This window comes from Dipteris shenzhenensis, chromosome 5 (genome assembly GCF_047967505.1).
Source record: "Dipteris shenzhenensis isolate YYH24624 ecotype China chromosome 5, Dip_SZ_1.0, whole genome shotgun sequence".
Taxonomy (NCBI): Eukaryota; Viridiplantae; Streptophyta; class Polypodiopsida; order Gleicheniales; family Dipteridaceae; genus Dipteris; species Dipteris shenzhenensis.
The window spans coordinates 52,307,053-52,379,141 of NC_141600.1; the positions used below are offsets into that span (position 1 = coordinate 52,307,053).

Below are 72,089 nucleotides of genomic sequence, written 5' to 3' on the forward strand. Positions count from 1 at the left end.
GGGTGCACAAATCAACCTGGAAGTAGCCGCGAGTCTGGCAAGCATGTTCGATTTGAGCCACAAGGCGAGGATGGTCGGCCTGCAAGTCGACGACGACAGGATGGGGGTCGTGGGGAGCGAGGAGAGGTGGAGAGAAGCGATCGAGGGGGGCGCGGACGTAACGAGAGGGGACCTGAGAGGGTCTGGAGTCGGAGATGAGCTGAACTAAGTCCTGTTGTCGCCATTGCTGCAGAGGCCCGTCCACGGAAGCTAAGCTGCTGCCGGCGCTCGCCATTCTTGCCCAAAATCAATCAATCACTCGTTGTAATTACAAACTACAAATCAATCAATCACTCAGAACACGTTTCACGTCTCGTTGTAGTTACAAATCAATCAATCACTCAGAATACGTTCCACTCCTCGTTGTAATTACAAACTCCTATTCTTCCGTAGTTGTTTATACCTCCTCAGTCCTCTCTTAGAAAACACACACCTCTTAGACTTCAACGACCTTTTGGGTTTGACTCTAGTATCCTTTGACTCTTCTCTCTTCGTGCATTTTAAGTTTGACCCAAACTATGGGCAAAACGTACAAAATGTGTATAATTTATTTTTGATATTCCAGGCATTGTGACCATATGAGAATCAGAAGCATGTGCAAGAGTTAAACCCTCCGTAATCAAACCTTTGGTGCGTTCTCTCTCTCTCTCTCTCTCTCTCCCCGCCCACTCTTTCCTTCCCCGTTTCTCAAACATTTGACTTTTGCTTGTTGGAAATTTATGTCACGAAGGTTAACGAAAAATGTTTTTTCCAACGAAAAAACATAAGGAAAGCATAGTCCTCTTTCATACGTTTTTCCTTCCCATAACATAAGCCCTCTAGTAGGGTACAATTGTGAATTTTATTAGCACTGCCTCCATAAAGGTAGTGTTGTAGTAGAGAATTGGATTCTCCTTTGTGAATTTAACTTTAGTAAAAGTTAATTGTTGGGCTTTATAGAGATCATTCTATAAAGCTTTTACTTTTGGCTTTAGGATAGCCTAACACACTGAAAGAATCGTTTGCTCCCTCTGCATCCAAAAGTGTCCTTATCAGTATATTAGGAGGCAGTGTCCACATGCACTTGTGCAATTTTGTATTTTTTCGCAGGGGAGACTCATACTAATTCAATTTGTTTTGAGTTTCAAAGGTGGCACATATTCACAGTAGATCGAGCTTTCCATCCTACTTTTAAAGAGACATGCTTGGAGCTCACATCTTAATTTCAACCCTTGGTGACTGTGAATGTCTCTCAATGTGTTAAAGGGGGGATCACTATCAAACATGAACAATGTAGAAGCAATGACCACCACTCGAGCCAACTAGTAGATTACAATCTATGCGTGGTCCGTCAAAAGTAGCTAAAGGAATTATGATCTTAGAGAGCTTTTATAAGGCTAAATAGTCCCATAGTTGACCGGTCCGTAAGCCTACTTGTTCTATTTCTTTGATGCTCATGCTCTCTTTGAGAGGCACACGAACTCATAGGTTGGAATGCCTTAATTGATCAAGTTGCTAGCTGACTAGGCTGCTAAGTTGATGCTAAATCAGATGCCACGTCAAAGGACACGCACGCACGTAGGCCCGCCCGCATGCACGCACGCAGGCCCGCCCGCATGCACGCACGCACGGCCTCAAGATATGGCTAAATATAGCATGTTCTTTCTAAATACCTAGGAATACCCTTCCCAAACCATGGACTCATCTCATTTGACCCATAACTAATTGACCTAGGTTAGCTAGGTATGTAATGTTGAGGGTTGTGAGCTACCCTCAACAAAAAATAGAAAAACCTAGTAACAAGATGAGAGAAACTCAAGCCGAAGGAGCAAAAGATGGAAAAAATATGAATAATCTCTATCCCTAATATCGGTTATGTACATGCTCTAAATGAGAAGGCCCATACAAGGATATAAGTGGAGAGCCTTCAAACTTTCACCTAATGGTCACTTGCCCCTCCATAACTCCAAGATACCACTCCCTATGCGCTTAACTCTATACCTAATTGTGGTTGCAATCGGAGTGTGCGGACCCGCCCAGCACGAGCACTCCTAGAGGAATAGCAAATTGTCGACTCGAATCCCACACACAGTTGCCTAGGCTAAGTGTTGAACAAATATACCCATGATAGATGAATCAAGTCCATGCCCCAAGTGTGCAGACCATTGGTTGCATGAAGGTTAGCGTGTATGATCTACTAATAAGATGAGAGTGGTCAATCACTTGTTGGATATGTGGATGAAGGTCTAGCATTTGCTACATGTGAAGTACCATAAATGTTATAACATGTCGAAACACCATGGTTGTCAAAAGAAATAGTATCATCCAACTTGGACCATGGATGCTCGAAAAGAGGAATTTGTTCCATCCTCTCAATGAATCAAAAAGCTCTAGGAGGGCCTTCATGAGAGGTGGATAATTATACCAACGTGGATGATGAATGCATAGAGCTAGACATACCTTGCAAATCCCATGTGCCATTTGAGCAAACCTTTAAAAGTACACTTTGCAAAACTTTGCAACAAGAACTCCTCGCCTTTCATCACAATTAGCACACAAGTCAACTTTTGTCAGGTCCTCCTCTTGGTGAAGTTGCTTCACAGCCATTCAAAGTCTCCTTTTGCTCAATTAATGAGCCTTGCTTTGATGGAGAGTGATAAGACCTCTACATGTCAAGGTTGTGGAAGGAAGATTTGAGGTGAATGGTCGCCAAAGTGCTGAGGGCTGCGAGGTAGCATGAAAAAAACATGGGAAAAAACTAGGAACAAAACAAGATGACTCAGCCACCACAAGGAGCAAGAGATGAAAAAAGCTAAAAAAGCATGCATGTACATGCTTTAAATGAGGAGACCCATACAAGCATATATGTGAAGAGCCTTCCAACCTTCACCTAATAGTCACTTTCCGCTCCATAACTCCAAGATTCCACTCCCTATGTGCCTAACTCTATGCCTAATCATGGTTGCAATCGGACATGTAAAATTCTTTCTTGCCTTAGAACTCTTCCCAAGCTCAATCTTCTTCAAGCCTATGTGTGCACCTAATTTGATACTTAATAATAATCCTATTCATAAGTTTCATTTGTCTCAGCTAAAATTTTTCAGAGGGACATATGTCAAATCTTCCAACTTTGTTAGTCCTCTCGTGGGATACTAAATTATCTCCATATCTAAGTTTTTCCAAAAAGTTATTCACATGCAAAACTGGATGAACCTTGACATTGGAATTGAGTTTTTATTTATGGGGTGCATAATTAATTCCCTTAATGATGTGGAGAGGACTGCAATGCCCATAAAAAATCTTTGGATATTGTCTAGTCCTCAAGGTCTTAGATTATTAGGATATAACCACATACCTCCCTTAAGAATCATATGGATACATTCTGTTCAACATAGAACTTCGCTCTATCTTGAGCACTTTTTATGGAATCTTTAGCTTGTACTAACCTCTCTTGCATGTCTAACAAGAAATCCTTTGCAATCACTATCTTCATATTGTTAAAACCTAAGGCAATTGATAATCTAGGTTGTTATCCATACATAAGCATGAGTAATCTATATCCTATAGTTAACTGCTCAAGACATTAAAAAAAGTTGACTCAAAGGGCCTTATAGAAATTATTAAAATAGTCGAGCCTTGTGGGCACCTCCATAATAGAGGCTTTCTAATTCTAGGCGAAAGTAGGCTTATTTGTAAAAACCTACAAAAATCTCATTGGCCCTTCACAACAAAAAATTCCATTGACACGCATAGCCTGACCTTATCAATCCTCCTCATATTTCTCAACCCCAAACCATGTACGCCCACATTGTCCTTTTGATTGAACATTTTGGTTTAGAACTTTAAGTCCAACTAGATCTTGCTGATTTTTCTCCATATTCACAAGTTTTGATCTCTCATCTCTACCAAATGAGACCTCCGGTCTCCTCTTGCAACCCCATTTGAGACTAGCTCAAATCTTTTCTCATTCTTTTTCTTTCTTTTTCTTCACATTTCTCTCTCCTCTCCTAAAGTATTTGAAAAAAAATCTTATATACATGCATTATGCATTCATTTCTCTTCTTTCCCAAGCTACTATCTTCATCCATTCTAGATTTGTCACTTTTCCTTAAAGATAGGGTTGTGAGGCCTCTGTATCTTGATAGACGCAAGAAAAGTGCAATTCAATGGTGGTTTATCGATTTTGTCTTTGAAAGAGAGTCATTATTACAAGGAGGTACGACCTTTTTTAATTTATGCTTTGATTTTGTCTTTAACATTTTTGTCTATTCTATAAAATAAAGTATTGTGCCAGAACTAAAATGAGCTTTGGATATTATTGTGCACTAATCTATGGATTTCATATCATTCTTTTATATATTTGTTAAAATAAGGTTTTAAGTTTTATTAGCTTGATATGTGCATAGGAAGTGTAACCAATGATTAATGTTTCTTATTGTAAACTAACACAATAATTTTGTTTCTTCTTCTTGTATATTGTTTGTAATAGGGCTTACAGTTCATGCAAGGTTGAGAGAAATATGGAGGATTCACAAAATTCAGGAATACAATGATGTATTAGAAGCCATTGCATTGATTTCATTAAATGTAAAAAACTTGAATATGCTTTTAAAACGCATAAACATGATGCCTTTCTCCAAGTTTCGTAAGTTAGAGCTCCCAAGTTTCATCTATTTGATTGCCATTTTCTTATTTGAAGCTAATAATTCAATCTATTCAATAGTTTAATTAGTTTGCCATGACGTTTAACATTAGAAGGTAGGTTTTCACTTTAGTTTAAGCACAATATCACTATTCAGAAGATAGATAACAAGATTCGTGTCTTTTAACTCATGTGGTTAATCTTTTGTTCTTGATTTTTGAATGCATATTTGCATAGACATAGAGGTTTTCTTGCTGTACATGTAGTAGATTATGCGAAGAAGTAATAGTTAAGGTTGAAAAAAAAGATTGTTATTATTGACTGTCTTTAGGCCTTTGATTGTTTTCTAAACTCCTAGCATCAAATATTAGACATTATATCTTGTTTATTGGCTTTACATTTTCAAGGAAAAGGTAATGGGAAATTGAAAAACATGCAATATTGAAGCATCTTGTAGCCTCTCATCTTAAATAATATAACAACTGATGATTATGAATGGATCCCACGACTATACAAAATGTATTCATGGGTCACAATGCAACCCTTTAATTAGGGCTGCTATAAAGTTAAGGAAAAGGATTCATAAAATCTCTCAAAACATGGAAAGGGGAGAATTCTAGACTCCGAGATGAATTCTGAGAAAAAAATAGTAAACAAGGTCTATGTAAAGCTTGTCTTCACACAATGATATTTATATTCATTCTAACGAAGCCCTTTGACATTGGAGACCCAATTGTAGTTTTAAGATATGTGAAGCTATGGATGAGGACTTGCAAGATGGGATTTACTCCACTAGTTGAGGTAATATTTTTCATGTTATGGGCATAAAGACCTCATGTTGGAAGTGGAATAGGACCGGACCCTATGATTCATATAATAGGAATTGGATGTAATATATTTGAGCAATGAAGTAACTTAATTTACAAGGAAAGAAGGGGGGGGGATAAAATAAACAATGCACTTATATTGATTCTTACAACTTTTAGGGTCTTGTGACATGTATTAGCACGATCTTACTTGTGAAAAATATGACCAAGCACTATCTATGATATCAATTAAGTTGTGAGACTTTGTGTATGTGTGTCTAAGTGGGAGAGATAGAGAGAAAGAGATAAGGTAGTCAAAAGACTCAATGGAAAGAAGGAGAAAGTTAGAGAAAGAAAAAGCAAGTCAGAGAGAGGAGGAGAACAAGACCCGTCGGTGCGTTCGTGTGCATGCGTGTGTGTGTGTGTGTGTGTGTGTGAGTGAAAAGGTAGTCAAAAGACTCAATGGAAAGAAGGAGAAAGTTAGAGAAAGAAAAAGCAAGTTAGAGAGAGGAGGAGAACAAGACCCGTCAGTGCGTTCACGCGCGCGCCCATGTGTGTGTCTGTGTGATGCTGAGGGCTCTTCCATCTGGGCAACACTTGGCACAAAGACCTATTGCTTTGGCTATCTGTCACAGATGTTTGGCTCCACAGGATTCTCTGCCTCATCTCCTTTGGCATTGTCAACACACTCGTGATTTCTTGGGTTTGCTTTGGCAGCCTTTGAGAGCTAGATTTCTTAATGCTGGCTTTGGGAAGCATTTCTGGCTTTTTGGGATTCACCCACGTAGACAAGGGTTTGAGTTGTTCTTCACCTGGGTTCGTTACTGGGCATTGTCCACACACTCGTGATTTTTTTGGTCTCCTTTGGCAGCGTTTGAGAGCTAGATATCTTAATGCTAGCTTTGGGAAGCATTTCTGGCTTTTTGGGATTCACCCACGTAGACAAGGGTTTGAGTTGTTCTTCACCTAGGTTAGTTACTGGGTAGGATAGAAATAATAGTCTTTGGTGATCCTACTTTTTCCACTTTCCCCTTTTTTCGATGCTCTATGCAACAATCTTTCTTTAATTGTTACATAGACTACAATGTATACTTGTCATATATTGAGATTTGTTGATGTACTCTTGAGCTCCCCATTTGATGGAAGCTACTGTGTAATATAAAGCAAAATCTCATTAAAAAAGAACTGTATGTGTGTGTGTGTAAGGGGGGGGGGGGGGAGAGAGAGAGAGAGAGAGAGAGAGAGAGAGAGAGAGAGAGATGTGTGGTAGAGCTTCTTGCTAAGAAGCCTGATCTCTGGGTTTATGTGAGTATGTGTCATGAGATGCATAGCTTTGGAATTCCTCTTTTGGAGGTCCCTTTCCTTCCTTTTGCATTCTTGGGAGCGAAGGCAAATTGAAGATGCTATTTTTGAGAGCTACAAGTAGTATAACAAAGCTATCTCGAGCTACATGTTGAGTCTCGACCTAAAATTTGAAGGAAAGTTGTAGAGGACATTGAGATCTACTTTTTGGGTTTTCATATTGTCCCAATCCAAGGCCTGTGTCAAAGCTATGTGTCCTTGTGGAAGTTTTAGAAGAAGCCACCATAAAGTATTTCGGTGTGCACATAAAATATATCAATCTATATTATTAAATCAAGTAATCCATCACAACACATATCAATTGCAATAATTCACAAATCATGATAGATAAGAATCCACACAGAAGCAAGAAAATGAGGTGTACTCTACCATGTCATATCTATTACCAAGTTAGCAGGGCAATATTAGAGCAAATCTTTCATGGGAAAGGAAGAGGGCAAGATATGGTTATTGCCCCCTAAAGATGGATTACTCTATGCTTTCTTTTGAGCTTGGTAGTTATGTAAAGGAACATTCTTGATGTTTCATCATGTAGGATCAGGTCATAAAAGAGGAACATTCCTAATAAATTATCATACGGGATCAATATTGATATGTATTTATCATTTACTACAAAAGGGCTTATTAGCAAATTCATTAGAGTAAGGCTAATAGCATGGAACAGTCTATGAGATTATACACCTTTGCGAGAATGGTCCAATGCTACATCTATTATATTTCTTAGGATGTCTAGCCTTCCTCTAAGGTTATGTCTTTATGTTTGCAATAGCCCTATCTTTTCATGTGTGTATGTGCGCGCGTGTGTGCGGGCACGCACGTGTGTGTGTGTGTGTGTGTGTGTGTGAGAGAGAGAGAGAGAGAGAGAGAGAGAGAGAGAGTATTTAAAACCTTACAATTCCTTGTATGTGTGTGTGCACACGGCACGCATGTGTGTGATGTGCATGTGTAAATGAGAAACATAACAAGAGAGTGAGCATGAAAGAGAGTTTAGGCTAAGGAATCAAGCACACATTGACAAAATTTCAAAACCTCCTAATGTAAAGAGCCTTATACAACTCAAGCTTAAAATTTCACTCAACTTCACGTTGAACTAACTAAGGAATTTTTATTTATTGGAGGGAGTAGGAACATGATGTAGTCTCCTTTTGTGGGAATTTGAGACTTGAGAGTCTCGTTTTGCAAACACAAAGGAGAACCCATGTTTTTGATCCATTTGATGTTCGGTCATGATTGATTAGTTAACTCTTATTCCATGCTAATTGCAAAAAGATACAAAGTGCATGATTTCTCAAGGACAAAAATTCATATAGCTACTAGTCATAGAAACAAGGAATAATTTTGAAGAAGTACTAAGATGCCACATTCTCCCCCCTACTTCACTTGAAAAGCATCTCCAATCACTATATGTTACTTTCTATTGTGTGAACTGTGAGGTTGAAGCTACCAACTAGTGCCCCTTTTCACTTTGAGCAATTATTGCTTTGGGTCGTGTCTTATTTGCCACGCAATTGGCTTTAGATGAGTGGGATATGAGTTAAAGCACCTCAAGAGCATAAACCCTAAGGTGTCATGTTAGGCTTGCTCATTCACAGGAGGGCTCCTCTAGAGCTGCTGGCTCGTGGCGGGGGGAGCCCCGCCTAAGAGATTAGGTGAAGAAAGCAGGACAAAGCGCACCAAAAATAACGAACCAAGAAATTGGGCGGACTGCTGACTGCGACTCGAGAATAAAGAAAGCCACGTTTTGGCAGGCAGTTATGACTCATGAGGCGTTTGGTTGACCGTTGGAGGTTAAAAGAGCAATAATAACATTGTGGTGGAGAGACAAAGATCAGTATGAAAGATTTAGCAAAAGATGTGAGCAATTCCTGGCCTCCCGTTGTATCGTATTCGTCGGTGCCCTTTACGCGTGTTTCTTCTGCCTTCTCCTTGAGTCACTTTGAATGAATCAGTGATTCTGTCTGTGATTGTAATTGTTGTCCGACTTCTCTTCAATTATTCACTCTTCCTCCACCCAACTAGTCCCTCCTGCAGGCCCTTTTCCTCATCGTTGACCACCTCTCTCCACGTCCCTTCTTCATCTCCCTTACAAAAGCTTGGCCGCCTGCTCTGATTTTCTTCCTGTTCCCTCCATCTTAGTCCTCAACTTCTACCTCCTCTCAGCTTCTCCTTCTGCTGCCTTCATCCTCTATCGCACCCTCACCCCCCTCTTGCCAAGACTACTGCATTTTCCTCTGGGTCCTACTAACGGTAACTATTCCAGATCTTGGTCTTTCTCCTCTTTATGCTACATTCCATTTGCAAACCTGCAATCCTAACCAATGTTTCCGTTTGATGCAGATCCCGCGTGCAAGCGTAGCGGACGGCTTTGAGACCCCCAAGATCTGTTCTCCCCAGGACTGCGTGTCGAGCAACCAAAGTTGCGTTGCACAGCGATGGGGTGGAAGGGCTTTGTGGAGGGCGGGGTGGCATCAATAGTGGCGGGGTGTGCGACGCACCCATTGGATCTGATCAAGGTGAGGATGCAGCTGCACGGGGAAGGCTTGGCAGGCGAGCAAGAGGCACAACAGCAAACTGCAGGGAGGTCACAACAGCAACAACCGCAACCCACGAGCAGCACAAAGAGCAGCAGACAGGAACCCATGAAGCAAAAGGGAGGAGGAAGAGGACCTGTGGCAATGGGGGTGAAGATAGTGAAACAGGAAGGGCTGAGCGGGCTGTATGCAGGGGTCTCGGCCACCTTGCTTAGACAGGCAACATACTCTACCACCAGAATGGGTCTCTATGAGATGATGAAGACCAGATGGGAGGAGAACAAGCGTTTGGCACTCCACAAGAAGATCATAGCCGGTCTCCTCGCTGGTGGCATCGGCGCAGCTGTCGGTAACCCCGCCGACATGGCCATGGTCCGCATGCAAGCCGACGGTCGCTTGCCACCTGCTTCCCGTCGCAACTACACGGGTGTCGGGGACGCCATCAGGCGCGTCTACTCTGAGGAGGGCTTGTTGTCCCTCTGGCGAGGCTCTAGCCCCACCATCGTTCGCGCCATGCTCGTCACCGCGTCCCAGCTCGCCACGTACGACCATGTCAAGGAAGAGATCCTCCACCACCACCTCCTACATGAAGGCTTTTCCCTCCACGTGGCTTCCAGCTGTGCCGCTGGTGTTGCCGCCTCCCTTACCTCCAACCCTGTGGATGTGGTCAAGACTCGTATCATGAACATGTATGTGCCTTCAGGCGGCCAACCACCTTATACCGGTCCCCTCGATTGTGCCATAAAGACAATCCGCTTGGAAGGCCCCCTTGCCCTCTACAAAGGCCTTATTCCCACCATGTTGCGACAGGGCCCTTTTACCATTGTACTCTTTGTTACACTCGAGCAGGTGAGGATACTCCTAAGGGATACTTGATCATCCATGCATATTTACATAGAGACATCTTCGACACGTACACACACAATCTCTTTGCAAAGATCTTGCATTTTTTTGAAGTCTCAATTCAACAAGAGAGAGCATTCTTTTTACCTTTTTCTCATTTTGCCTTGCATAATGCTCACAACTTCACACTTTTATTGTGAACGAGAAAGTTTTGTGTTACAATGCGATGTCCAACATGCATGTAGTCTCAAGGGGATAGATTATTTTAGGAAGAGCTCTCAATATAATAGATTTGAATAAAATTCTTTTTGTTTGAACATGAACTCAAATTTATGCAAGTGTCTTACCAATAAAAGGATTCTATTCACAATTGCATTCTAGGTTTTGGTGCAAGTTTCCCTCATGGTGTAAATTCATTCAAAATGTTAACTAAAATCTCTTTGAAAGGTTATTGGTGCATCACATAACATTACTATCCGAGAAAGCACTCCCCATTCAATTTATCTTCTATGCTATCTGAAGTTGGCTATAACCACTGAATCCATCCAAGAGACTATAAATCGTAGACCTATGCAAAAAACTATAGATCTTAAAGCTTGCCATCTTTTTTAACACTGTTCCTGTTCTTTGATTGTGGGAGCATTAATAGCTTTTAGGTCTACAGATGTGTGCGTAGCTTCTTGTTCTTCATTGGCACTATGCTAATGGAGGATACCTAGTTGGCGTGCTCTATATCATATACAAACTAATGGCAATATCCCCCGTTCTTTTTTCTCGACACATGCAATTCTACCATTTTTTCTTGGACATGCTCCAATTCCTCAAACTATTCTATTTTGTCTATGTGAGTGACAACGTCCTCCTTTCTTTTTGCTAGATCTTCTATTGTTATTCAATTTTGATGGATCTAGGGTCGGGAGTTCTATTGCCATGAAGAGATTGCAGTAATTTTCTCACTCTTGCCCTTTTAAATGGGCATTATCATTTGCTCCATACCCTTCTATGATGGCCCCCTTCTGGGTCACTATCCCATTCAACTTGCAAGTAATATAGTTATCAAATGTCCCAAGAGCTTGTTTCCAATTGTTTATATCATGGAATGTGTTACCAATACGTTTATAGGATGTGACTTGAGAGGTTTGTTCGGTGTAGTAGTTGAGGAGGTGTCATCCAATTTTGGGGATACGTTGGTTTGATCTCCCAAATTCTATGGTTAACTCAGACTACTATCTCTTTATTTTGTATCATCAACATATTAATCTCCCAATCATGAAGTATTGATGTTGTACTTGTCGTGCTATTTTCACTAAGGTTGCATGTACACGAGCCCTTGAGGCTCAAGGGCTATTGAAATTGTTGATTCCTTGGGTGTTCAATGCTTTTCTTTTTGCTTGAGATGGCTCTATCTTTATTGATCATGACTTCATATGTTGCAAGTTAGAGTCAACCATTTCTTCCTCTAGGTCCATTGCCATTTCATGGCTTCCTTGTAGTCTTGATAACCCCTGGTGTTTCTCATATCTTTCCTAATGGGCTTCTTTAGGCCTGCTATGAACCATGCTATTAGATATTTGTCATTTAGTCTTGGGTCACATTGGATTGATAGCTCATCACATGATGCTCTTTCTTCTACCAATAGATCCAAGTACCAATTTAATGCTTTGTTAGTGAGGGCCACTGAAGACTAGTGCTTTAACTTCATCCGTTTGGTCACCTCCTACTCTACAATTTGTGTCAAATAATTGGAAAGACATTTTGGGATCTCCCTATCCACCATCATATTTGGTTTAAATTTCCAAATGTCTTCGACCATTGCTGTTGTTGTTGCCATTGTGTGGTCGTTGGAAGAATAGATCTAGTCCGCCCTTCTCATTAAGTCACCTTCATATCTTCTTTTATCTACCCTTGCTACTAGTTATGTTGATTCCTACTTGGTGGGAAGAAGGTGTATTGTTGAATATCATCAAGGGTGTAAGAAAGTCCTTTGAAATACACTACCTCTAGCCACATTTTTAATCTTAGTTGCATAAATATTTTAGAGTTGGCATCCTGGCCTTACTGTCACTCATAAGTAAGGTCTTCAGGTGCATTTGGTCACTTAGGCTTGACTTGTTCCATCGAATGACCTTGTCAATCCCTTTGAATAGCCTCTAGGTCTTTAGAATTTTGATCCAAAATGAATTTATGCACAATTTTCCCTTTGTGGGACTTCTATTAGATCTATCGCCTTTTCCTCCTAAGTTAGGTGATTTTTCACTATTAGGGTCTTGATGTTTCCTTCCTACTATTATTTTTTGGCTCTTCTTCATTAAGGTTTCATGGGAGTCTAGTAAACTATTACAATGTGGGTGTTATTCTTATGAGGAGTACCCTCTTAAAATTAGAGGATTATTATAAACTTGGTTTCTTCATTTAGGCACTTGAGCCTTTTGTTGGTGCATAGCCTTAGGTCACTAGATAATGAAATAGCATCGATTTTTGGGTGATAAATGAACTTGTGAGCACAAATGCTATTTCCTCAAGAAATCCTTGATTTTTTCCACTCGAAATTTTTTTGGAGCCTTAGGTGCTACGATGTTGCATTTGGGCCCACATGATGCATGTGAAAATTCATCGATATCAGGGCAAGTGGTTGTAGTATGATATCATCACTCACTTAAGAAAAAATTCCAATTTTTGACCTTCAACATTGTTGTGATGCTCCATCATTTGTATGATGTGGGAATTTGGGCATTGTGTCTACTTGAAAGGCTAATTTCTTTGCATTTCTCCTACCTTAATTGCTTTTGATGAGTTCTTGGGTGGCGATTATATGAATGAGGTTCTATTTCGTGGTGCAAGGGGATGACCAAATAGTCTTGCACTTACTTGTGGCAAACATTTTGAGACATTTCCATTCTCTTTTCCCCCACAATAAGCTCTGATTGTTTGCGCTTTCTTTTCCCAACATTCATCTTTTGTGTTTAGAGTGCTTGGAATATGTATATGCGCAGTCTTCTTGTGGGGAATACATGGGTGTAGGTCTTAGAATATAGCTGGTTGGGGTCTGAAGTGGATTCTCTTCCCTTCACCATGAGCTTAATTTTTAGGGTTTCCCTTCTTTTTAATAATGCACTCTTGCATGGATTAGATGCTCTGACACTTAGGCATGCATGCAAATATTCACATTAGGTTCACAAGGTAGGCTGCATATTGCAAGAATTTGTAACCTCTTTTGTAGCAAGTACTATAGTTGATGGCCTCAGTTACTTGAGCTAATCACCATTCTACCTTTGTTGTCCATTTCATGTGCAAGTACACATCCTTCAATGCTATTATACCTTAGGCACTTCTATGCTATGACATGAGGTAACTAGAGTTGTTTGGCAAAAAATGATTCGCTCCTCATGCCTAAACTTGACCTAATGGCTTGTACTTCAACCTATCAAAAGGGAGATTTTGATGACCATAGTCTCTTCATTCTGCACATATGCATAGCTATGTAATTGTGTGCGTTTGTGTGCACAAGTGTGAGTGTATTGGTATGGTTTTGATCACAAGGCTTCACCTTGGAGAGGTGAGTTGAGCCTATCCAAGTTGAGATTTGAAGTGCTCTTTGCTTGAGTCTGATGCACTCAAGGCTAGCAACCTTCTTTGTCTACTTGTGAGCATGTATGAATGGATAGGGTAATTTTGAGAAAAAGGAAATTCACACATGGTGACTTGAGAGCCTAGACTCAAGCTAATGCTCCATGTCTTGCATTTTAGTGAGCACCAACTTATACTTTCATGCTCATGTGCATAGCCTTGTAGTCAGGGCACTTTCATGCATTTGTGTGGCTATGTTGCTATGGCATGGCTCACAAGGATATAGGAGCCTATTAGATAAGTAATCAATCCTAAACTCGAGCCTATGCTTCAAGCGCTCAAAGAAATATTGAAAAGGGGTTTGGGTTTGGCTTAAGAGGTGCACTTATGCACTTGTTCTTGCATAGGACTAGGGGCACTTGCAAGTGCTTTTGGGCATGGAAGAGGGTAGATTGGCTACAAGGGTACCAGGAGTGGAAATTTGAGTTGGAATCAAGCCTATACTTGAAGCGCTCAATCTAATGCTTTGAAGGTCTCGATGTGGATCTGGTCCCCAACAATTGTGCTACCATGCACAACTGCTACATGGAGTATTGAGCAATTAGGATCACAAAATGCAAGTTTGGTAAAATATAGGTTGACTCGAGCTGATGCTTCTCCCTCATTTGATGGTTTTCATTATTGCAAATAAGCTTGTAGATTTGCCTCAATGCTCACAAGTCTTTGCTTTACCTTAGGTAAAATCTTCAAAAAAAAAAGAAACCTTTTGTTTTTTGGTGGAAAATATGAGTTATGGGAGGAAGAAACTCGAGCTAATGGGAGCAGAGAGGTTCATCAAGTTTCATCAATCTCATGCTCGTCTCTTAGACAATCTTACTTCTTGGATCTTTTAGAATGTCCTTAGCACTTGTGCCCAATAAGCACAGGCCAGTCCCTACTTTCACTCATGAAAGATAAGGCTTGGAAATGATCTCGCCTCATTAAGCTTCCCTTGTGAAAAAGATCCTATGTGTGTGAGTCTTCGAAGCCGCCTTCAACACGTTCTTAATCTTTTGTTCGTGTACACTAGCAACATACATGCTATGGATACATTGACGAATATAAAGGAGTGAAGGGAGGTGTTAATTAATGAACTGTGTGTGTACATGCATGAGAGAGAGAGAGAGAGCTCTACGAGACAGTTCAAACACCAAAAAGTGACTTACTACATTTGGCTAACCAAATAATTGGGAGTGCACAAAGTAAACTCTTTCTTAAATTATCATAGGGCATATCAACATTCCAATACTATGGCCTTTACAATATCAATTTAAGACCGAAAGTCTTTGGGTTTGGATTCCCTAATCAATACTCATCCATCTCAATAAATCACCCACTTACCTACTTTGCGTGCTTCCTTTACTTTGATGATTGCTTCTTTATTTGAGCTAGATGAAAGTGAGCTACTACACTTCAGCTTATGTGTTTGTTGAAAGATCTTAATTCTTACTTAACATCATTTTCACCCATTCAACTTGTGGTACTTCCTTCTAACGACATATGATTATGTCATCTATGTCTTTCTTCTCATCATTAGGAAGGTAGCCATCAAACATCCGCTCTATTGACTTTCTTGCTAGCATCAGCAACCATTTCTTGCTTGCTTGAGCTCAATTGATTGGTGACCGTACCCTTAACCATGGAGATGAGTAATAGTGTCAGTGGATATGCGATACATTTGTGTATGCCTTTCTATGAACCAGGCTTAAAGACTATCATTCGCCAATTAACTCTTAAGAACTTTAATGCATGAATTGTAACCTCGTCCTAGACCACTTCCTCCATCATAAATTTAGAATGGGATTAGTCTCTTCTCTCTGAGATCCTTCAAAATGAAATAGGATGCATTTCCCTCCTGTTCGCAGTCATCCCACCTTTTTGCTTCAAAGCTTATCAATACAATGGATGAATTATGGACAGCTAAGGATCTTCTCCTAGATGAGCATGCGAAACCTCGAAGTTATCAACCCCTGCCATTAGACTATTTCGATGCCGGAATGGGGAATTAAACCACCCAATGTGAGCACCATGAACCCATTCAAAGCATTTTAATGCAATGATGCCCTTGGTACTTATGGTCTCAGCAATTGATTTACTTTTTGAATAATGGAGCATGTAATTGCTAGGTTGTAACTATCTTAGACATCTCTAAAGATATCACACCTTAAGAAAAGTATTTGTTGATGTGCAGCTTCTTCCTATGAAAAACACAACCTCACACCATCTTTTTTTTTTAACATAGATTTCAATTTCTCAACTCAATATTGGTGAAATAAAGTACAATAAAACACAGGTGCAATACGATTTCTCTCCTTGAGGATTGGCAAAAACGAAAATTGCTGAAGCTTCCAAGCATAAGAATACCCTCTAAGCTTTACTAGTACAAAACAGCATGAAAGGGCTCAAATAACATGGATAAATTCTATCAATCTTTCATTATTGTTGTTGGGAGTTCCTCTTTGAACCAAGTACGCAGACCACCTTCTAAATGCAAAATATTCTTGAAACCATCGAGCTTTAACAGATAAGCTGCAATTAAAGACCTGCATCAGAAACACATAGGTTATCAGATGTCTAGTTGCCATCTCTCTCTCTCTCTCTCTCATGAGAAATAGGAAGATTGAAGACAATGCTCATGTCCTTTTGTAGTGCAGCAGTTTGCATGCATTCATTAGAACTGTAAATAGCTTCCCAGCAACACAGAACTCTGTAGCTTGTGCTACATACAACCACAGAATCTCATACAGGGGATTTGAAGGAGCTGTCAGTAACACAAATCTCACAGATGATTAGATGAATGCTATTCCAAACAAAATTAACACAAGTTTCTCTATCTTCAATTTCAGCAGTTCCTCTTTAGTCCCATATACCCCATTGTCTCCCTCAGACATCTCTCTTTCAGCCTTCTATTCTCTCCAATAAGACAGTACACTATCTAGGAGTGTGATGCTCTGACGTACATTGGGCCCCTCATCAACAAGCTTGAAGAGCACAGTAGAAACGAAGGAGCTGGAGGAATGCAAATAGCACTGCTCCTGATTTATACTACAATTGATGCTACATGCTAAAGAAAGGGCAATGTACAGAGACAATGAAGAAAAACAGCTATTGTTTTAGAATGTCTGAAATGTCAATCAATTAAATATATGTATATCCAGAACAAGCACAACACTGTATACCTTTACTTCAGTACTGCTTTTTGGCAGGTAAGTATGGACACCTTGCTTTACACATGGAAGAAGGAAGAAAGAGGTTTCTGTAGACGAATTGAACTAATTTGCAAACCTCATGTTGAAACAGGTATGCTACCTTTGGAAGGTATCTTTTGCTTGTCTTGTTACTACAGTAATCAACTACAGAAAATACAAAGCATCCTACACGACAATGGTGGACTACTCTCTCATTGTATTTGAAACAACCACGGCCAAAAAGGGGTGAGGATCCTAGAAGCATTGTTCCATGAGGAAGAGGTCCAACAGACCATTGCATGTAATTTGTAAGTGGAGGTCACTACTTGCAGAAAGGTTGGGCTAGATACGTGGCCGATGCCATTCAAGAGAGCAACATATATTTTCAGTCCCTCATGCTGCACAACAAAAATGCCCTTTAGGGGAGAGAGAGAGAGAGAGAGAGAGAGAGTATATTCATGTCCACTGGAGACCAAAAGGTCTATTGGACAGCAAGAAACCCTCTAGTACATCTGCTTTAGGGAGGGCACATGGCAGCTCCCAAAGCAACCCTCTCACTGCTTGCTGCAAATAAAAAATCTGATCCTGTTGCCCAAGGATGCGTCGTTTTGAGCCTTCTTGTTAGAGAGAGAGAGAGAGAGAGAGAGAGAGAGAGAGTCCACGGGAGACCAAAGAGAGAGATGTAATAACGTCTGCCAGAGGCCTTGCGGGCCTATGGGACAAAGTGCACAAGAAAAAGTAGACACATACAAGCCTTAGTGGACTGGAGCAATGGGCGCGCTAGGGCCCTTGCTGAGTCCTAATCCATGGTAGCAAAATCATAATCAAACAATCAATCAAGTACAAACTGAATCGAGTCAATCTCGGAGATGAGACCCAGAAACCGAATCCCTGCACTGTGATGGCTCTCTAGTGAGCTGTGAAAATATCTCGTATCTGCATCTATTTCGTTGTCTTGCGCTGTGGTGAGGGACGCAGTCTCCTTGATCTTTGAACTCTAGGACTATGTTCAAAGCGATCCCTTGTCTCTGTCGGTGCTCCCTGAGGAAAGCTGAGATAAGTTGGACCTCAATAGGATGTGCTCAGGGCACGCTCTGTCTCTCTTTCTGGGCAGCAGCACCTTGTCGGGTATCTAGGCTGCCCTCATATCAGCTAGCTCCTCCTCCTCTACCTTGCTGTCCTGGAGCTGATTTAAATGTATCGTAGTCTGTGATGCATTGCAGTGCTTGGTCAGCCTCTATGTCCTGAGGTCTAGCTGAATCGAGCTGTTCTCTGATCTGTCACAATACTATGTCGGTGCACCTCCATCAGATAGAGCCCAATGTAGACCTAGTCATGGAAATGGATCAATCGTGATAGTGGACCGAAGCCAATTCCCTCCAAAGACAGTGGTAGCGTCCCTTGATCTCATAGTAGGCTAGGCAAGCACAAAGAAAATGCTCCTTTGTCTCAACCACCCCTAGCGTACATGGCATTCAGATCCTCTGCACTCTGGGGTATACCTCCGGCTCTTCCTGCTTCAATCCTCAACTAATGGGATGAAACCTGCATCTGTCCAATGGCAATCCTCAATGCATGTGAGACTCCTCTATCCTCACGATACTGGAGCCTATGATGAATCTCTCCTCCGATACTCTCAGAAAGTGGTCGCGGTAGATCTGTATCTTGGTGGAGAGCCCTCCCCAAGCCTGAGATGTATGGAGCTAGAGGAGATCTAACCATATGATATGATACAATTGATCTCATCCCGTGGGATCAACTTAGAAGGCGGGTCCATGTGAGGAAGTCTATCCATCTGGATACCATGCCTGGCAAGCCATGTGGATAAACGTGCATACCATGTGTCTGCCCCGTCCTCAGCTAGTTGTCTGGATGACTCCAGGGTCAACCTCGAAAGTCTCTAGTGATGTAGGTCCCAAACTTCGTGTAATGTCACTGTCTGAAAGATGGCATCGACCTAGAGAGGTGTCATGGCGAACTCCCCTTGTAATATCTCATGTGGAGCTGAGAGCTTACATCGAATCATCCTCGATCCCATTATCACCTATAGCCGCTCAAATTTCCTCCACTCTGTCCTCAGGAGGTTGCATCCCCAAAAGGGTGTCGCATACATGGCAGTCGGCCGCACTAGCGTATCGAAAAGCCAATCCTTCGTCGGTGGATCTTGAAAGTGTGCCTAGAAGCATTGTCGCTCTAGCTGAGCCAAAGCACTACACCCTCGTGTGAGTCATGCCTGTGCTGCATGCATCGTCGTGAAAATGGGCCCTGTGAAGAATGCTCCCAAATATGAGTAGGATTGCATTATCTCCATTGGCTCATCACAAAAGGTGAAGCTGAGTCACGGGGCCACTCTGCGTGAGGTGTTGAAGACCATAACCTTGGTCTTCCTAAGGTTGACTATTAGGTCTCTCTCTCTACAGAGCACCTCTAGGGCCTCCAAATGTGTCTGCAGCCCCTCCGCTAGAGATGATATAAGGACTATGTGATGATCATATAGCAATATATGTATCATGAGATCCGCCAAATATGATCCCTTGCCTCCTAGGCAATCTATGAAGAATGTGATCTCATCGATCTAAAGTCCGAAGAGGGCAATTGAGAGTGGGCAGCCTTGCTTCACCCCAATCGTGCTCTCAGCCCAATCCGATAGCGCACTTGGGGCACGAACTTGGCCTTTGACTGACTTATATAGGGTCATCACACCCCAGATCAACGTCTTTGGAATCTACATCTCCTGTAGTCTCTTGATTATGCGAGATCGTGGGACAGTATCGAAGGCCTTCTGAAAGTCTACGAAGCATGTATAGACTTTCTGGTATCTGGACCTCGCATCCTCAATGATAGCCCTCAGAGTAAAGATGTGATCTAAAGTAGAGTGCTACCTCATGCATCCTTCCTATCCCAGTGCCCGATGCCCCCGTGCCTTTGTATGACTACTAATTTCCCAATTTAGTACATATCCATATATCTTGGCCAATGTGTGGCAATTCATGAGGGTGCGGTAGTTCCAAGTATCTCCTACTTTGCGTATCGGTACAATAATAGTGGTGCTTCAAGCTGGTGGCAAACCGTGGCATACAACATGGTTGAACATCTGTGCTAGAACCGGGGCTAAGACCTCCTGCCCATGTGTGAAATGCTCAATCTCTAGGCCCTCATGATCCTGTGCTTTCCAGTTATGTAGATGGCACAGCGCCACCCATATATTCTCTATAACAAGTGACAGGTAGTGGGCCTAGACATAGCAGACATGTCTGGTGGTGCCTGCATCGGAACATCATATAAAAAGCATGCATAAGTGTGCCACACTTCCCCTCCAAAAGAAGCCCCCATCCAGTGGTCGGATCTCCTCGAAACGATCTGATGATCTCACCCATCCTATATGTAAGGAAAGCCCATCTCTTCTGATGTGTCAAGTGTTGAAAGATCCGTTGTGCCTCAGATGACGTCAATTGACTCAGGGCTTAGCTCCTGTGTGAGGAGGGTTCGTGCCTCTCTATACTCGTCGTTAAACCAAGGGTTTTGAGGCATCTTCCCATCTCGGGCCCGTGTGGATCGGGTCGTAGGGAAGGATTTGGTGGCAGCGTCCTGTAGTACTGAGGCAAGAGTGTCCGAGGCGTGGACGAGGTCTATATCATCTCCTAGTAGAGCTGGAAGCTCCTTGGCTAAGTGGCTCACATATACTGAGTCGACGGCACGGTCAAAGTGGATGTGGCACGAGCAAGCATGGCAGGAGCTCTTTGTGTGACTAGCGTAGGAGCAGAGATACGGAAGGCTAGATATGAGTGGTCAGCTCCCAGTGGGGGAGGGGTGGTACTGTGAGGTCATGTATCCACGAAGCAAAAGCTAATGGGCCCAGTAGGTAGTCCATTGTGCTTATCCCACTGCCATGTGGGAAACAAGTGAAACCCCTCGACGATGGCCATCTCTTCACATACTTTGATCATGCTCCTCTTTGTTTGAGGCTCTTTTTGCATGACTTTCCAGATGATAGATTGGCTTGCAGACGCCTTTTACTCATAAATAATGGTTACCTTGACCATGCTGATTTTAAAGCCATCGTTTCTGATGCCATTCAGCCTCTTTCTCATCACATGCACATTGATTTGGATTATGCATGGCAGGTTTTTGTTGCAAGAATGCAAGTTGTTATTCGGGATTATGGCAAATCGTACATGCAGGCCACACGGTGACCGTGAAGCATGCCAAATACACTTGTCAGAGTTAGATAGACCTCAGTCATCTTCGGCCTTTGTCTTCAGAAGAAAGCATGCTATTATGTCAGGCTAAATTTTGTCTCCAATCGAATGATCAAAGAAAGCTTGCTAAATGGGAGACTCGATCTAGGCAAAGGGCTTTTTTGGATAAAGGTTGCATTACAAAAGACAAGCTGCCAATATTTGTCGGATTCGAATGCCTCATGGTTCTTGGTCCTCATCTCGCTTCGTGCTGCTTTTTGTGTGCAACACTTTTCATCTCATTTTGGGCATGCAGACATTCTTTCTCCTCAGGTTGTGTCTGCCAGCCAACTTCTTTTGCAGCATGTTCATCCCATCCTCTCTAATGCTCAGGCTTTGGAATTGGAAATTTTTTTCATTGAAAGAGAATTGTCACATGCTATTAAATCCTGTGGTAGATGGAAATCTCCCGGATGGGATGGTCTCACTGTGGAATTTTTTCTTGCTTTTTGGGATATCCTCAAGCAGACTTTGCTGCAAATGGTTAATTCAGCTTGGAAAAATCAGCAAATGCCTATGTCATGGAAAAAAGGACTTGTCAAGCTCCTTCCAAAAAAGCAGTTATGTGATTTGCTCACTGATTGGAGACCAATAGCGCTCATGCTAGTTATTTACAAGATCATAGCCAAAATGGTTGTTGATCGTATAAAAGGTTATTTGCATGATGGGCTGCATCCTTCGCAATATGGCTTCATTTCCCATAGGCACATCACATATAATATTGCCAATGCTTATATTGGAATTGAATATGCCAAATACACACATCAGGATGTTCTGCTCTTACAGGTAGATATTGCAAAAGCCTTTGATACAATTCAATGGGAATTCATCTCGCAAACAATGCGAACTTTGGGGTTTGGAACAAAAATGTAGCATATTATTTACTGGCTTTACAGGGACAGCAATGCAGCTCGCATTCTTTCTGGAGATCTCTTTGATGAGTGGACTTTTCTTTGTTCGGTCTGTCAGGGATGTCCCCGTAGTGCTTTATTGTATGCCATTGCTACCCATCCTATGCTGCAATATATTGATCATCTCGTGGCTACATGCTCCCTTCATGGTTTGGAATTGGATGCAAATTGCAGCATGGTTGCTCAAGCCTATGCTGATGATTCTTTCTTTACCCCGAAGAATACACAAAAGGATCTTTTTGCTTTGATGCAGGCTCTCTTTGTTTATGGTTTGGCAGCTGGTCTTCATGTAAATTTTCATAAGTCCAAGCTGCTCCCATTGCATTTGAAAGACTGGCATAGTCTTTGGTGGCCCAGGGAAATAATTCCACCCACTCAGATTGTTCATCATCTTGGTTACCCTTTGGGGTGTGGTCTCACTTGTCGTCAACAAACTGATGGTCAAGCTTCGGAAAAAGCTAGAATATTGGAAATTGGCAACCTGGCCTTTGCATGTTCGGCTTAGGATAGTACAGTCCATCCTTGTGGCATATATTTAATTTTACTTGCATTTGATCATGTTCACCAAGGCAGATCTTTCATGTCTGCCAATATGGAAATTTTTTGGCGTTCCAAACATGGAAAAAAAAGTATCAGACTGCTTTCAGTGCATCAACTTTGTTCTCCTAAGATGCATGGTGGTTTGAACATCACAAATATCCAGATGCACATCCTTGCTTGCATGGGAAAAATGTTGCTGCATTTTCTGCAACGTGATCAGCCTTGGGCTCTTACGATTAGATCTCTAGTTACACACATCAGTATTTCTGCCTTTGGTCACTGGCAAATCAATTACTCGGATTCCTTATTTGGTCGCATCGATGGCACTTTGCTTGGCTACCCTTTGGTCTCTAGTTTGCTTCTTGATTGGAAGCACGTCCTCTCTCATTTGGAATGGAATGGTTGATAGTCTTTGCTGGGTAATTCTTTGCGAGCTGAAAGCATTCACTAGTCGACAGTTTTTTAGTCTCCACTGGCTTTACAAGAACCTCATCATTCCTATTTTGTTTCTTTTAAGGGCATCACTTCTGTTGCTGATGTTATTCAGGATGATGGCTCCGTGCTACCTTTTTCTCTAGCAGCTACATGGTATGGCTTGGGCTCTCATTATCGTGCTTTGGGCTCTCATACACTTTCGCCGTTTGTTCCGATTCCTCCTCTGGAACTTCAGGACAAGTTGGAGGATTGGACTTTGACTTCACTAGGGTCTCTTCTCGCCCTTTGAGGCTATCTCAGATTACGATGTCTGCATTGTATAAAATCCTTTTGCCTCAACCTTGGGTTTCAGAGAAAGGCAATTCTATTTGGCGAATGCATCGCACAACCAAGTGGTGGAGAAAAAGATTAAAGCAACTTTGGGCTTACAAAACTCCTCTTCGACAATAGGTTTTCTTTTGGCGAGTGCTTCTGGGCATTTTTCCATCTGGACAGATGTTGGCCCCTAGACACATTGCTCTTGCGTGAGTTCATCGATCTTCTTCGCCAACCCCTACGAGCGAGATTCCCGACTAGTCTTTTTGGGAAGTCTTTCTGGCTCTTTGGTTTTCATCCACCCAGACCAGAGTTTCATATTTTCTTTGTTTGGGTTCGCTATTGGGCACTCTGCACTTTATGGATAGACAAGAACGGTAAAGTCTTTGGTGATCCCATATTTTCTTTGTTGGATTTTTTTAAGTGTTCTCTGCAGCAATCCTTTTTTGATTGCTTGTAGATACACTACATGATGTATATTTAGCATTCTCTGAGATTTTCAGTTGATGTACTTTTGGCTGCCTCGTTTTGAGATTGCTATTCTTAAAATATAATCAATCAAAAGTTTTCACTAAAAAAAAAAAGTGTGTGTGTGTGTGCGCGCGCGTGTGTAGAAAGAAAGAAAAGAAAGAAAGATATATTAATGTCCTTAGGAGGCCTCATGGGCCTATGGGACAAAGTACACCATAGAATGGAAACTCGTACAAGCCTCAAATGATTGAAGCAAAGGACGCACTAGGGCCCTTGCTGAGTGCTATGCTAAACTAAGCTATAGAACTCCAAAACTCAAACAAAAACTAAAACTGCAACTGAGAGTCACGAGCTGAAATTAAAGATCAAAACATGGCACCCTGATGGCTCTCCGATAGAATGCAAAGATCTCCAGGATCTGTATGTCGAGCTGCCGTGTGTTGTCGCGGAGGGCATGGTCTCTTCGACCTCTGTATCCGATGGTCTAGTCAAGAGCGACTCCTTGTCTAAGGCGGTCCCCTCTGATCGTGGGAGGAGGGCAAACATGGGACCTTGATCGTGTGTTCTCCGCTCAACGGTATCATGTCGTCCCTCTCGCAAGTCAACTAACTCCTCCACCCCACTGTGTCTTGGAGCCCCGACTGACTATATAGAAGTCTGTGACATGTCGCTATGCTCGGTCTACCTCAACATCCTATGACGTTGTACTTGTCTCATGCTGTTTGATCTATCGTAGTAGCATATCTATGTGCCGTCACATCTCAATCAAATAGAGCCCAATGCAGACTTGGCCTTGGAAATGGATCAATCGTGATAGTGGACCAAAGTCATTCCCTCCTAAAGGAGGCGATCATATCGCCCTCAGATCTGATCGTAGGCTAGGCAGACACGTAAGAAAATGCTCCTCTGTCTCAATCTCCCCCAATGTGCTTGTAGATCGGTTGCTCTCTAGATATACCTGCAACTCTCCTTGCTTGAATCCCCAGCTAATGTGATGAGGCCCGCATCTGCTGATGGCAATCCTAAATGCATGTGAGAATCCTCCGTCCTCGAGGTACTGGGGTATGAGGATGAGTCCATCCTCCCCGATACTCTCAAGAAGTGGTCATGATAGAACTGGATCTTGGTGGCGAGCTCTTGATCCCCCCCCCCCCAATCCGAGATGTATCTAACTGGAGGAGATCTAACCATATGATACGGTTAAGCTCATCTCGAGGTATCGACTCGAGTGGTGCACCCATGCTATATTAGAAGAGGCAAGCTGATCCATCTAGATATCGTGATTGGCAAACCATGTGGATACACGTGCATACTATAGTGCATCAGCCCCACTCTGCACGAGAGAGAGAGAGAGAGAGAGAGAGAGAGAGAGAGAGAGAGAGTTTATTAAAGTCTACTAAAGACCGATGGGTCTATGAGACTGAAAGAGAACTTGATACAATGATCAAAAGGGTGGAGCTACTAAGCAAGCATCCTAACCCATGCTACAGTGGGAGGGAGCAGAGCGGGATCGGCAGGGGGGACACAGAGAGAGAGAGAGAGAGAGATTATCCAAGTCTTCGGAAGACTGATGGGTCTATGACACTGTGAAAATCCTTGTACAAGTGAGCAGAGAGAGAGAGAGAGAGAGAGAGAGAGAGAGATGTATTAACATCCACAGGAGGCCTCGTGGGCCTATGGGACAAATTGCGCAAAAATAGTAGACTCATACAAGCCTTAGTGGGCTGGAGCAAAGAGCAAAGGTCGCGCTAGTGCCCTTTCCTGAGTACTAATCTATGCTAGCAAAATCATAACCACAACCATAATCAGAACCAGTCAATCATAAGCTGAATCAAGTCAATCTCGGAGCTGGGACACACACACACACACACAGATGTATATATATATAGAGAGAGAGAGAGAGGGAGAGAGAAAGAGAGAGGGAGAGAGAGCTGTATATATATATCAATATAGGTAAACACACCTTTTTTTGTGAAATCCATGGATTTCCATATTACAAGAGGCTGCCTGCAGAGTGGAGAACAGCAAATACAAGATCAGAAGTTTCATTTGTAAGACAGGTAGGTAGTGTAATATATCTAACAAACAGACAGGCAACCAAAAAAGGATTGCCTTTGCAGCCCCTCAGTGATTTTTCTCTCCTCCTCTTAGGTCCCATGACTTGAGGAATGGTCTGAGAGATGGTAAGCTCAGATATAAGAGCATCGGATAGGTGGAAATTCCCCCCTCCACCTTATCCTTCTGATTCAGAGTAATGACCTCACCTAAGGAGAAAAAGAAGAGATCCAGAGACAAGAAGGACAAGGAGAAATGAAAGGGTATGGACAGTAAACGCAGTAGGAATCAAGCTGATAGCAACGCCACATATCGAGACGGCACTACCTCAGACCTCCCCCACGAGACTATTCTAGCCCTGGGGCTCTCTGATGATACCCTTCTAGCTCACCTTTGCCTCCACCTCTGTCCCCTCTACCTCTCACGCAATGTATTCTCTACCCCCCAGGTCCCACCCCTCCCGCCCCACCCCCCTTGATACACATGCCATACGAGACTCCCTTGATTCGATTTTCTCCAAGTCACCCTTTTCCCTCCACCTCCATGTCGTACACTCACCCACCACAGCCGCCCTTGGTCTCCGCGGATCCCATACAGTAGCTCCTCACGCAGATGCACCATATGCTTGCTTGAGAGGTTGAGCAGAACACTAACACATAGATACCCTTTGGTGTGACTTGTTAACAATCTAGGCTGAGGCCACTGATCTTCAAAAGGAGGTAATTGACCTTTGAGATAGGTGGCCACGACCCGAGAGACAGTATAATTGTGGAGGAGCACTTTGCCACAATGCAGTTTGCTATCAAGGAGACATCCAACGGGGTGGAGGTAGTGAAACAAGAGCCTGCGACAAAGGCTGCCGTTTCAGCCATCTTACTTGAGCAACATGGGAGAGCAATTAAGGCTCTCAATATCACAGTCCCTGGGATTCCTTGTAACCCTTCCATTGTCACAGATGCCATGACTTTTGTGACCTTTGCCTTGGGGGTACAGGAGCATGGGATTGAGGGGGACTGGCGCATAAGACACAACCCCACTAGAGACCAGCTCTTGGTAATAGGCTTCAGAGATGCCCACGCTCGTCGGTTGGTAGTGCTGCACAAGCAAATCACCCACAAATCCATATAGATGATGATCTCAACCCCCTGCAACAAGTAAGGTGTGTTGGATCCTCTTACATCAGCAAAATGTCGCTCGTAAGGAGGAGTGTGCAGTGGTATGGGAGGGACGACTCTTTATTGGTCCTAGAGGGGCACTTGTTGTCACCCCCACCTAGGAAGGAGTGGTCTATGAGACTCAAAGGACCCAGACCTGACTTGCACCATTTGGAACTATCCCTTGTGGTGCAAGCCAGGGAACCTTCCCGGAGTCATATGTAGGACGGGACATTCTCTTCTACACACAAAGGCTCACCAAATCCCAAAGCATCCACTACCACCAGTTTCATAGGAGTTAGCTTATCGTGATGGACTAGAGAGACAGGTAACGTACTGGGATTAGGCACATCGTAGTTCTATACTGATCATCTCTCATTGGGATTGTCTCTCGAGTGATGTGACCCACACACTAGATTGCTATGGATCTAGATCAAGAGCACATGTCCGTGAGACACCTTTATCATAGTTTGCTACTTTGCCCTAGAGACCTCACATTTTTCCAGGGTGCTTCAAGAGAAGGGAGAGACGTTGCCGTATATAATGCTATGGGTGGATATCATGAATTTCTTGAGCCGTGGGGAAGTTATTCTCCTTGGAAAATTCAATGCCAAGACTACAGACCACTAGGTATTGATCATCAACTTTCAACATGACTAGATCATATTGCCTGACATTGATCTAACGAGGCAGGTATTTCTTGAGTTTCCATGGACAAGCAAGTCTCAGTCACCCCATCTAGGTCCTCTTTCATAGATATGGGAAGTATGCATGATCCGATTATCTACAATGCTCTCGAAGGATGTTCTTCTTTAAATGGGCTCACCTTGGTACAACGCCAGGGGTCTCCAACGATGTTCTTCTTTTATCTACGATGCCTAGGGTCTCCAACAACACCTGGGCGCACTTTACACTTTCTATGAGACACGTGATCTGAAGGTCAACCTTGGTGAAAACCAAGGTCATGATCTTCAACATGTCTCGAGCAGCAGCACATCGAGAGTAATTCACCTTCAACGGGGGACCAATTAGAATGTTGCATCTTATATGTACTTGGCCGTCCTTATTTCAGGCCTAATCTTCAGACTTCACAATGAGACCAACTCTATATGTGATGATGTGGCTGTACTCTCCTTACTCAGCCGAGGGTCTCCAACGACAACTTGGATGCACTTCAAACTTTTTGCAAGACACATGCTTTGAAGGTCAACCTTGGTGAAACCAATGTCATGATCTTCAACAAAAAAAAAGGATGTGCGTGTGCATGCGCGCACGCGTGTGTGTGTATGTGTGGGCACTTTGGACTCTTTGGAAAGCTAGAAACCACAAGTCTTTGGTAATTCAGTTTTTTCTACTTATTTGTTCTACATGGAAATTTTCTCTTGATGTAATATTCAGCTTACCAGTTTTTTCTGGGATAGCTATCTTGTAACATAAAGCACTCAAAGTTTTCACTTATTAAAAACAAAAAAAGAAGTGTGTATGTGTATGTGTGTACATCGGAACCATGTTCTCTTGGAGGATGCTGCTTCTTTTCATACTTCCACTTTCTTCAAGAGATTTTTGCACCAATCCTTGTAGAATTGTCTACAATCTGGTGACATTGATCAGCACACCTTTGATATATTTTTCCATTGTTTCTAATAATTCCTTTCATGCACGACACTGATTGATGTTTCCTTCACACACATTTCATACTGAAACATTCAAAGCTTTCCTTCAAACGTTTCAAAAAGCATTGAAATCTTGGGGGTTGGGTTACAACACACTGTATATGTGTGCCTATTTGTAAATGTTTAGTTGAGAGAACCCTCATCTTGAGGTTATCTCTGCACTTACATTTTTGGAACTGATTACAACTGGTTTTACGAAAAAAAATGTGTGGTTGTGTGTGTGTGTGTGTGTGTGTGTGAGACACTTGAGGGGGGGGATACACACACACACAAAGAGACAGAGAGAGAGAGAGACAGAGAGAGAGAGAGAGAGAGAGAGTCTCTCCTCATCACCAGAACGAAAAGGGCATCTCTGATCTAGGCCAAGCCTTTCCAATCTTATTCCTTTCTTTTCTTTTTCGAGGGCAAGGGCCAGGCCTGGGGTGGGTGGTGGTCAGGGGAGAGGGTGGAGGCGTATGCATAATTGAGTAAAAATCCAAGGCTTATGATGAATAAATGGCCTACATACGCAAGTATATCTGATACATTACAAGGCAAGCACAAAAGCTTATACCAAAATTACAAACTTTGTAAAATATCAACATTTAAGACAAGTTATATGATAGTCATGTTTAAAAGGAGATTACTGTGACAAGAAGCATAATATCTAAGAGGATGGGTTGTGATTGAACAATATGCGAAGACTCCCATACGCATCTAAACCAATTGACTCCAAATTGCCTTTTCATTTATCTAATTTCTCATACAAAATGCCCATTGACCCAATGGGCATCCCTTTTTACTTTGTGCTTTTGGAAAAGCGTTTAAAGAGAGCAGGAAAAGGAAACCACTGTTGGAACAGCCCAAAAATTAGAGCATGATGCATGTATGTATGCATACATGGATCATCGATGATGGCTAGATGGATGGATACATGCATGTACGTATACATGAAATTTTGGATTATGCTAAGTCACAACGCATAACCTTGTGTATACCTAGATGCGGACAAACAACAAGAGGATGATGATGACCCGCCCTAGAGGGTAAAACCAACTACAAGGGAGACATCAAAATGGAGTAAAATAAAAACCATTTGGAACAACAAAATTTTCTCACCACATTGTGGCTATGGGCATATACAAAACGTATGAACACTTGAAGGAAATCTCGACCTTGCATAACCAATACTTAATAACTTTGTATCTTAATTCCTCTTTCAAATTGCTCCCTTCTATTCCCTCCTTGCCAAGATGAAGCTCATTATTGATTGTCTTGTTAGAGGCTTTTTTGTTTAAAAACATTTCAAGGAACTTTAACTCAAAACTATTATATATAGTCACATCATTTTGGGACATTTTCTTGCCAAATGATCTCACAAACATAGACCTATAGCTTTACAACCTACCATAAGTGCATGCAACTAGAACTTCCATTCCAAGGATGTCATACTTTCTATACCAAAAGAAAGTGTTCCCATTTCAAGGTGCACCTCCAGTTAAAAAGAAAATGAACTAAAGAATAGAATGCATGCACATGGGACACATCATTGATGACAACAAACTATACCTTGACTGCTGGCCCTCTGCTAGATTTGCAGATGGCTTCATTGTCCCACCAGCTGCGCAAGCAACAATGATATTTGCATCTTTGTCAAGCTTAGACTTTACCTCTGCCAAAACAAACTGCCATATCTTAGAAAGTATATAATATATCTAGATAAATCCCAGAACATGCCCGAATGCTTCAACAGAAAAGTTAACTACAATGCCTTTAACTTTATGATATTTATGCACAAGATTAAAATCGCCAATCCAACATGCAGAGAAAGGTTTAATTACTGTGTCATCCCACTTGAATTTATTAATTCCAAATGGTGTACGTATATAATCTCTCGCACATGGACACACAAACATGCACTAGCGCATAAGTTCTCATTTGCACACATGGAACAGCAGGTTCTATGCTATTGCTATGCAACTTTGGTTGTTATACATGATTGCAATTGCATCCTCTTATAAAACATTTGTGTCCTCCAATTCACATCCCCCATACATGCTACTCTACAATCTGCCTCTGTAGAGTAGAGCTACTGCAGGCTGTTTCCAATGAGACATAACTCAACACCTAACACCAACATGAAACAGTAAGTTGAAGTTGAGTGTCATGAGTCTCCATCACCAGCCCAATCCAAGTCACCAAAACCACCTAATTCCGAACTTGATCTATTAGTGATGCTGTAAGTGTGCACCATAAGATACTTCAATACTCTCAATCCTGCTTTTCAGTGGCTATCTCTTGGCTTTGAAGAAATTGACAAAGTAATCCAACTTAATGCAGTATCAGCTAGGCTGTTGGTTGGGTAAACTAGACTGCATACCAATCTCTGATACAATGCTGCATCAATCAACTGAGATGTATCCTCATTGCCCACAGCTTGATCCCAACCTCCAATGAAGTTGGTACCTCTTTTCAATTCTCCATGTCTTGCTTGCACACCTCCTAACAGTATTCCACACAGGCGGATGTCATGCTTTTTCCAAACTTCTTTCAGAGTCCCAGACCCGTCACTGCTCATAGCATCCAAATTTCCAATGCACCCTTGTTTTAACAGTCCATGCCACTTTTTCTTCGAGCATAGTCCACTCTCTCCTTTATCAACTAGGGATGCAAAAATAAGCCATTGTTGGTCATACTTTGTGATTCCATGTCAGTTTCTCCTTTAGTCTGGTAGCTCCTTTAGGCAAAGGCTTGTATGTTGACAGACAATCGAGTCTTCTTACATTAGAATTACTTGAGCTAGATAAAGATGTCCATGCATAAAATTTGGAAAGATTGTTGACCCCTCTCAAGGCAAGACCTAGTCAGATCCAAAGGCAACAAGTCAGCAAATTCAAGGAATGCTTCTAATGCAAAAAGCTAGGACACTAAGCAAAGGACTACTGAGAGAAGAAGGCATACCAGAAAAAAGAAAGATGCAGACAAGCCAGAGGGAAAGACAAAATCAGAAGCTCCCAACATGGTCAAAGAGACGCTATTCATGGTCATGATCATAGAAACCTGTTCAGCACTTCAAGTGAAAGAAGATGGAGATGACTGGTATCCTAACGGCGGAGCTTCAAAACACTGGTTGAGCTTCAAAATGCATGTCGAGGACGAAATGTTGGTTCAAGAATATGGCCAGTGTCTCATCCGTCACTATGGTGATCATAGCTGCCCAATTAAGGGTATTGGGACTGCAACCGGCATGGGTGAAGCAAAGGTACTGGCAAACATCGTGTATGTATGTAACTTATGTAGAAATCTGCTTTCTATCAGTCAGTCAGCCAGAATGGTATGAGTGTGATCTTTGATGAAGAACAAGTGACCATCAAGTCCAACACATGGACAAAATGATTGCTCGTGGTCTCGAGAAGGAAGGACTCTACAAAATCGGCACCACGTTGGGAGACAAAGGCATCTCAAGAATATGGCTTGAAAGATTTGAACACATCAACTTCTCAACTCTTGAGGAGATGCAGGTGACGGGCATGGTGGATAGACTTCTAAAGGCCACGACAAGGACCACTGAGCCATTGGAGCCGGTTTACTCAGATTTCTATGGACCCATGCCTACGAGATCTCTGTTAGGGTGGTATACTTTCATGTCTTTATTGCTTCAATAAAACTCTACTATTTGTCCAAAACGTGATAGGCCTTCAACAACTTCAAAGAATGGAAAGTGAGAAACGGAAGGCATTCTCAATGGAAAGAGGGGGTGAATTTACTTGAGGAGAATTTGACAATTATAGCAAGTAGAAGGGGATCAAGATTTCAACTAATGACTGCACGAACATCTCAGGACAGAATGGTGGAGCAAAAGAACTACAAAAATCGTCAAGAGATGGCTTGGCATGGTTAGAGGAAAGAACCATCCACTAACATTGACTGCTGTTCACATTGTTAATAGGAGCACGACCAAATCAGTTAAAGAAATGGCATCTCTAGAAGCAAACTCGAGTAAAAATCGCATCATTAAGTTAGGGATATTTTGGTTCTCATGCTTGGGTGCATGCCGACAAAGATGCAAGGACCATGCAGATCAAACGAGCAAGAAGTGTGTCTACATAGGCTACAATGAGGAGTGGAAAGCCTAACGTTTGTACAAAAAGGAGTCACAAGAGGTGGCTGTTAGGGATGTCATACTCCAAGACGACCAAGCCCTATTTGGACAACAAACCTCGGCTCTAGCAATACCCCCTGCACTACCCAAACTCCAGGACAAAGAGGCGACACCTAGTTTTGACATGGAAAAAATACGACACGTGGCATATTCTCGCGTCCCATACCACTACGATATACCCCATATAAAATCTCCCACAGATGATAAGACTAAATCAAGATCACTAATCCATCTTCAATTCCTACCATCTCAGTTTTTTTTTTCCCCAATAAAGGAACCTTCTATTAATGCTTGAAAGCTTTCATGCAAGACAGCAGCCCCGAAGGTGGTGAATATGGAAAAAACTGGAAAAGGCTGAAAGAAAGAACCGGCCTGTTCCAGAGAAACCCAGCTCACTGCCTAGGGGATCTCTGGTGCTGGGGCTAACAACCAAGTGGGGGGACTATACAACTAGTGAATCCTTCGCGAGGTGAAGATGTAGAAAACTCCTGTAGGCCAAGCCTTGCAGAAACGAGCACGCCTCTCGATAGTCACCCTGGAGCCTGGAGTCCCATGCTCCCAGGTGGACCGTAGTGTGTATATGATGTCCTGCTACATGGCGACTAGGGTAGCCAAGGGTGGAACCGGGTGCTCACCCATCACAAGACTGCAACGAGCCACCCAAATGTTCCATGCCGTGATGCTGGCTACCACCTCCCAATCGCTGTCTTGCCTAGGAAGAGGAGGAGCTAGGCTATCAAGAGGGACTGCCTCGTGGAGTGCTATCCTCTGGATGCTCTAACCTTGTATTCGGTAGGTTGGGGAGATCTCATCAATCTGAAACGCGTGTCCCCCCTCTGTCAACCAGACCACCATCCCCCAGGTGTAGTCTCTCTGAAGACTCTGCATACGTGTCATGATCCTGAGGGCTCCCATCCAAATCCTCGCTGCCCTACGACAGCTCCACAGGCAATGCGGGATGGTCTCCAGGACACCATCGGAGCAACAATGGCACTGCCCCTCCACTCGCATCTGCTCCAACCACGGTTCGATGGTCAAGCCTCCATGGGTGACCACCCAGAAGAAGTATGATATCTTCCTCGGCCGCAAAATGGACCACAACCGCATCCAAAACCTGAAGCGACATCCCGGGGCACTCTCTGGGTCACCCAATGCCTCTCCCTCGAGGGGTCCACCTCGACGAGTCCATCTGAGGCCTCCTGCCAATCCATGTGGTGTAGGAAAGGAAGGGCACCTCATCCACTTGCTCGGCTAGGCCGCTCCTGGAAGGCTAGAACCACTCTCCCGGATCCCATTGGACCTCCTTTAGGGGTCTACCCTCCCACAACCAAAGGCGCCATCTAGGGCATCCTGCTCTGAGATATTGGGAGGGTCAATGTGCCACTCCTTCCCCAAACGTCCCACCACTCTGATCATCTGCCAATGAATCCCATCAAGACTCCCATCCATCTCGGGGTCTCTCTCAGTGAGTGGCTGAAGTAGGCCTCCAGGTCCTACACGGAAGAAGCCGGGGTGTGTGCTACCTCGCTGCATCAATGTGAGTCCACTGTCTGGGCATACGCCCCTCTTGATCTCTGATATCTAGGTGCCACATAAGGGGCTAACGCTCAAACTCTTCTCTGCATCTGGGCGGAGCACGAATGAGACCCCCTGCCAGTCTCTGCCAGACCCTGTGAAGGCTCCTCATCAAGGGCAACCCTTCCTTGTAAGGGGGACCTCTGAGAAGATCCATCTATGTGAAGGCTGCCATAGTCCCCCAGTGCGTGGGTTGTTCCTTAGACGCCCTCGAGGGAGAGGCATTGGGTGACCCAGAGAGTGCCCCGGGATGTCGCTCTAGGTTTTGGACGTGGTTGTTGTCCAGTTTGCGGCCAGAACCACTCTCCCAGATCCCACTGGTGACCCTCAGTCAGCAAGTCTGAGGTCAATAAATTTCACAGACCAGGTCCGCCTGGTCTATGCCATCTACAGTCCTATAAGGGCCGATTTGCATGCAAATAGGGCAGCCCATTGAGAGTTGTAACAAGGCACACATGAGCCCGTTCAGAGCTTGACAGTCTATCATATATACTTCCGCTTCTGACAACCTCTCTTGGCCGTAGTTTTGTCCCCTGAGCTATTTTGCCCACATTTGTGGAGGAATATACCGAGAAGTTTGGGCATTCTTCTTGATGTTCTCTTTTCTGCATGTTTCTAGTTTGAGGGACCTTCCATTGTGGAATGTTTGTGTGAGATCGGAGAGAGCGTGACAGATCTATTCACTCATATGGGGGCATGGGGAGGTGCAACAAGATTTGGGGCCACAAATGTTACTCAACCTCCTGGAGTACATGCCTCTCAAATAAGGTCTGCAGTGGATTTGGGAGGAGCCCAAAAAAACAAGTCTACTTCTGTTACAAACTCATGCAGGAGAGCATGGGGGAGGGAGACCCAGGGCATTTGCCCCGAGGGAAAAGCCTGGAGAAGAAGAAGAAGAAGAAGAAATTTATTAGAGTCTTCGGAAGACCGATGGGTCTATGAGATTAAAAGAAAACCTGATACAAATCACAGTAAGGGTGGAGCTACTAAACGAGCATCATCACCCGTGCTGAATCCTAAGTTTGATCATACATAATCGAATGCATCTGGATGTGACAATGAAAAGAAAAAAGACTGGAGTGGAGCGGAATCCTTCATATGTCATGTCACCCTGGCTGGTGCATAGCCGATGATGGGACGCTGGCGTCCATCAAGGGGTGCCGTGCGTCTCAGTCTCCTGGAGGAGGCTTGATGCAAGACCAGAGCCACCGTGACTCCCGTGGGACGTATCCCACATCCAAACAATGACGAGAGGTTCCCCAGAGTGATCTGTGTGTCCCCTTGATGTCTCGTGTGACATGCTGTAGTCGTCGGGTCGGGATCTCTGTCACGTCTGTGGCTAGAGACTGGATGATCAATGTCACTCGATGGGAAGAACTTTGTGTTCCTACTCTGAGAGGTGTCTGATGGTGTGGCCAAGCCCCGTCGCCTAAGTAAGTACTCTTTGTGTCGGACCCCCTCGTGAATGAAGGCCGCGAGGCATCTCTGATCTGGGTAGCGAGGAATTTGGAAAGGAGCCCGAAGCCATCTCTAAAGAGACAGTGGAAGCGACCTCGGATCTCGTAGTACACTGGGCATCTGAAAATAAAATGCTCCTCTGACTCAACCTCCTAACAGTTGCACAATGTGCATATGCGATTCTCCCTAGGGATCCCCTCTACTCTGCCACTCTCTATGCAGAGGCGGTGTGATGATACCCGAAACTGTCCAATGGAGATCCGTAGTGAGTGAGGCATATGAAGCTCAGTGTACCCCGATGGTGTGATGAATCCCTCCTCCAAAACTTGAAGACAGTAATCTCTGTAGAAACTCAGCTTCACTGGAAGCTCCCTTGACTCCAACCAGGTCCTAAAGGTGTGTAGCTGCAGGTGATCCTCTCAAATGACCTAGTTGGTGTGTGTCCTGATCGGGATGGTGGGTGGGAGTACTGAAGGGGCATCTAAACTGTACTGAAAAGGAGGTATCCTATCGATGTGAAACCCTAGTCTCACAAACCATCTGTGAGTCCGTGCATACCAGCATTGCTCGTCTCCCTCTGTTGCCAACCTCATGGAGGAATCGAGAGCCAACCATGGCAACCTCTGTCTCCCAGATGTGCAGTCCCCATATGATCTAACCCGGTGTAGATATGTGATGGTCTGAAAGGCTGCATCTAACAGGAGTGGAGAAGCACCAAACTTGGCCTGAATGATGTCATGTGGTACAGATGGTTTCCCCCGGATCATCCGTGAGAGCATGAGGATTTGCAGGCGCTCCACCCGTGTCCACTCTATCTCTCACATGTCAGGTTCCCAACAAGGGCTGCCATAGATACCGACTGGTCGGACCAAGGAGTCAAAGAGAAGAGCCTTGGTCCGAGGGTCTTGGAAGTGGGAGTGGAAGCACTGTTTCTCTAGCCAAGCCAGTGAGGCGTATCCCCTACTCAGTTTGGCCTACATCGCTGGTCTCATCATGAAGATCGAGCCGGAGAAGATGAACCCCAAGTGAGTGTATGAGGATACGATCTCAACTGGTGACCCACCAAAAGTCAACTGCTTCTGTTGCATGTTTGCTCGAGAGGTGTTAAAGATCATGACCTTGGTCTTGACAAGGTTGACCTCCAAATCATGGGTTAAACAAAAAGCCTGCAGTGCATCCAGGTGTCGCTAGAGCCCCTCGGGTGTGGACGACAAGAGTGCCACGTCATCTACATAAAGAAGAATCCTGATGATGATCTCGGCAAGTGAGCAACCGGTCCTTCCAGAATCCCCCATGAAAGTCTCAAGCTCATCGATGTAGAGGCCAAACAGAGTTGGTGATAAGGGACAACCCTGTTTGACCCCTATGGTACTCAAGATCTCATCTGTCCAACCTGCGCCTGTCCGAACTCGGCTTGAGACTCTCTCATAAAGTGCCATGACTACCCAGATGATCTCCTGATCAAATCCCAGTGCTTGTAGGCGTGTCATGAGTCGAGCTTGAGGTATTGTGTCAAAGGCTTTGCGGAAATCCACAAAGCAGCAATATACCCTCTCCTTTCGTGATCTGGCCTCCTCTATGACACTCCTGAGTGTGAGTATGTGATCCATAGTCCCATGGTCTCGCTTGAAACCAGCCTGACCCTCTTTTCTAAGCCCTCTCATCTCTACGGACACGCTGACGGACGCATCCAATATTGCTGCATAGATCTTGGACATCACATGTCCAATCATGATAGTCCTGTAGTTACTCGGGTCCATGGGATCCCCTGCCTTGTGGATGGGGGTAATGGTGTTGAGTGTCCAAGTGCGGGGGAAGCCAAGGCAAACAGCGTCATTGAATAACTTTGCTAGGATCGAGGCTAACGTGTCGATCCCATATGCGATAAACTTAGTGCATAGCCCCTCGTGGTCCTTAGCTCGGCCATTGTGCAATTTCAATGTCGCGTCCTTGACTCCCCTCTGGTGAACAACGTGCAAGTGGTGGGGCAAGGTGTGTGTATGAGATCTGGAGTAGGCTGGTGTGGGACATCATAAAGATGGCGTGCATACGTGTGTCAAACTCTTGTGTCGGTGAGGGTGATGGAGACCTACGCTCAAGGAATCTCTGCAAAAAAACCTTAAGGTTGTTGCTGTACAAGATGTTCAGCACCTTCTCGTTTCGACAAAGAAATGCCTGCTTCTTGCGACGTACGAGACGTCGGTACGTGCGTACCGTTTCTGGTGTGTTCGGGAGGTGACACCTGGTTTCAAGTCGGAGTTGTCGGCGATAAGCCTTGTACTCTGCATCGTACCAGTTGTTGCAGGGTACATAACCAAGAGGTGGTGGTCTAGTGGACCGTGTGGTGTGGGGAAAGATTTGGAGGGCAGCCTCGTGGAGTGTGCGACTAATCAGGGCAGCACGGTCCTCTATGAGTGGTATGTGATCGATGTAGGTTAGGAGTCTATTTAGGCGTCCAGAGTAGACAGGGGTGAGGTTGTGATCAAAGTGTATGTCATGGTAGGTGTCGTGCTTCATATGTGGTGTGTGTGGTGTGGCTAAGCGTGGGGTGGCGATAGTGAAGAATAGGTATGTGTGATTAGCTCCTCGAGAGAGTGGTGCTACGGTGACGTCAGTGATACGTGAGATGAAGGTAGGGGATCCCATGATGTAATCTACTACACTAGTGCCCCCCGCATGTGGGAAGCAAGTAAAACCATCTGAGGAGGGCCATAGGTCAAGCCCGTTGTAGATGATGAGATCATGCATCCTGCCCAGATCAAGGAGCGCGTGTCCATATGGTGTAACAAGCCCGTCTCAGCCCGATGAGATCCTGGTCATACCTGCTCCATCCAGGTTCATGTCTGGTAGCATGATAGAGTCGACTCGGAAGTCCAGGAGTGGTGCCTGGCGCGGGCTCGTTCCTGGCGTTGAAGTCCCCAACAAGGAGAACTTCCCCGCGAGATGAAAGGTCTAGGATATCCTGATGTAAGGGTGCATATGGCGATGTCTCACCCTCCTCTCGAGCCACTCTGGCGAAGTGGGATGTGTCTGGCAGTAAGTAGCATATTGCTATGAAAAGGTCACGAGTGATTGTGCATCGAACCCGGATCCACATGAATCGGGAGTGTGCGTCCTTCCTCTCAACAGAGATGGCTCTAGCGAGGGAAGACCTGTACAATACTACGACCCCGCCTGAGATCCTCGAACTCCTCCTGTATCCCTCGTCTCATCCTTGAAGGCTGACTCCCATGTGTAGCCACTCATTATCGGTAGTGGATGCTCTGGGCTCTGGTGTGTCTCCGTGTAAAAGACTATGTCTCGTCCTGTGTAAGATTCCGAGAAGTTTCCTGGTTCTGACCATAAGGTACCATTACAGTTCCAAATGGTGCAGGCTAGGGTCTCGAAAACCTAAGTCTCATAGGCCCCGTCTCCTTAGGGGGTACGCGTGGGAGCCCGATGGGTGCCGGTCAACAACCTATCATCTCGGACCACGGCCCATTTTCCCTCCTTGCGGGCAACATCCAGCTGCTGGAGAAGAACTTGTCACTCCTCAATCTATAGTGGTGTCAAATCCTCATCCATGGATAGGGTGGGATACTCTCGTAGAGTGGCTTGACGTCAGAGTGTCGCTAGTCAAGCATGAGAATCTCTAAAGTGAATGACTAGGGCTGCTCTTGGTTGGGGTCTCTCCCAATACGCCATGCTTCCTCTATGCCATGGTCGGGGACCCCCATGGTGGTGGTCACAAAGGTGATCGCCTCCTCCATGGGCATCGTCGCGGTGTTGGTGTTGTCTTGCGTGATCCCTCGTATCCGGATGTTGGAGGGCCTTCGAAGCCCTCTACTGCTGCTCCTGACTGCTGCTCCTGTATGGCAGCTGAAACGGTTGCCTTTGCAGGCTCCCATTTCGCCACGTCCACCCACCTAGTCGTCTCTGCTATAGCCAATTGTATCGTGGCTATCTGTGCCTCCATCTCTGTGACTGGGGTCCCTCTAGGCGCTGCTCTCATGGTCCTGAGCTCCTCTCGAAGCTGTGTGATGTCGTGTCTGAGCCCCTGAATAAGAGTGCTCTACTTGTGTATAATGCGGGCCTGCTCCTAGGTGTATCGGGCCTGCTCCTGAGTGTAATGTGTCAGATCTACCTGAGGGGCCCAGATGCTGTGTATCTCAGCCAATAGGGAGTCCCAAGCATCTGGTGGGGGTCTAAGATATCCTAGTCCGGGTGGGAACTGGGTCTCGAGAGGAGTTGGAATGAAGGTGGGCTGCTGAGGTTGTACTGAGGGTGGGGACAACGTAATCTGGGCGGGGGAGTGGTATGTAGGAGTAGCGAGGCCGGACGAGGTGATGAAGGGTGGCTGACTGAGAGGTAGAGGGGATACGAGGGAAAAGTAATGTGGAGCCGTGGCTGGTGGGGCTAGTGATGGGGCTACTGGGGAGGAGGCCTGTGATGATGATGCAGGAGAGGGGGAGGATAGAGGTGGCATAGATGATGAGGTGGATGATGGTGGCGAAATAGTGGTGGTAACCATAGAGGTCGAGGCTGTGGTGAGCGGCATGGGCTTCGGGTGGGCCCCTTTCTTCTGGGCTGCGGTGCTATCCACTGTCAAACCGCTCCAGTTGCTACGTTTGTTGAAGTCCTCCAGGCTGAGTTGCTTTTGTGTTTTCCTCTTGTCACCATTCCCCTTCCCCATCTCCTCGCGTATGTAAATTAGGACCGAAGGGTCTCCCGCCTAGTCCCCTGTCCTCACCCCCCTTTGCCATTCATTATGAGGAAGGCAGCAGCGGGCAAAGGAGGGGTTGCAGGAGGGCGGAGCTGCAGGCAGAGGGGGCAAAATGGGAGTAGCACGGGAGGGGCAGAGCGGAGGGTAGAGCAAGGGCAGCAAGGGAGCGGACGGCTCCATTATTATTTGGGCATTCAGTTTGCTCATGTTAAGGGGGGTATCATGATGTCTCAGTCCAAGTATATTGGACAGCTCCTTGATCGTTTTCAGTTTGAGGATTGCAAGCCAATCTCTACTCCAGTGGACCCTGGCTTCAAATTCTCAGCTCATGATGGGAGCCCACCATGTGATATCACTCTTTATCAGCAGGCTGTTGGATGCCTTATTTATTTATGTCACACCAGACCTGACTTGCAGTATGCAGTATCTCAGCTCAGCAGATTCATGCACATGCCCAATTCACAGCATTGGCAGGCAGTGAAGAGAGTCTTCAGATATCTCAGAGGCACTCAGGATTTAGCCCTCTTCTATGGTGATCAGGGTTCACTTACCATGCATGCTTACACGGATAGTGACTGGGCAGGATGTTCTGACACCAGAGTGTCACAAACTGGCAATTGTTTTTTGCTTGGCAATTCATGTATCTCTTGGCTCAGCAAGAAGCAACCAATAGTTGCCACGTCTAGCTGTGAGGCTGAGTACAGGGCAGCTTTCACCGCTACAGAGGAGTGTGTTTGGCTTCGACAGTTACTTACAGATCTTGATATTTGCCAGACATCCTCCACTATTGTCTACACTGACAGCTAGAGTGCTTTGGCCATTGTGTGTAACCCAGTGTTTCATGCGCGTACCAAGCATATTGAAGTTCACTATCATTATGTTCGGAAGCGGTTGTCAGCAGGAGACATAGAGTTGTCCTATCATCCCACAGAGGACAACATAGCGGATATGTTTACAAAGGCACTTCCTCGTCTCAAGTTCGAAGTCTTCCGATAGGCTTTACACTTGGTTCCCTTTGTTACATGATCTGACATCCCTTGTACATTCATAGGTGGCTATATCCTTTTGGATGAACATGTACCACCATGACCAGAAACTACCAGGTATTCTGAGACATTTCCAGAGTACTTCAGCCCATCCCATGGAGGGGGGTTTGTAGGCCATCTTCTGGTGGTTCTAGTGATGCCCTATAGGCCATGGTATGTGCCTTGTAGGCATAAGTGTAGGCACTTGTAGTGTTAGTGCCTTTTAGGCCACATAGGACACTTAGTCCTATGTGACACCTAGGACACTTAGTCCTAGGTCTAGGTACAAGTACCTTGTACTTAGATTTTTTCATTATCTAAGTTTGACGTGACAGCTGAACTATCGTGCGACTCTTTGCTACCTGCACTCTCTCTCTCTTTTGCGATCGTCCCTACAGGGGACAACTGGAAGATCGAGGCATCTGGATTGCTCAAGTTCGATGGCAGGAACGTGACTGAAGGTGGTGGTGCCAAGAGGTGCTACCAGAGATGGACCTGTGTATCAGGATGGTATGCAGAAGCGGAACCAGACCTGGTGGAGCAAGAGCCACTAGATGAAAAGCCAGGAAAAGATTCCGACATCAAAATGTTTCAGAGGACTATGACTAGGGAGTTACTGGAACATCGTCATCGACGTGTTGGCATTCGGCTGAGATGTGTCCATGAGACGGGGTGGTGGAAAGGTCACCTCCCCATCTGTAAGCCCCCATATGAGGAGAGCGAGACCTAGGGCATTTGCCCAGAGGGAAAAGCCTGGAGAGGGGATTGCCACATGGGCAACCTCACAGCAAAGAAAAGAGGGCTAAAAGGGCTGCCATGTGGGCAGCACAACAGCCTGGCAGAGGTGCAGCAAAGCGGGTGTGTTCAGGCCCCTAAAAGTGGTGCACAGGTGGTGGGACAGAGGGCCAGCACATGGCACATTAATGGCGGGGGAACCAGCAGGAGTGTCGACCATATGGAGGAGCTGGTTGGGCTGGTTGGAGCCAGTCAACCTGGCCTTATATAGGCAGACAAAGGAGGGCTAAAGCCCTAGAAGGTTGGGCCAAAGGCCCTAGAAAAGTGAGCCCCACAGGGGCATTTATTGGCAGACTAGGTCAGCCAGATATGTACACAAATCTTGGTATTGAAGAGGGCAAAGCGACTTTAGGATTGTGGGCAAGCATGTAAGGACGGGTGTGAGGGCATGTGTGTGCACGTGCGCACGCACGCATGCCTCTACATTTACTTTTTTATGTTACATATACATACGTATGTATGTACGTGTGTGTATGCATGTATGTAAGTAGTACATATGCATGTATGCTTGTCAAGTGGGACTGCACTATATATAGGTACACAAACTAATGCTTAACCCTCTCTAGGTACAAACTGATGTAAACAATGCACTTAAATTGAATTGAGGTAAAGAAAATAAAGGCATTAACCGTTTAGAAATTCAGGATTCTCCTCTGTTCCTGCAAATATGCCAAAAAAGGCAAAAGCAGCACGTCGAGCAATGTCCCATGCTGTCCACTCTTTGATAAGCCTATAAACTTGAGCATTAATCGCTCCTTCAGGATGGGCCTACAAACACCATAATTAAGAGTGTTATTTTACATCACAATTAACAAGCCTACGTTAGCAAATAGAACAAGAACATTATCAAGTGGATCAAAAGACCTATGTAGCCAGACATAATCTGCATATACCATCAAAGGTTCGCATACTTAAATTATGACATAAGATCACAAGCCACTAAAAGACGTTATGTTACTCCAAAGTCAATATGAATTCGAGCACATTGTAAAAGTTGCCAAGCTAAAAGTCTCACCTGGCAATGGCATATATAACGAGTTGCTTCTCCCTTAATCATATACCCAACAAGAGACTATAAAGCAAATGCATGCATCCGCTTTGTTAGGAGTGTCTATTTGATGCAACCTTACATCTCAAAGCCTTAAATACGACTAAATCAATCAAAGCATTAGGTCAATTAAAGATCAAGAGGCCATGGTTACCCCTCACCAATACAAGATGCCTCCTATTTTCTTGAGGCTTACCACATGAAGCATCCTTTACTCTATTGACAACAAACTCAATAACTTGGGGAGACCCATTGTTCCTCTAGACATCCCTTAAGCCTTGGAGGACAAAGCTTGAGAAATTTCCTATCATAAAGAATCTAATGTTATAAAGGCTACTAAGACCCTCCTATGCGAGAGAGCACATAGTGGAGAGGTCCAAGAATGGTCGGCTGCTCCCCCAAAGGTCTCCTTGCTAGCCCTCTTCTTGCCCCCCGTCATCCTGCCTCAGCTCCCTCTCAGCCCACCTTCCCCATCACTCCAGTTCCCATACTCCCTTAACACCCCTCCCCCTAAAGCTCCTATTGCAAGTTCATATACCTAGATAAATCCAGGAACATTCCCAAACTCATCCTCTAAAAACACAACATAGTGCAGTTTCAATCTCACAATAGTCACTCATAAGATTGAAAACCATAAACTCGACGTCATCAGTGCCCAATAGTGGGAGTAGACCATAGTATAAAAATATGCTCTCACACATACTTGAGCATCCATTTATACAAAGTCTTCGTACTGAGTTTTTGTCAGCACTCCGGAGGTGAAGGGCACACTCAGCCATGACGAAGGCTAGCATTAAAGGAGAAGGCTAATAAAAAAGTAGTCCAAAATCTCTTCATTCAAGCTACAACTGCTTGTGAAGTCTAAACGATTTCATTTTAGTCTCTCCCAAACGAGCATCTAAATCTAGTTGATAGGGCAACGCATCTATTTGCATGTCCGCTAAGGCTTAATCAAGCCGCATGCACCTCTTCCGCTCCATCTTCCCCCAAAAAACCCCTCTATCCACAAGCAGCTCACAATCATTAGGGGGAAGCACACATCCCCCTACCTGATTAGGCCTATCCCAAGCCCCCCCTCCCCCCAAGCCGCCCCCGTTTTGGTAGTTTATTTGGCCCCTTCCGTTTCTCAATTTCTATCCCCTCGCTGACTTTTAGAGGGTGCCTTGATCCCTTGAGGTGGCTTCAAGCTCCTTCCCTCTCCCCTAACCCTTTCCGTGCCTTTGTGGCACAGGATCACATGGCAGGGTCTACATTACCTGAAGTCCTTCAATCCTCAGTTGCGTTCACTGCAAGCAAAACAAGACCTGAATGTGGAAGCTCCTCCTTTCTCAGCAAGGACACCACTCTCCAGTTTAGAGAAGGTAGCTCGGTTGCATATCTCCTCAGGTCCTACTCATGAACTGTATCTGAAAGCGACGGATATCCTTGGTTGATAACTAGGGACCTGATACCATGTCAGAGAATAGAGTCGCTTGCTACAGCCAACTCTTACGAAGTGGAATATGGATTTGTGGGAGAGATCACACATCAATTCTAAGCAACACACTCCATGTACATGCATGTATCGAGAAAGCCTCTAAGAGAACAATTCTAATATGGAGAAAGTACACACAGGTATACAACCAAAAAAACATTTTCATATATAGATGTCAAAACCAAGTATAGAACCTGCCAAATCTGTACCGACACCTGGAGCAAACATGCGCTGAGGTAGGTCACCAAACTCAGGCTTTGTTCCTGCTGTAGACGTTTCCTAAATCATCCCGTGCCTCAACAAAGCACCAGTAGATGCTCTACGTAAGTCCTCCTGTTGCAGGTGGTGGCAGAGGTCACTCCTAGTCTGCAGTACAGTCTGAAGAGTAGAGCAGGTACTTTGATGGTACAGCAGTTACTGCAGGGGATTGGATCAGCAGATTCAGAGCTGCTTCAGGGCCTGGGAGAAGACTGCGATGCAGAGAGGGTGTCCAGCAGAAATGCGCATATAGCAGGGACCTCTGTATGAAATAGGCAGGAGCCTGTTTGGTTGACTGGAAAAGTCACAGACTGGGCGGTTGGCAATCTACTAGGTTGGGCAGTCTGTCAGGCTGGTCAGCCAGATCAGCATGCTGGTAGGCCAGATCAGAGGTCTTCGTGCAAAGGGCACCCTTGGAGGACCATTCAGCAGTTCAGAATGCAGGAGATTTCGGCCTTCCAAGAGCTCACACAGAGGCAGATCTACCCAAGCATAGCAGAGCCATAATGTGGGTGTAGATCATATAAACATATGCTCTCACATATACAAATCCACACACCCACACATACTTGAGCATCCATTTATACAAAGGTCCTTGAGGCTCGTACTGAGTTTCTGTTGGCACTCCAGAGGTGAAGGGAAGACTCAGCCATGACAAAGGCTAGCACAAAAGGAGAAGGCTAATCCAAAAGATATATATCTAGATGAATCTAGGAACATGCCCAAACTCATCCTCTGAAAACACACCATAGTGCGGTTTCAATCTCATGATAGTCACTCATAAGGTTGAAAACCATAAACTCCATCACGCATAGCAGGAACTAGCTACTATGACATCCCCACTGATGTCATCAGCACCCCAGTATAAACATATGCTCTCACATTTGTGACAAAAGCTAGCACTAAGGGAGAAGGCTAATCCAAAAAATGTCCACATGCTCTTCATTCAAGCTACAACTGCTTGTGAAGACTATACAATTTCATTTTAGTCTCTCCCAAACGAGCATCTTACATCTAGCTGATAAGGCAAGTTGCAACACACCACTTAAGTACATAGAATTTATTGCAATATCAGCAGTAGCCCTTCTAGCATGACTAAGGTTATGTAATTTGCAGTAGCCTTTGCTATCCAAAGATTGTGTAATTTGCAGTAGCCCTTCTAGCATGACTAAGGTTCATATCCAAATCCTTCCAATCATTTTGTCACCAAAGCTCTCCTTTTTCTTTTTAGTTTATCCCCCTATTTAGCTCTACTCTTAGAAAATCTTTCACACACACATACAACATCACTCACGATACACTTAGGGTGGTATTGCCCCTCCAAACATTTACAAGAATTGAAGCTAGATACCATGTGTTACGCTCAAGTTGAGATAACATGACCTTGGAAGGGTCAGTGGACATTTTCCTTTATAGGATCAATGTTTGTATAATATTTATTTGGGCTTCATGTAAATGGTCAAAAGGAGTAATGTCAAGGTCCTTGATGAGGGTGACAAGGCACTAACTAGATGGGTCTAAGGCTATGGGTCTTAAATGCATTAAATGTTGAAATGTGCCTAGGGGCAAGTGAATAAATTGATATCCCAAGAGAGGGGTAGTAAGGATGCATTTAAGAGGTACCCTAGAGTGAAGACATGTGGCATACTAGATCCATCTAGGGAATTGGGGCTTGGTGGATTTTGCAAGCAGGAGCTTTCACGTAAGATCATATTCTGAGATTTTGCTACCACCGAGAATCGACTGGGAGGATAATCTGTGTGTCTGTGCCATGATTGATCCTAGACTTGGTATATTGGAACAGCTTATACGTTAGTGGAGTGTATCATTTGGTATCAGAGCGGTTAGGGAGATAGTCGACGATCCAAGATTGTGGTGAAGCGTTCTTACTACTACCGTAGTTCTATTGGAGAAGTGCACACAGCTATCACGTACAAGGAAGGGGGTAAGACCCTGTGAATTTATGTACCTGGTTGACGTGAGGGGATTCTAATATCGGATATGTGAGCACTGGTTCACCAGACGTGTTTGGGTAGTGCACGTGATGAACTAGACGAAAGAGACTATGGAGTCAAAGTGGGACGACGATGCTCATTAGCTTCCTTTCGTCGGTAATATAATATCTCCCTCATAAACTCTTTCGTTGTTCACCTCCCTCTGGCCTCTTCTATCGCTAACTCATGTAGCTTGAAGGAGAAAGTTGAAGGCTGGGGAAGAGATATTCAAGTGCGATGGCCCTAGCACCATAATTAAGGAGCAAAAGCTTGAGCGACTTGGGCTCTCGTTGTGGGGAAGAGATATTCAGGTGTGATGGCCCTAGCGCCATAATTAAGGAGCAAAAGCTTGAGCGACCTGGGCTCCTGAATGGGAAAAATGTGTTGCGTTAGTTGTTGTTCAAGGGCGATCCCATAATTGTTATCCCAGAGCTTTTGGACAAGTGTAACATTAAGAGGCTTTGCTTTGAATTCGATACTGAACCGTACGCTCAGAAGAGGAAGTTCAGGCTAAGTATGCGAACTCGCTAGATGAAGCAATTGCAATAGCCTTGAACTATGAGGATGCCAAAGGGAACAGACCAAGTGGGTTTGTGTAGGTTAGGACTCAGTATGAGTACCCGAAGAAAACTGGGTTTAAGAAGAAGTGGATTAGCAAAGGGAGTGCCTCACAGCCTAGTGGTCAAGCCAAGCAGGCGAAGCTAGTTGAGACTCCTAAACCAAGTACCACCATTGGAGTGAAAGGAAAAGTAACACCAATGGCAGCCCGGGCCTAGTTGAAGTCTTCTTTGAACCCAGAGCAAAGAGAAAAAGCGAGGAGAGAAGGCTTGTGTTTTAGATGCCTTCAGCCTCATCAGTGGAAAGATTATCCATGAAACAAGAATCGTCGGATGGCTGAGATGGTGATCTTAGAATGCGACGTGGAAATGGAGGAAAGTCCCAGAGCAAAACAAATGCAGATTCAGCTAGCGAGATCTTCTTAAAGGTCAGTACCTGTTTCGTTATGTGTGTCTGTTGCTAAGCTTATAAACAGTGCACCTGATAATATCCTATCAAAGCACGCAACAACGGGGTATACAGCCTTTAACGATACTGAGTTAATTAAGATGAAGGGGCAAGTAGCCAATCATGATGCCATTGTGTTATTTGACTCAACGTCAATGCACAATGTAATTAACTCCAAACTTGTAAAGAGGCTAAAATTAAAGACTAGCCCATCTGACTATGCATGCACAGTCAGAATGGTAGACGGAAGTACAACTGAAGTATGGGACCAAAGGGTCATCCAGTTGGAACTTCGAATTCAGGACTATGTAGAGAAGCTTGATTTTGAAATGACAAAGCTTGCTCACGTAGATATAGCCCTAGGTAAGGCGTGGCATTCTAGGAAGAATCTAGCCATAGATTGGAAAAAACACATTTATCAGTTCAAGATGAATGATGTGTTGTATGTCTTACGAGGTGAAAATGATATATCTCAAGGACCATTGGTTTCCGTAATGAAAGTTTGAAAAGCTCAAGAAGAGTTCCTGTTTCTTTGTACAATATCGGTAAAGCCGATTGATGGTCCTTCGGCTAGCACTGATGTTACCCAAAATGGGGAGATGGCCAAGTTAGCTGATCAAATAGCAGAGAAGTTCTTTGATTGTTTTAGGGATGAGTTACCTTGTGGGTTACCTCCAAAGCGGAATGTTCAACATAAGATTGAACTAATCTTGGGGGAATAGACCTCCCTATAGGTTAAGTTTTACCAAGAAGCAGAGGTGCGAAGACAACTGGAAGAATACCTCAAGCTCGGGCAAATTCAGCCCAATTTCTCACCTTTTGCTTTGCCAGTGATATTGAAGAAAAAGAAAGATGATACTTTTCGCCTCTATATAGATTACAGAGCACTGAATCATTGTTAAGCACAGATATCCGATGGCTCAGATCAATGATTTGCTAGATGCGTTACAAAGGGCCATAATTTTTAGTAAGATAGATCTTAAGTGTGGCTACCATCAGATCCGTATTAGAGCCGAGGATGTGCATAAAACCGCTTTTAGAAGCAAGTTTGGACATTATGAGTTTTTGGTAATGCCCTTGGGACTTACCAATGCTCCTGCTACCTTCATCATGCTTATGAACGATTTACTACGCCCGTATATCGAGAAGTTTGTAGTACATTTTATTGACAATATTCTTATTTTCAACAAAAGTATTGCTGAGCATTACAAACACTTAAGAATAGTGTTCAATACTTTGAGGAAAGCTAGTCTTTATGTAAATAAAAAGAAAACTGTGCTGTGTATGGTAAGACTTGAATATTTAGGATTCATTATTACTCATGAGGGGCTAGAAATGGATCGAAAGAAAGTGGTTGCGATACTGACTTAGCCTATCCCTCAAAGTTTGACCGCTTTGCGATCATTCTTGGGATTTGTCCAATTTTATCGAAAGCATATCAAAGGAAATTCTGAGATAGTATCGCCATTCACTGATCTGGCCTCAGATAAAGTATCTTTTATAAGGGGACAGAATCAACAGGAAAGTTTTAACACCATAAAACAAGCTATGGTCTTAAGGCCGATGTTAAATATAGTTGATCCCTAGAAACCGTTTTTTGTTGAAACCGATGCAAGTGGCATTGCAGTAGGGGCAGTTCTCCTCCAAGAGGGAAGGCCAGTAGCTTTTGAAAGAAAGAAGCTTTCTCCCTCTCAATGAAATTGGCCAACTCATGAATTACAGTTGTATGATGGTGTCCATGCTTTGAAAACATGGAGACATTGGATCAAAGTTTTATGTTGATGTTAACCATCATACTCTGAAACATATTTGTAAATAACCTGACTTGAGAGGCCGCCAAGCGAGGTCGGCATAACTGATGCAGGAGTCTAACTTCACGATTCGATACCGAAGAGGAAAGGATATTAAAGTTGTTGATGTGTTGTCACGCATTGCATAATATGAGTTTCGCGGTATTAGAGAGTGCTCTAAAGACAGAGATTAGAGAAACTCAAAAGGTGGACGAGTTCGTCCAGAGCCTTTGGCCTAAGGCTCATATATTTAAACCCGAGGAAAAGGGTGACATGGCATCCAAAAAAGGCCAAACTTATGCAAGATATACCATAAGAGATGGTATGCTGAAAATAAATGGCAAGGTAGTAGTACCTAATCAGAACGATCTCAGGCACAGAGTCATTCCACAATGCCATGATAGCCCATGTGCAGGACATCCAAGAGTTGAGAAAACGTATGATCTCGTGAAGCGAGATTTTTTTGGGCCAAAAATGAAAAAACATATTAATGAATATGTGACGCGTTGTTTTTCGTGTCGAGAAAGGTAGAACGGGTGAAGACACCCGGACTTTATAGCCCTTGGAAATACCACTAGGTAGGTGGAAGAGCATTTCCATGGACTTTATTGTAGGTCTGCCTACGACACAAGATGGATATGATTCTATCCTTGTGGTACTTGATCGTCTTACCAAGATGGCTCACTTCATTCCAACTAGAGAAGCTGTTAGTGCCCCGTAGGTGGCGGATTTGTTTATTAAACATATATTTCGTCTGCATGGATTACCCAAATCCATAGTGTCAGACAGGGATGTTAAATTTACCAGTCATTTTTGGACTGTAGGGTTTGAGACACTAAGGACTGAGTTGGAAATGAGTAGTGGGGATCATCCAGGAACGAATGATCAGACGGAAAGAATCAACCAAATTTTACAGGATATGCTTAGAGCATACGTTTCATTGAGGCAACATATGTGGGACAAATGGTTGCCATTGTTAGAATTTGCCTGCAATAATAAAAAAAATTCCTCTACAGGGTTCAGTCCGTTTGAGCTGAACAATGGCTATAGACCAGCAAATCCAACTACAGTTAAAGTACCTCAGAAAGTGCCTAGTGCCGGGAGATGCTAGCACTTGCGAGAGCTAACATCCGCCAAGCTATAGATAGAGCTAAGGCGTATGTGGATGAAAACACATCCGTTAGAGAATTTAAGGAAGGAGAAAAAGTTTTTCTTAGAGTTCCTTCGCACTCTTAGTCATTGACTGCAAGAGAGTATGCTAAGTTATCACCCCGATATTGTGGGCCGTGGTTATATCTAAAAAAAATAGGCAAGGTAGCCGATAAATTAAAATTACCACAGGATTGTAAGGTGCACCCAGTGTTTCATGTTTCTCGTTTAAAGAAATTTTTGCATACAAGTGACTCACTAATCGAGTGTGTTATTTTGTTTCAGGAGATAGAGGATAATGCAAGATGCAAACCAACAAGAATCTTGGACCGAGGAACAATGCAAGTACGCAATTGAAAAATACCCACGGTGTTGGTTGCTTGCATGGCATGGTTTACCTCTATTAGAAGCTACCTGGGAATCCGTATACTAGTTACGAGAGTGTTCCTAGACTTAATCATCGAGGACGCTGATGCCTGAAGAGGGAAGGAATGTTACGTTCAAGTTTAGGTAACATGACCTCAGAAGCGTCAGTGGACATTTTCCTTTAAAGGATCAATGTTTGTATTATATTTATTTGGGCTTCATGTAAATGGTCAAAAGGAGTAATATCAAGGTCTGAGGGTGACAAGGCACTGACTAGATGGGGTCTAAGGTTATGGGTCTTAAATGCATTAAGTGTGGAAATGTGCCTAGGGGCAAGTGAATAAATTGATATCCCAAGAGAGAGGTAGTAAGGATGCATTTAAGAGGTACCCTAGAATGAAGACATGTGGCATACTAGATCCATCTAGGGAATTGGGGCTTGGTGGATTTTCCAAGCAGTAGCTTTCACGTAAGATCATATTATGAGAGTTTGCTACCACCGAGAATCGGTTGGGAGGATAATCTGTGTGCCTGCACCATGATTGATCGTAGACTTGGTATATTGGAACAGCTTATACGCTAGTGGAGCGTATCACCATGACTACGCAATAACTTTTGGCATGATATTCTTCACAACAAGTTAGCTATGCACCAATTAGTCATCGTATCGAGTGTCCTTGGCATGTTAAAGGCTCTACTTGAAAGACATGTGCAGCTTGGACACCATCGGTGAATTGGTGAAAGTTGAGGTGGATGGGATGAAGTGCTACACAATCATCAATGAAGACCCATGTATGTGCTTGACGACCTACAAGTGTTCAGATACCTCTGACACATGTTAGATGTCCTTGAGGCTTGAATCCAAGACCTCCCAAAAAGAGGCAAGGGTCAAACCTCTTGGGCGACAAGCCTTGTGACTTACTGGCCTTATTTTACACAAGCCATACAATATTCTAGACTTTTCAGATTTCATTCAATCTCTTCCATCATGGCTTTGAAGGGGCTGAAATTGAGTAAAAATTACGGCAACAAAGATTTCTGGTAAATGGATGAGCTTCACAAATCTTATAGAGATACCTATATGTTGGGTAGCAATGGAATGGCTATGGTCTCTGAAGGCTTGTCACACCAAGATGCACGATTACTAAGAATTAAAGAGAGCTTGCAAAGCATGATTATGAAGTATTAGTTAGAGATGGGTAGCAAGAGAAATGACCACAATCTAAAGTGGGCTGATTCGCAAGACACCTTGATGAACAAAAGTAAAACAACGTTTTCCCTTAGAAAATATTTATATCAGCATAAGGCAGTTTGGGAGTCTTGTTGGGCCTAGTTTTATGCTTGCCCTGAAAAAGGAGAATAAGCCACTTTCCTACTAAAACTGGTTGCTTGAGGAAGTAAAAGGAAGGCCCTCAAACTACATGGAACCCCCCTCCAATCATCACCCATGCTAAATGCTAAGTAGTACATAGTCATAACATCATCATCACCACCACCACCATCATGATATCAAATCTAATCCGATGTCAAGTCTGGCCAGATACAATAGATACGTGAGTAGAGGTCCCCCCCAAAAAAAGCAGTGGGATATCATGATGGGCCCGGTGGTGGGTGGGGCTGTACTGGCATGAGGTCAGAGATAGAGCGTTGGCAGCTATCTGTGGGTGTGGTCCGTCGTCGCCTCTTGGCAATGGCTCTACGTCTGACAAGGGCCACGGTAACCCCCTATGGAGTATCACACCTTTAAGAAAGAACTACTGATGAAACTAGGAAGTGCAGGAAAGAAACTTGTGCGTAGGCAGGAGTTCCCGTCATATCCTGGCATGTGTCCTCTATCATGTCTTGGGCATGTGAGAGAGAGAGAGAGAGAGAGAGAGAGAGAGAGAGAGAGAGAGATTGAAAACTGAAGTTAGGGCTGACATACCTCTTTAAAGTCACCTTCCGGGCGCACATCCAAGATCACATAGCCATACTCTTTTTGCAATCTGTACGCCTCTTTTGCATTGACAGACCTGACCTGTGACATCCAATAAAGACGCAAGCTTAAGCCTTCACCAGCCCTCCTGGTGCATCAACAATGCAAAACCTACAAAACTGTATTACAGTAAGACATTACGCTTGGAATAGGTATGTACTACATGAATGCAACAAATGCATGGCTTTGAAGCAATCCTTCTAAACGTTCACTACACCCTAATTGCACAAGCATGGATTCCCTTATGGCTGTGACTCAAGTCATGCATGGGGCACAACAGGAGAGAATCTAAAACATCCGTGCAAACGAGCCCAATCTGTGTGCGGCTCGTACATGAACCTTTTGCAAGAATGAGACACAACACTGTTGTGCCTTGTGATCTCTATATAGCATCTTGCTAGTCAGGATAGATAGCTTACTTGGTTTTTTAAAAGGTAGCTTCGCTTCACCTTCCAGTCTTCCTCCGCTGTCAAATCCATAGCATTACAGCACACTTCAGCATTTTCCCTTAATCCCGCATGCGCTAAAAGCAGTGGCGAGTACAGAGATGACTGACCCTCGTAAACTGCCAGAATGGCACGTCAGGAAGTATCGTTTCAATTCACTACTGTCCTCAGATGATGCGTTCACCACACGTCAACATGGCTTGCAACGTGTCTTACATGGCTTACGTTACCTGGAGATTTGGGTGGCTTGGTGGCGACGCTGGCCACAGTCAAAAGGTCTCTCCTCGGGTGAGTGTGAGCCTTCCCACAGCACATCCGTGCGTCCACTGTAAGCGGGACAGTCTTGGGAACAGGAATGGACGACATGCCTCTGGCAGCGCAGGCATGGTGGACGGCTGAGAAGGTGGATAAGGATAAGCTTGTAGCCATCCCCTCCTGTCGCTCCCAAGCTCCGTTCCCGTGACGTCAAGCTGAAGAAAGGCTGCCACCGTGCTATGCAATCGACAAGGGCAGCTGGAGTGGATCCAAATGCGAAAATTCGAAGAACCCACGAGAGGGAAAGCGAATGCTAATGCTAGACGAGCAAATGAGGCTGCCGAGGGCTATGATTCGAAGAACCCAAGAGTCGCAAAGGCCGGTTATCGCTGCCGGAGCTGAGTTGTTGATCATATGGAGCTGCCGTTGCAACATCTTTCATGCAGATAAGAGATTGACGAGCACCCAAACATGGAACCTACAGAATCGCACGTGGCCCAATCCAATTTCCGCTCCAGATTTCGTGTTATTTTCTTCTTCACCCCCCTCGTATTTTTCGTCTCTATTTCATTCATGGAGAGAGAGAGACTCACATCTCTCCATGGGGAGGGCTCCTTGGCAACATCACCATGGTTCACAGATTGGCCGCTCAAAGAGGGCTGATTCCTGCTCAAGCTAGCCAACGAACATTCAATCCTTTTCATGTATCTCGGATCTTGGCTCAAATGGCTCGGTGCCAATTGAAATGCTCATGATGCGATATGTCTTATCTGTTGGGGAAATAGAGCTACCATCGAGCTGGTTCCAGTAGCTTGAGGTGAAATAGAGGCTGAAAACAAACTGGAAATGGCTGTTTAGATGTCGACTTGCAGCAGAGCTGAAGGGCTCAAATCTTTGTTACCAGCTTTGTTACCAGGTTCTATTCCCAAGGTGTATGTGTCATTAGGCCAAGACCTTTGAAAATTACATGGCTCATTGTGCAACAAGATTCTTACAAGTAAAATGATTCATTCTAATGTAAACTTTGATGCTTTAGCGCTTGGAATTATTATTTTTAATGGCCTTTTTCATCAATATTATATAAAGAAATCTAACATCATCAAGCTCCCTAGAGTTCTTTCAACATTTTAATAAAAGTGGTAAGACCCAGACAAGGTTTGCATTTTATGTTTTGAAGGAGTGTGGGATAGAAAAATACAAGAAAAACACTCATGCCTTCTATGGCGCTTTTAATCATTCGCAAGTTGGTGTGGATGGGTAGTAGAGCCCGAGTGACAAGAGAGGGTGATGGCAAATGCTGTAGTTGTCTTAGATGCCAGAAGGACATTCCCCACCTTTTTATGAGTTGTGAACAGTCTTTGAAAGTGTGGGATCTAGTAAGGGAAAAATTAGCTTGCAGATGGTACTCAAGAGTAACATAGAGGTGAACTTTTGGATGTTGGACAATTTGTTATTTCATGTGGGATAACAACAAGAATGTTGTGACAACCTTCAAAATTTTGATGTTTGTAAACAAATCAAAATCCCACAAAAGTGTATGCAACATTAGCAACAACTTTTAACAGAACACACAGACAAATCTTAACGCACAATTAGAGCTCGATTAGGAATGATGATTATCATGTTGATGAATGAAAGTAGAGAAAAAGAGCATAGCGTTGAAGGCAAAACCACTACAAACATGCAAAGCGCTCTTTCCCTCTCTCCAACACCAAGTCGACATAGATATTCACGAAGACACTTCAATTGTTCGTTACCCACATAGTTTCCTACTTTTCAAGAGGGAGTCATGCTTCACAAGCGATGATCTCCATCAATCTAGCTAGGGAATCATCAGCTAGCTCCGTTACATTCCCACTTGGCTTGCACTTAGCTTTAGTAACTCTACTCATAAAGGTTTGATCATTAATCTAGCACCCCCAATTGATCAAACGTAGGAGTATATATCCACACAAACTAGAGTGTTCTCTTAGAGTTGGTGAGATTTGCCTCATGCTTTGATGTAGATCTTCATGAATCTTCTCATCCCTTTGCTTCTTGTGGCAGTCCTTAATAACTTGCTTAGGTCACTTGCAATAGTAATGGATGCATGACACTTTCACAAAGAGTGTTCGTTCACCTGCACGTTCACCCTCTTCATCTTTTGAAGACTCTACATTGTTTGGAGATTTAGCACCTTTTTCTTTCTCTATACCATTTTCTTTGCTTGACGTTATTCATATCTTTTCCAAAATAAGAGCAACGTCAGCATCACTAAGTATTAGAGTTGATTGATCTGCTAGGGTTGACATTGAGGCCTTATAAGTCTTAGGCATGCTAATGAGAAGAAAAAATATAGCTTCCTCCTCACTCATGGTCACCCTAGCACCAACATTAGTTAATCCACCAAGGTAGGGAGGTTTCTAAGATGTTCAGCTACTTTTATTCCTTCATTCACTTTGAGGCGATACTGATTCTTTCAAAGGAACAATCAACAAGCAACATTTACTTGGTCATCAAAGTCGTTCTCGAGCTTCATGTGAAGAATTTGCTGATGCCATTTGATCTATTTGAGAGTCTACAACCAGAGACAAGCCACGTGCCTTCATGTCCATGGTCATCCATGCTGTAATTTCTTATGGTTGGAAGGCATATGGTTTCTTGTCTGCTTGGGATACTATTCCCAACATGTCTCTCTCAATAAAACCCATCTTCATCCTTAAGGACCATGCATGATGCTTTGTTCTATCAAATTGATCCTTCTTACCAAAATATTTTCCCTCAGAGCCATGAGTCTTGCCTCAACTCATTAACAAGTTGGTACTTGCACAATGATTCCTCAAACATGCACAAAGAGACACACTCACGTAAAGCTCATGTAGAAGAACCTATATTTGATTGTTAAGACGATGCCTCCATGGAGAACTAACAATCGAACTTGATGATTACTCAAATCTCTACACATGTAGAACCAAATAACCCAACCCTTAGACCAAGAAGGTCTACTCTATCATGTAAACAAATTGGAAGATCACAAAGTGTATGTGGCCTTAGCAATGACTTTTAACACAATACACAGATCGATCTTAAGACACAATTAGAGCTTGATCGTAAATTAATATCATTATGTTGAATTGCCATATGTATGTAAGCAGTGAAAGCAAGGAAATTGCCAAGGAACACCTAGAGATGGTTGAAAAAGTATAGGATCTGCTTGTTCATGTGATTACTAACTCTACAAATATCTTGACTTTGGGATGTTGGAATCCTAGCTATACACGAAGAGTTTCAAAAAAATAAAACAAATAGCTCCTAGATTTGGTGTAGTGGCCCTTATGGAGTTCTATGGTAGATTTATTTTAAGCAAGATAGTCCCCTTCAGACTATGCATAGGGTAAGTTTTAAAGCAAATGAAGAAGAAAAATAGAAGGTCCTCTTCTTATAAGTGGATAAGTTTCAAGCTTGATTGGAGCATTGGCAGATTATAAATTCCAACATGGCCATTCATGGAATTACAACAAGCTCTAGAATGCCACATTTGATAGTGTATGGAGATTATTGATTTCGCAGTGCATGAGTTTGTACCATACTACAAGATTCTCCTTATTATCTATTCCCACATAGCATTGCTAGTGACCTTAACAATATATATTTTTATTACCCCAATGTTGACATCCCAAGGCCCACATTCAAATGCATGGATTAGGCATAAAACCTCCTTATAGTATCACTTTGTGAGTTCAAAGAAATGATACTGGGACAAAATTATTGATCATGAACCATGGAGTGATACACCATTATAAAAAAGGGACATGTGGGCTCTATGGTTAGAACTCCCACCACATTAAATATCCAAGGGATTTAATCATAAATTATAGGGGCATAATTAACGTGGTCAATAGCACTACTAGTAACAATCTTTGGAATGGACCATGGGCCCTTGACTTTATTGGTTTTAAGAGTAGCTTCTTGCACATTACATAAAAAAATTGGCTACAATGGCCAAATTGTCAAGGGATATGCTATCAATTCAAAGTGTCTTTACACCAAGAACCTAAGCTGAGATACATCAATGAGGGATTGCTGAGTGAACTCCTAGAGCAAGCCGAGGAACTCTTTCTATAATATAAACATATATTCATATGGGAGTCAACATATTTGACTCTCATCTAACACTAAATCTTTTTGATGCTGATGCAAAACAATTTAGTAGCAACTATCATCAAGTGAATCCAAACTATGTAAATCTAGCAAAGGTTGAGATTGAACAACTACTAAGGGCAAGACTCATCTACGATGTGCATTGTGTATAAAACTGATCAGTTATTTCCAATTATAATTGTGCCAAAAAAGTATGGGAATCTAATAGTTTGAGTGGACTACAAGCAGTTGAATGAACAAACAATCAATTACCTATTCTCAGCGCCCTTCATTGACAATATCCTTAACAAAGTGGTGAGGCATGAGATGTATTCATTCATAGATGAATCCAATGGGTGTAACCATATCACTTTGGATAGGAAGATAGAGAAATAGCCATATTTATCATGAAATGGGAGGCATACTCAAGCAAATTGATGCCATTTGGATTGAAGAATGCACCAGCAATGTTCAAATGCTTCATGATGGAAACTTTCCAAGAATACAATGATGAATTCCTAGCAATCTTCTTGGATTGGATGACTTTTGAATCTATAGCATGAAGTTATAGATTGAAGCTAATGCACATGGAAAGCCTTCAAAAATCTTAGGAGAGGTGAATTCCCTTTAACCCATGAGTGTGTGCTCAATGTGTTCTCAAGAATCTTGCTGGGGCACACAATTTCAAGTGAAGGCATCATGACCCAAGAGTTAACTATCAATGCCATTTAAGAAATGAGGGAGCCTACAAAAGTCAAACAAGTTTGTTTGAGAGATTCTTGAGATTGTATTGACATTTTATTAAGAAATAAATTGGAATAGCTAAATCCCTACATCATCTGCAAGAGCAAAAGGAAGAAGTAGATAGACATGCTACAAAGAGCATGTGATCGGGATGACCCGCACCAACTACACGGGTGGTATTGGTAGAAGTAGGAGCAAAGGAGCTCACAAGGTCACAAGGTCACAAGTAAAAAAGCACCATACAAATCAAAGGAACCAAAAGGAGCCAAGGATTGCTAAAATAAGAAATCAAGATGGTGAAGGGGACTAGCTAACCAATCAAGAAAAAGGTGTCTCTCATAAGCTAAGGGATGAATTCCAACAAATAAGAGCAAGGATGATCCAGAAGTTAGGCAAAGCAAGTAGGGATGAATCATGGAATGATGAAAAAAGAAAAGGTATTCTAGTGTGCCATAACCAAATCAATACAGCTTGGGAGAAACTTAAAAATTTGAATGTAACAAATCCATAGGATGACTATTGGAAATTGCTCATTGCACGAAATTATTCCAAAATTCCCCGACTAGTTCAAAGAAACCCATGGTAGAACTGTAGACCAATAGAGTGAAAGTAACAAAAATGGCAACTGGGAACAAAGAAGTACCTATTATTGACATAAAGGTTTGGAATCACATGATGAAAGGAGTCCTCACTGATGGAGGCTTTGATGTCAACATTATCTTAGAAGAGGTCCAATAGTGGCTCAATTTGAAGAACTTGGATCCACCACCTTTCAAGATTTGCATTGTGGATAAGACATAGGTGATATCAAAGGGATTCTTCCACTATGTGTGCATAAAAGTTGTGGTGCTTATTTCATGATGACATTCATCATGATAAAGATGGAAAATTAGCAAAGATATCATATGCTACTAGGAAGGTCATGGCTAAAGGGATCGAAAGTGGTGCAAAACTGGGGTGGCACTTTGAATGCCTATAGAATGTGTTTCAAAAATGTTGAGAGACCCAAAGCTTCCTTTATCAAGCTTACAATTTTAGCTGAAGGCATCATGACCAAAAGTCAAAGATCTATCCATTCAAATAATGATGGAGTAGCTGAAACCTATATCAGCTGACAAGGTAGGACATGAAGTTTGAGTGGAACACTTCTAGAGTCCATTATTTCCAAGCTTTCCAGAGATGGTAGTGAAGGCACCAACACTTTAGAAGTAAGGTTGGAATAAGATCTTTTTGTGCATATTTTGATGCAATGGGAATGTCTATTGGATTCATTTTGACTCAACCAAACGAGGACATGGATTTTTTGATCTTTTATGTGAGTTGTATCTTTGCAACGACAAAAACAAGTTACTCCCCTTTAAAAAGGGAGGACTTTGGAAATGGTGTATAGTTTGCAAAAGCTTTGCTAATATTTACTTGGAAACCCATTCATATTCTTTATAGACCAGCAATCCTCGCTCTATTTGATCAGCAAGACAATCATGGAGCTAAGATTGATTAGATCATATGGATGTTGTGGATTTTGTATATACAAAAATTATATTTGATTTCAAACTTTTGCAAAGTTTTTTCTTTGAGATGGGGGCTCACACATGCACATACTACTCTCATTGTTTCTAGTTTTCTTTTTCAGTTTTGGATGCTATCATATGCACAAAACAAAATCCACAATAAGATCTTGTACATGCACCCTCTACTTACCTAGTGCAATTTAAGAGGGGGTGTTACGAATGGTGTAAACTGCACCATAACTCAAGGGCATCAGGGGAAAACCCTAACCCTAAGCCTAAGGGGTCCTCATGTATATATTCATGTTTATGTTCAATACAACATAGTGTACATATAGCTATATCGTGTGTACTCCTCTCTCTCTCTCTCTCTCTCTCTCTCTCTCTCTCTCTCTCTCTCTCTCTCTCTCTCTCTCTCTCTCTCTCTCTCTCTCTCTCTCTCTCTCTCTCTCTCTCTCTCTCTCTCTCTCTTTCTCTCTCTCTCTCTCTCTCTCTCTCTCTCTGAACATAGTTTGAGGGGTTTAGAGATCGAGGAGACCATGCCCTCCTTTGCCACCATAGCATGAGATGGCCAAATAGACACAGATATGAGATATCTTTGCTACTCATAGACAAACCACCACAGTGGTGGATTTCAGATTTTGAGTTCCAATTCCAATTCCAACTCTAGCTCTCTCCTCCCCATTTTAAATAGGGCATGATATGACATAACTTAACAGGATATGATACGATATGTTTTGTTTTGTTTTCGATTTTGATTAAGCTATTGAGCTCTTTTTTATTTCACCATACTATATATAGTACTCAGCAAGGGCCTTAGCGTGCCCTTTGCTCTAGCCCTTTGTGACTTGTATGAGTTGTTTTTTCTTTTGGTGTTTTTTGCACTTTGTCTAATAAGCCTGCAAGGCCTCCCCTACTGAAGTTAATATATCTTTATTTCTTTCTCCCACTTTATCAAGCCCATCTTGTTGTGTCTGAATTTTTGGGGAGCAAATGGAGGAGACAATGGAGACGTTGAAGACCATGCACAAATGCAGGACCAAAATCCTATTAGATATGCTCAATGCCCCACCCTCCTGGTAACCACCAGTGGTCCAAGGTGCTCAAGTTGTAAGGCCCCCATATGAGGAGAAGCCATGTGACAGTATAGGGAATATTCTCTGAATATTCCATGGATGACTAGTCAGTTCCATTGACTAGGTTGACTGGTCGACTCCATCGACTATGTTGATCCGACTACCGCCCTCATAGCTATAAAGAGGCGACCTTCCCAGTCCATTGTATCAAATCAGATCTTCTACCTTAGTAGCTCTTCACCTAGTATCTATCTAGATCGCCATCTAAGCTCCACTGTGGGAGCGCACAAGTGGACGGAGCCATCATCTGTACTACATAAGTATTGAAGGAAAATTTTGTTCGTCTCCAGTTTGCTGTGTACTCTATATTCTTTGTTCAGTAGTTTTTGTTCTGCTACGCCATGTAATTTAACAAATCCGCCCCCCCCAACAACATGAGGAAATTTTTCTCTGAAATTTTTGCATTCACGTTTTTTGGGATTTAGTAAGAACTTTGAAGTAGAAACATATAAACGTGAATACGATCAATGCATTCATGAATCAAATCATTGCTTATGATATTTCATAAATCAAATTGTTGCACCGAATATGTGATTCATGCACTGCTCATGACTCAATTGTGGTCCATCTTACCCCAACACACTAAAGTGGAGAAGTTGTGGACTACAATCTTATCAAATGAAGAGTGCTTATGGATCTTGCAAGCTTTATATGAATAAAAAATGAGTGTGGATCCCATCAAATCTCTGTCACTAGAAGCTCTAATTCCACCGATATAATTACAAGTGATGCCTTCATAGTAAACATTATTGGCTTAAAAAAAGCCCTGCCAACATGTGAATACATACTAGTTGTTTCATTATAATTATCACTAGTATATTGACTACTACTACTGCTAGTATATTGATCCAGTTTATTAATGAAGTTTTCAGATTACTTTAAACCTAGAGGTCAGAGCGATCATATAATTAATTATCCATTGTACCTAAGCCCTGATTTATGATATGATGTGAATTGCGTAGTTTTTAGGGTTCAAGCTTGGTTCAAGTAGAACTTAGAAGTAGAAACATATAAACTTACATATGATCAAATCGTTCATGAATCAAATCATTGCATATGATCTTTAATGAATCAAATGGTTGTATTGAATATGCAATTCATGTAATGTTGTGAACAAAGTGGATGAATAATGTTTTGTGATAGGCAAATTCTAACATTTTATGACAATTAATACACCCAAAATTAGATTGCACAAAAACGTGGAAGTTAGAGTAATCGTGTCATGAATTATCTATTGCACCTAAGTCTTGATCAGGGATTTGCGAGGGAATTAAAACGGGCATTTTAAATCGGCGAATTAAAACAATTAAAACATTTTTTGACCCCCTTGAAGTGATTTACCGGCCCCGCCATGCTTTTTTATTGGGACCGGATGCAACCGGTTACTACACTATAAAACTATGTATCGTACGGTACAAGGACAAGTATGCCGCTCGGTGTTTACCTATACTGTGTGGTGATGTATATACCACATGGTCTACTTCATGAACTGCATGGGTTTTTGGTACATACAGAGTAGTATTGTGAACATACTATGCCGTGCAATTTCTTATATATACTTTGCACCAACCTCGTATTGTTTTACATTCCCGCGAATCTAGCTCTGCTTGGAGTCTCAACAAAAACAAAGAAGGACAAGGAAAAAGGGATAAGAAAGCTTCCAAACGGAGTCTCGAAAAAAACAAAGAAGGACAAGGAAAAAGGGATAAAGAAAGCTTCCAAACTAATTTGTGAGTTTTTATATCCTTTCCAAAAGTGTCTAGTGTTGGTGGTGGGCTCGCTTAGGCCAACTGATATCTACCTAGACTGGGATGAAAATGGATAAATGCGTAGCTCTCAGTTGATGGTTTATCGTTTGTGATTTGAAAGGTTATTTTTTTAAGAATGTTTTTTTTTAAATATTTGAAGTTATTTTCACCAAAGTATAAGAAAGAAAGTTTTTTTCGTAGACATTAGCTTTTAAATTTTAGTTAAATCTCACATTTTTTAGTATGTTACTAGCTATATAGCCTATAGGTTACAAAAACCTATTAAAAAATATATGTGAGATTGAATGTAAGTATCTATGTGCCAGTGGAGAGTCTGTGTATGCTGACTTGTAACTACTCACATATGGATATAGAATATCTTTGAACCATGTGCCAGTGGGTCCGCATGTGCCGATCAGTAACTACTCGCACATGGATGTGAAATTGGAAATGATATATTATAGTTTGAATGTACTTATAAGGAAGATGAAAATACTTGGCTTTTGCCAGTTGTGGCTCACATTCACCAGCTGATAACAACCCATTGAAAGTCTAGCCGATTGTGTAGCTCGCAATTGCCAAATTGTATCAACCCACAAATTACATGTAGAGATTGTTACAGACTATACTAGTTTGCTTGTAAGAAGAAATCTATGGCATTCTATACTATGCATTTTTGTGCAAAGATTAATACTATCTTATTTTAGAACAATTAGTTGATCTTATATATGTATGATGTGTATGTCTAAACTTACGTTAGATATGTCTAACGTAGGTAGCATCCTCTGAAAGCAAGAGATCAAGGAGGCTCAAAGCACACTGAATAAGACTTGAGAGGGAGGTAGAAAATGTATATCTATTTCAACAATACAAGATAGGCTTCTTATATAGAGAGAGTCGTTAGAATAGTCAACACTTGTGGGATCCTCTCATCTACATTTCTCCTTATGGATATCCTTGATCCACATCCCACATCATGTAGTCCACAACCTAGGGTGGCTACTTTAATACATTCCTATACCATACCTTAGCCTCTATTACCATCCTAGGGTGGCAACTTTAATACATTCTTATACCATACCTTAGCCTCTAATATGTGCACTTGGCACCATATCTCAACACATCCTTCACTTTGTAGATTCAAACAAAGGGCCTTGATGATAAGTGCACATGTAGGTATTGCTGGCTATTGCACTAGTGTGTGTGAAATACTGACATTCGCATACAGAGCATGATTTGCGAATGATTATAGTGCAGATAGATGCTTACTCGAGAAAGAGCGGGACATGGGAAAAGGCAACTTGCCATCCCATGCCTATTTCTATAGGTAGATTACCACGTCTATAACCATCCATTTATGTCGGGAGGGGGCAAGATGATTGGATGGTTGCTCTCTCTTAAGGTCTAGCAAACTTACATTTGTTTTCGATGACTTGTTAGTGACATTGTCTTAAGTTGCTGAAAACATTTTAATAAACTGAGATGGTTTTTGTCTTTTACATGTACAGCAACCATGGCAAACAGAGAAGATAGGATAGGCCAACATCAACTGCCAAACAAGACTCAAGGACGAGGCCAAAGTGTTGCAAAACTGTAGGATGAAGAAGACATTTGATTGGCGATGAAGAAAAACTAATAAAGAGATGTGAGGGACCAAGTGTCGAATCCGTTGCTAGCATCCTGCAAGGAATTAACCATGCGGAAAGTAGAGTCACTCGTGTACAAGCTAAAGATGTAAATGAGTGAACATTTACTATGTGGAACTATTCTAATGGAATTTGACATTGATTTGGACTATGGATGTTCTTAATCGATCAATTGCTGGTTCCTAATGTATATTTGAGTACAGATATTTTAGACTACTTGTAGCATGAATGAATGCATTTAAATCCTTTGAATAATTATATTTTAAGGTTGAGATTAAAAAGTAGGAGGTGTGAGAGAAAGAGCCACCACATGCATGTGAGCAGTGCTAGCTACTGAACTAGTGTGTGTGAAATACCGACTTTCACGTATAGAGCATGATGTCACGAAATATCGTAGTGTAGATAGATGCTTACTTGAGAAAGAGCGAGATGTGGGAAAATGTAATTTGCCATCCCGCGCCTAGGTCCCTAGGCAGATTACCACGTTTATAACCATCCAATTATGTCAGGAGGGGGCAAGACGATTGGATGGTGGCCCTGTCTCAAGGTCTACCACACTTACTGAATGTTGGCAGAATAAGAGTGAGTGAAATGATTATTCCATGCAACACATATTCGGGAAATAAAATTTGTTAAGACTAGAGAAATGTTTAGAAACATGGCAATTGACAATTTTGCTTCCAAAACTTTTGCACATTATTGATCTATTAGTATGTGCATACAGATATGAACATGGCTCCAGAGAAACGAGGCCAAAACCCTACACACTCAAGACTATGTTACGCTCATAACTGCCACAAAGTGGAGATGTAACATATACCACAAAGAGTACACGGTTCAGGAACTCGTATGTGCAAACATTTCCTAGGCGACCCTCAAAGATAGATTGGAAAGTGCAAGGGTCCGGGAGTGGAAAGGGTGGTAGCCATTTGGGTGGTCAGATAGCCGCAAGTGCAGACACAATTGTGGATGAAATAGTCACATGCCACGAGTCTCAACTTGTAATTGAAGAAAGAACCATGGGTCTTGAAACCTCGGGCAAGCAATCGGCGACTATGGAAAGTTGTTTGCAAAGTGCAACTGCACATAGTAGTGGCGCAAGACCCCTTGCACATAGTAGTGGCACAGGATCACCCTCATCTACGCCTTCATCTCCCGCAACTTCACGCACGTTCATAAATAATTCAGAGCTCATAATAGAAACTTCACAAATGCACAATATGGCTAATGAGTACGCTATGTATGATATAACAACTATAACAATTGGCATGTAACAAAATGGCATGTACTTCACTTACCTAAAGTTGGGCTTCCCACGTTAGTAGGTGGTGTTGGGGATAGCAGTGGCACCGTCTATCCGTGGTTGTGTTGGCCTTTTGCCGTGTGTCCTGGGTTTGTCAGTGAAGTCTACAGGCACATCCAGCATTATCTCTGCATATAACATTTTTGCAAAGTAAAGTGGCACGGCCCTGCTATGAGGCTTATAAGATTTGATCATGCAATGAATGTAGTATGCATTCTCCCTCATAGCAAGGTGGCAACATTGATGGGCCACCGACCATGTGCAGCATCAACAAAATCCCAAACCGCTGCAAAGTCATTGTTGGAGACCATTGCATTGATGCAGTCCTATTTTTAACCGTTCGGATCATGGAAGACACTTGCATTGGCAATTGCATGCACCTCATCTCTTCATGTCGGTAGGAGGGTAGCATCAACCACATCTATTATGTGCTTCATGGCTTGCTTTCCCCTCACATGTTTGGATCCTAGGATGCATATGCAGCTTGCATTGATCATTGCGACGTGGATGCCATGGTGAGTGAGAGAGCAAGGGAAGATCTAACAAGCATGCAAAATCGAGTGAACAACATGTTATTGAAACATTTAATTATAACATGCTCATGCAAATCACACCATCTAAGTTATCCAACAACAGGATTGTGGATTGAACACGATCGATTAAATTCTACAAATAAAAAGGGCAAACTCTAACAAATGTTACATTTGTTTCAAAGATACATGTGGTACTAATTTTTAAACCCACATTTACATTTTTCAAAGACATTATGACTTCACCAATCATAGTGTGACCATATGGGTCAAGCTCAAAAAAGATGTAGCTTATATTCAACAACATGTCTTCATTTTATGAATGGGTCACGTTGCCACATCCTTGTTTACATTGAAACTATGCATTTTTGTTAAAATTGCTCCCATAGAAGGTCGCTCCTTTGGATCAATCTTGCATAGCGCATTCCCACAATCAACCAAGAGCTTGATTGCAATGTCTCCCTTCATGGAGTTGTCACTAAGAATGTCTGAAGCATCTATGAGAAAGTTGGCAATTTTCCTAAATAGCCAACCAACGACAAAGCAATCTGACTCTGGTGCCCGTGCGCCCTTGGGATTTGCCCGTGTAGTTGTACTGGCATATAATTCCAGTGCTAACCATGGAAATGCCCTAGGAGGAGCATAAGCAGGTCTTGTAGATATCGACATTAGGTCCAATAAATAATCCCAACTTGGATAGACATGTCATCTGTCGTGACATCCAGCATGTAGTTGGTTGCTTGTAGATCGGTGTGTGCATATCTTTGTTCGTGAACTGCTTTCAAACCATTGGCAATAGTTGCAACAATGGACAATCCATGATGATAGAATAACCTTGCTCGCAACCTGGTGAGTGGAGAGTTCTAGTCAACAAAGCGAGGTTCTTCTTTGGGATGTGTGGTCTTAACCCATCTCACATATGTCCCGCAATGCTGTGGGAGACACATCAGCATATCGTGCACACTTCCACCATTGAAAAACGGAGTGACGACCCAGAGCTCTTGGGTGTGTGTACCCAATACTCAACAGACAGCTCTATGGATAAATGTCATCGCTAGCTCATTCTTTAGTGTCAGATGAGCATGGGCATTATCTCTATTACTCTTCTTGCCAGCATACCACGATGTTGGCCTAAGACTAGTTGGGACACCCACAACCTGTATCCTAAATACCTTCCCTTCTCCTCCCTTGCCCATCGGTTTGTGCAAGGTTAACACTTGCAATGGAAAGTGTACTGTGTGGGAGCACATGTTGGCAAATGTAGTACATAGTTCTATCTGTGCTCTCCCTTCAGCTTGGCCTGGGTTGGCATTTACTTCTGGACCACTAGCCATCTTGGTCATATGGACCAGGGCACTAGTTGTTGCCTTTCCAACGTGGACCCTTTCTCGTTCTGGTTTTTCCTACGATTAGAAATCTATGACACCTTCCATTCAGTCGTCCAGAGTGCAAGCTTGTCCTCTCCATTGATAGGCAAGGCTACATTGCTCACCTTTGCATATAATTCCCATTGTCCTACTGGATCTCCAAACACTCGAGGGATAAATTGATCAAGTGTCACTTTAACATCCGACCGTTCCATACCGCGACCGGGCTAGCTCATGTAAATTAGGTCAAGTAATCGGGATACCATTTGATCACATAGAAATTTTGAGCTTGCATGTCTTATGGGCAAGCATTTGAATCTCAGTCTTCAATTGCTCTTGTGTTGCCATCAAAGATGGGTGTGTAGACAGTGTAGTGATCTAGTACATGCAACAATTGTTTTGTAAGCACTCAAACTTCAAAATAAAGAACATCTGAAATACACATGCAAAATTGCAATGCTAGTATAAACTAAACAACTCAAACAACTCAAAAGCAACGTGCAACATGCAACATCATTAATGTTTCTAAATACCTTCTGATCCTTAGAATAAACTACTAGCTTTTCAAGGTAATGGTATATTACATCAAGTAATTCGTGATCTCGTGACATAATCCACTACTATAGCAATCACTACGTGATCTTCTACTATCATAGAGCGAATTTTGTAAAGTCACTATGGAGTGTCAATCTATCAGCTACTAGTGGAGGCAAGAACATGGAACATATAACAACATCACATAACCAAGATGATCTAGATCTTGGCTTTGCCAATCACACATCTCAATAGGAAGAGTTTTATCGAGAGAAACCCTAAACCGGCAAAAGCGGGCCATCATCCGAATAAAATCCGACTCTACTGACACCTATATACATAGATAGATATGATATATAAGAAGATCAAAGCGAGGGGAACCGACTGATAGATGTGAGCCATCACCCGGCTTTGTTCTTTACTAACTATTACACACATCAATTGAGGTGAGGCGAATCGATTGGCCTCAAAGCAAATCCCTCTCTTTCCTCTCTCTTTTACTCTCCCTCCCTCTCTTTCCACTTTCTCTCTCTCTCTCTCTCTCTCTCTCTCTCTCTCTCTCTCTTTCACTTTCTCTCTGACAGTTAGCCAGGCGAGGTGAATCCGACTGCTGGCCAAGGCAAGTCATCATTTGGCCCGACTGATCGGCACTAAAGGCTATAGAATCTCACCAAAAGGCTTTGGAGACAGACTGTAGAAAAAAGTGATAGAAAAGCAATGGAAAGCGACAGATTTTGGCAGGGCGGCAGTGGTGGGAGTGGGGTCCTTTTATAGGATTTCTCCGCTACACCACATGGTACTGTGTTGTACTGCACGGTATGCCAATTGATGGTTGAGATTATTGCAGAAGTAAAGGAGCCTGCGAGTTTGGAGGAAGCACTTGCAGACCGAGATTGAAAAATGCTATACAAGTAGAATATGACAGCATCATGAAGAATGAAACTTGGGAGCTGGTAGATCGACCACCTAACAAAAGGGTTATTGGCACCAAGTGGGTTTGGAGGGAAAGTACAAGGTTGATGGGACTTTAAAGAAGTACACAGCCAAATTGGTTGCACAAGGATTTTTGCAGGTTGAAGGGTTTGATTTTCAGGAGTCTTTTGCTTCGACTGCCAGAATGACCACTATTCGCATAGTACTATCGATGACTGCTCATAAAAAGTGGCTAGTTTATCAAATGGAAGTTAAATCAGCATCCTTGAATGGTGACCTCAAGGAGGTGTATGAGAAGCTTTGTACGGGCTGAAACAGGCCCCAAGAGCATGGTACCAATGGATAGACAAATTCTTTCATAAATTAAAGTTCAAAAGATGTGCCTCAGATGCTAACTTGTATGTTTACAGGAAAGGTGAAAAATCTGCTATTATTGTTCTATATGTGGATGATCTCCTTATTATAGGTGACTATGAAGACATGATCCAACAGACTAGAAAGGCATTGAGCATTGAGTTTGAGATGACAGACTTAGGATTGATGCACTACTGTTTGGGGATTGAAGTCTAGCAAGAGCCAGGTAAGATCTTCATCTCTCAGTAGAAATATGCAAGGGAGATCTTGAAGGCATTTGGTATGTTCGAGTGCAAGGAGATAGCTACACCTATGAAGGTAAATGTGAGGTTGTCTATGGAGGATGCCTCACCACTAGTAGACATCGGGAGGTACAGGAAGTTGGTCGGCAGTCTCATCTATCTGTGCAACACTAGACCGAATATCAGTTTTACTGTTGGCATTTTGAGCAGGTTCTCCAATAAGCCCCGAGAGAATCATTGGAATGTAGGGATGCAGGTGCTCAGGTATGTGAAGGGCACTCTTGATTATGGCATCACCTATGGTATGGGCTCTTCCTTGGCTAGTCATTATGACTCACATTGGGTTAGAGATGTTGATTCCAGGAAATCAATTTCTGGATATTGTTTCCCTTTAGGTTCAGGTATCTTCTCTTGGATCAGTAAGAAACAACCAACAGTGGCATTGTCCTCTACCGAGGCTGAGTACAAGGCAGCATATTTTGCTGCATGTGAAGCAGTGTGGCTGAGGAGGATCTTATGGCACATGGGAGTGCAAGAGGATGAGGCAACTGTGCTGAGGCGCGACAATCAAAGTTGCATGGCCATTGCTAAAAATCAAGTGTTTGAGGCACGCACAAAACATATAGAGATTTAGTATCACTATGTGCATGATTTGATCAAGGACGGGATAGTGAAATTAGTCTACTGTCCAATAGAGCAAAATGGAGCAAATATCTTCACCAAGGCACTCAGGAAAAATCAGCTTCAGGGTCATCTTCAGAGACTCGACATTGGGCTGACAAGGTAGTTCACCTACGGGTGGACATTGAGGGGGGGTGTTAGACATGCTCAATGTCCCACCCTCTTGGTAACCACCAGTGGTCCAAAGTGCTCAAGTTATAAGGCCCCCATATGAGGAGAAGCCATGTGTGAGCCCGGGACATTGGATGGATCCTGACTTGCATGTTAGATGAGGTCTATCAATGAGACCATTGATGGTAGAAAGGTAATCTATGTGAGTCTAGCCTATCTGCTAGGTAGGATAGGTAAGCTGGTAGCACAACGAGGCACATTGTCTTGATTATGTGGGAGCCCCTTGCTCTCGCTACTGGTGATGGTATAGGAAATATTCCTTGAATATTCCATGGACGACTAGTCGGTTCCACTGACTAGGTTGACTGGTGGGCTCCACCGACTACGTTGATCTGACTATCGCCCTCATAGCTATAAAGAGGTGACCTTCCCAGTCCATTGCATCAGATTAGATCTTTTAGCTAGTAGCTCTTTACCTGGTATCTGTCTAGATTGCCATCTAAGCTCCATTGTGGGAGTGCACGAGTGGACGGAGCCATCATCTATACTGCATCAGTATTGAAGAAAAATTTTGTTCGTCTCCAGTTTGTTGTGTACTCTCTATTCCTTTGTTTAGTTTCTGTTCCACTGCGCCGTGTAATTTAACAGTATTTTTGTTCATAGAGTTGGCCAAGTCCTAATGTCCAAGTGGCTTAAGAGCTCATAACACCAAGAAAAAGGACACACTTGAAGCTTACACAATGTATACCTTTTATACTCTATCCTCTTTCTTAGAATTTGGCCAATCAAGTACTCAAGTTATAAGGCCCCCATATGAGGAGAAGCCATGTGTGAGCCCAGGACATTGGATGGATCCTAACTTGCATGTTAGATGAGGTCTATCAATGAG

General features: G+C 43.1%; 2 protein-coding genes and 1 pseudogene across 5 annotated transcripts in view; 1 reads left to right on the plus strand and 2 right to left on the minus strand.

The window, feature by feature from the left end:
• LOC147902179 (flavanone 3-dioxygenase 2-like) overlaps positions 1–489 on the minus strand; it is a 1,844-nt gene extending 1,355 nt beyond the window's left edge. Inside the window, exons 1-2 of one of the 2 annotated variants that reach the window (XM_087375243.1) lie at positions 443–489; positions 17–275 (exon numbers count right to left, since the gene is read on the minus strand). In XM_087375243.1, the coding sequence (XP_087231369.1) occupies positions 17–274 (258 nt within the window). In that variant the 5' untranslated portion in view covers position 275; positions 443–489. Of the gene's footprint in view, positions 1–16 lie in introns of both variants that reach the window. The other variant, XM_087375242.1, reaches the window with a different exon arrangement.
• Positions 490–8,706: 8,217 nt separating this feature from the next.
• Positions 8,707–10,449, plus strand: LOC147902180 (mitochondrial uncoupling protein 4 pseudogene; annotated as a pseudogene). The gene is made up of 2 exons (XR_015541007.1): positions 8,707–9,075; positions 9,166–10,449. The product of XR_015541007.1 is annotated as a mitochondrial uncoupling protein 4 pseudogene (transcript).
• A 5,593-nt stretch (positions 10,450–16,042) lies between these two features.
• LOC147902181 (rhodanese-like domain-containing protein 14, chloroplastic) lies at positions 16,043–54,764 on the minus strand. Of its 2 annotated transcripts, none has more exons than XM_087374816.1 (6): positions 54,220–54,764; positions 53,963–54,108; positions 53,493–53,585; positions 43,114–43,252; positions 30,337–30,439; positions 16,043–16,351 (listed from the first exon to the last, which is right to left on the minus strand). In XM_087374816.1, exons 1-6 carry the CDS (start codon positions 54,416–54,418, stop codon positions 16,234–16,236), a joined length of 798 nt encoding a protein of 265 aa, XP_087230942.1. In that variant the 5' UTR covers positions 54,419–54,764; the 3' UTR covers positions 16,043–16,233. The 2 variants fall into 2 exon arrangements, with proteins under 2 accessions (XP_087230942.1, XP_087230943.1); XM_087374817.1 differs by having other exon boundaries at positions 16,050–16,351; positions 53,963–54,009; positions 54,220–54,756.
• Between the last annotated feature and the right edge of the window lie 17,325 nt (positions 54,765–72,089).

Bases quoted from the DNA above. Each gene is read 5' to 3' on its own strand.
- LOC147902181 (XM_087374816.1), bottom strand. From the start codon at position 54,418: ATGGCTACAAGCTTATCCTTATCCACCTTCTCAGCCGTCCACCATGCC. The intron at 54,109-54,219 runs GTAACGTAAGCC...CCATTCTGGCAG, and splicing joins CAAGCCACCCAAATCTCCAG to TTTACGAGGGTCAGTCATCT. The intron at 43,253-53,492 runs GTATGTCAGCCC...TGGTGTTTGTAG, and splicing joins CGGAAGGTGACTTTAAAGAG to GCCCATCCTGAAGGAGCGAT.